Consider the following 72,089-nt stretch of genomic DNA (forward strand, 5'->3'; position numbering starts at 1 on the left):
GTGTATAAATAGGATACTACACATCATTGTCAAGTCATTCTGACATCCATTGCATCAAACAATATTACAGCATGTGATCACCACCCTCATAGGACTGCAATCCTTCTCTAAAACCAATAATGGTACCAATAATTTACTGTATTCTGCTTGTCTATTGGTGGATTTTTCCCATGAATAATCCATTTTTTCTTTTTAAATTATTTCAATGTCAAAATTACGCTTACAAAAAGGAAAGTTTTCCAGTAGTTAAATAAATACCAATTATAACTTATATAGTTTAAAATATATATATAACTTATGTAAATTTATGTTGGTTTATTTAATATAGATAATAAATGTTCAAATTGTAATACAAATATTCCTCCCTCTTCCCCCTCCCCCAATTTTGCAACCATGGAAAATAGCTACATTCTTTAGCAAAAGTACCTAAAAGGGTAAATTGATTATTTCACACATGCTAATTTTTAAGGATAAACTTATTTTTACATATTCGAAAAATTATTAAATACTCTGAGAGTACAATAAATGTGTATTCTCTCATATCACATGAATTGTAAGTCTCACTATAAATTTAATTAGTAGGACTCACAATTATATGAGAAGATGGAGTATGCATTTATGATACTCCATGAGTATTCAATAATTACCCTACATATTCATAGAATTTTATATTTGACCTAGGGTAAAATTTATTACATAACTACTCATTATTTAATTCATGTGCAAAATAGACATTTTCTAGGAAAATATTTCGTATAAAAGAAAAATAGATAATAAAAATAAAGAAAAAAAATAGACAAATTTTCTCTCCAAATTAATTTGGAGGCAAACCTTTTAAACTCTCATTATATTTTTTTTATAGGAAGTGAATTTTGACAAATCTACTATTAAATTACATTTTTTTTTAATTATATCCTCCATGTCTGCAATCTTTTAAGAAAATCAAAAATTAATAACTATGTCATCAATTAAATTAATTTCAAGTTTTTGTAATTTAAAACTATACATAAAAAATTACGTGTATAAATTGAATTGTAATTAATATCCGATTTGAATAAAAATTGACAAACATTTTAATAATATAAATAACATGTAATTCAATGGTTAGATTTCAAAATATATAGTTATATTAAAATTTTTAATTGGATTTTGAAGAATTTCTTACTAAACTAGTTTAGATAAAACTTTGTCCAAAAAAAATTATACCAGAGGTGTTAGATGGCCGAGGCCTAGTGCCAGAGGCAAAGAGAAGAACCTCCCTTTTAGCAAGAGGTTTCCTTGATCACAACTTTTAGTCGGAGGAGGTGGAGAGGACAACTAACAGAGAGAGAAGAGAGAGAAAAAAAAAAAAAAAAAAAGAAGAAGAAGAAGATAGGAAATTGAAATATAAAAAGAATAAAAAAGCAGATATTATTTTATCAAAAGGGAATTAATAAAAAAAATATCTCCTTAATTAAGATTTAATTAAAATGTTGAAGGGTGAATGCTAAAGGCGCTCAAATGAAAACAACAATGCCAAGAAATTGTAACTCAACTAAAACTTTCTAGTATTTCTTTTTATCAAAAGAGACAATTGATTAAATTCCTCGACTCTCATCATATCAAAAAAGAAATGAAAACAACAAATGTATAAATCCATTTGAATAGGTGGAGGGAGATTGTCTAATTACCATCAATTATTATATGGAAAATAAATAAATAAATACAGTTACAAATCAATTATTATATGAAAAATAAATAAATATATGAATACGGTTACAATGTGTATCACTAAAACTGCATAATAGATTTTATAATTTTTGTCACAAGAGTAATGTTATAGTCACAAACTATTTTACAACATTTTTACAAATTGTTGATGTGGCCAACATCTTATTAGTTTTCATCTAAGCCCATCATTAACATCAATTTTTTTTATTTATTAATAACTATTCATCACATTAGCAGTTTGTAAAACTTTTTGTAAAAACATTTATATCTCTAGCATTTCACAGTTTATTTAAATGATGAATTAGATTAATGCAACTTAACTTTCATCAATTCCATATAAAACTGTTTTAACACTACTTCAATGATGTATCATGCGGCGATGACTTGTTACCAATTTTAAAGGTATTAATATTTCAGAGAAATTACATTTTACCACCCTAAACTATGCTCCAAATTATACTTTGCACCATAAACTATTTGAATGCACAGTTTGCATCCAAAACTATGATCATTGTTACACTTTGCACCCCAATGCTAGTTTTATTGTTAAATTAGACGGAAATATGAAACATGCGACTTGCACATATATATCGCTTAAGTGACACAAACTTGAAAGACCAAAATCCTCTCTTCCTAATTCAATTAAAAATAGTTTTTTTCAACTCTCACTCTCGTGCTGCGTATCAGCCCCTTGGCACCACCATTGTGTTAATTGATTTTTTTTTTCCTTTCTTTATTTGATTTAGCATGGCTCACCCGAATTCCTTAACCCAATCCCCTTCTCATCACAAAAACTAAAAGTTCTCTATTAGATTCCAATTACTTGTATTTTAGAGCAAGTCTTACTTCCCACGGCCTTTTTTTGTCCTTATCAATTCTCTTCCCTAGTATCATTCACAACACCACCATAAGGACCATGACCAAGCTATAACAACATCATAGCATCATATACACACTTAAAACTACTTATTATGATTTTGATTTGGGGATTTAGGGTTGTAGGGATTTTGATTTGGGGAGAGGGGCTAATATGCATGAGAGAGAGAGAGAGAGAGAGAGAGAGAGCTGGAAAAAAATAGAAGTTTTTTTTTAATTGATAGGGAAGAGGGGATTTTGATCTTTTAAGTTTGTTCTACTTAAGTAATACACATGTGCAAGTCACGTACTTTATATTTTTGTCTAACTTAACAATAAAACTAACATTGGAGTGCGAAGTGTAACAATAGTCATAGTTTAAGGTGCAAACTATGCATTCGAATAGTTTATGGTGCAAAGTGTAATAGAAAATATAATTCAAAGTGATAAAGTGTAATTTCTTCTCAAATTCCAGCAAAAGAGGAAGGCGGCACTAGTGCGGTCTTGCCATTGTGTGCAACCCATTTTGGGACCATATTCTTTAGGTAAATACAATATCAATAGGTGCAACATAAGTGACAAATTGTTAATGGTAGACAATAATATATATATATATATATATATATAGTCCGAATTTAGTAAGGATGGGGTGTAAAACCTATATTTTACACCATCCAATAAGAGATTGTCACATCAACATTTTACTTAAAACTCAATACATCCTACCACATCTAATAACATCTTAATAAGTTCCTAGTTTGGTTGAATTTATATATGGGTATTAGAATTGATTGGGTGTAGTTGTGCTTATTCTTAAATAAGTAATAAGATAATGTGGCATGTTAGAATTGGAGGGATAAACATGAGTTTTACACCACATTCTTACAGAATTTAATCTCATATATATATATATATATATATAGGTTGAGTTCAAGTTACATCTAGTGTAACTTTAAAGTTGCACCACTCAATATTTTTTAATTGAATACGAATATTGACAATTGTACCATTAGATTACATTATTTTTGTATATTCTTCATACTTGCAAAATTTTAAGGTATGGGTTCCTGTTTTGGATAGCAATCAGGCCTAAATGATGGTAAGGATCTTGGGCCTCCCAAGATAACAATGTTTGTTGGTTGGTAGACTAAGCTTGGTTCATTGCAGCTATATTGGGCTAATTACAAACCAATTTGTGCACAAAACATGGGCCCTACAACACATAAACATTCATGCATGCAAACATATACGTATTGTAAAATAAGTGGCTGAGGAACACTAAAGAATTATTAAGAAAATGCAAGTAAGGACGTCAGGGATCCTTAGAAAATAGAGTGATAGGTCATTATATTAGGCTTTTAAGTACATTGGACCCTATTTTTCACTGGGATATGCCACGAGGTTCAAACAAGTTCAAAATTCACAGACTTGGATAGCATTTTCTAGCTTCCAAGACTTGTGAGATTTGAATCCCCTTGAATTCAAGTGCATCCTCAAGCACATGTTACGGGATCCTTCACAATGCCTTTTTTTTTTTCTCTATTTTTCTAAAGCTTAATGAGTCTATCTGATGCTCTTTTTTTGCTTTGATTAATAGTTGCTGAATGCCTTTTACTGATAACTTAATCCTTCTTTTATAGTACATTCCTAGGGTTTTTGGTATACCATTGATTCATTCTTTTTGCTGCCCTGATTACTAGAACCAATGTTGTGTCAACAACATAGGTGGCTGGTCCTTTCCTCATTTTCTCATTGCATTCTTCTTTTGAGGTTTCCCTCCCAAAAGTTTCCAATTGACTTTCCTTTTTTGGGGAGTCCTGATGAGGTTGGCTTTTATTCCTTTTCCCAAAGCTAAAGAGACTTTTTAAAGCCCCTTTTTAGCTGCTTCACCCTTTGTCATTTTTCTTCAAATAGGTAAATTCTCCCCTGTCATGTTGAAAGATCCCCAGCCACCTTGTTTCATGGTTCACCTTCGTGCTTTTCCTGAGGTACTAGGCTCCCTTCATCAGGTGTTGATTCCTAAGTCACCATCTATTTTCCAAAGCTTTTCTTCTAAGTTGTGGGCAGCTGATGGGACATGAATTCCTTTGTTTCTTGTGCCCATGGGCATGCCTCCTTGAGCTATTCAAATCCCAGCTGATTCTTTCCTATTATCCTATACATCTCAAGGATCCCCTTGCTAGCTCTAGCAGTTCCAAGGTATCTGGTCCAGTCCCTTTCTTCTCCCTAGGTTCCTTGGGAGCTCATTTTACATAAGGTTGGGCCAAACTTTCTTTGCTTTTCTCTTTCTTTTCTAAGGCTTAGGGCTTATCCATTCATGGGCTTGGGTTTCCTTTTGCCCATTTTGAATGGGTCTTGGCTCACGGATTGGGCCTCCCTTATTTTGAGGGCCCATTTGCTTTGGATTTTGATACTTGTAACATTTTGAACCTTAACACAAGGTGATCAATAATTAATAGTTATGTCATCAATTAATGGTTTAAATTTAAGTTTTTGTTGTTTAAAATAATGCATAAAAGATAAGTTTATGGATTAAATGGTAAATAACATCCAACTGACATGAAAATTGGCATGAATGTTAATAACATATAGAACATATAATTCAACGGTGAGATTTTCAAAATATGAATTCTATAACAAGTTATTGGGTGGTGTAACTCTAAGCATGTTACACTAGGTATAACTTGAACTCAACACTATATATGTGTGTGTGTGTGTGTGTATATTAGAGGTAGAGTTTCAACTTATGATGTTCGCTTCTGATGATTGACCTTAATAATCAAACCAAGATACCAATTGATTTTTGGTACAGGTTGAGACTCTAAATCTCTTATTTGAGAACAAGAGAGTTTACCAATTGAACTACCTGAAATCCACATAAAATAGTGTCAAAAGTGAACTCATATGATAATCAATAGTATCCTACCAACTTAGCGGTGTGAAACATTTTTATTTTGCCATTAAGAAATAACTTTATGTCATTTTTTTTTTTTTACTTTATTTTTTATTTTTTACCAATTTTATAAGGTGTGAAACTAATAAAATTAATTTTATGAATTTTACTTGTTACTAGAAGCAGCTTGATATATTTGGGGGCATAAGGCGAAAATTGATTATTTTGTTTCATATATAAAATTAATATTAATTAACATGAACCATGTATAATTTTTTTTTTTAAAAAAAGTTTACAAACACAAAAAAAATTTGACAAAAATTTTTACATTTATTGATGTGGCAAATTGATAGTAGTGAGTAAAAGAGTGATGTTAGAGGTGAATCTAGTTGAAAACTAGTAAAAGTTTGCTAACTCAACTATTGTAAAAAATGTTGTGAATTTTTGTGTGGATTGCTTTCTTTCTTTTCTTTTTTCTTTTAGGGGCTTTTTTTCACAATATTTTTCATAACAAATCTTAGGTGTTAAATTACTTCTAATTTTCAATTTGAACTTACCACTAAAATTATTTTTTTTGCTGTCAATAACATCCTTTAACCATCTACTATTTATGATTTTTTGTAAAAATGTTGTGAAAAATATTGTGAACATAACATTTATTTCTCTTTTTTATTTGTTTTTCATTTGATAAGAAAATATTATTTTATTTATTAGTTAATATTTTGGTTTAATTAATACTATTAGTTAAAATTTAAGGGCTTTTTTTTCACTTGGGGCCTTAGATAGCCGCTTCTTGTTACTTCGTTAGTATTATACTAATTTTTTAAAAGAAATGATATGTCTATAATATTTTTACAATATTTTTACAACAAATCTTAAGTAGCAGGTTGTTACTGGTTGTTATTGTTGGGGTAAAAAAGTAATCTTAGTGTTAAGTTTAAATTTGAACTAATAACAACTAATCACATATAATTTATTATAAAAATGTTATAAACATAACCTCTCTTCTTTTTTAATAGCTGAACTCTGTAATTCATGAGCTTAGGCTGCTGTTAATATTTCTCATATAAAATAGAAATTGAAAAGTGAGCTCCTGGAATAATGAGTTGTATCCTACCAACTCAGCAGAGTGAAACATTGCTCATAAAGTTTAGATATACTCTTTTATAATAGCTGAACTCTGTAATTCATGAGCTTAGGCTGCTGTTAATATTTCTCATATAAAATAGAAATTGAAAAGTGAGCTCCTGGAATAATGAATTGTATCCTACCAACTCAGGAGAGTGAAACATTGCTCATAAAGTTTAGATATACTCGACCTACAGATTGGTCATATCCGATAAGAGATATTGCTCAAAATAAAGCCCTAGCCTAGCCTAGCCTAGCTAAGGCCTAAGGTTTGACAGCGGAAGGCACTTTTATTCATTTTGGATAGAACTGAACTGAGTGAGCTAAGAAGTAAAAGAGATTTGGTAAATCCATAAAAGCGCCACAACAGGAAAGGAAGGACAAACTATGATGGTGACCTTTATGATGAAAGTGATTGTGAGTGGTATATACTATGACCTATGAGGCTATGACCTATGGTTATCTCCCAAGCAATTTGTGTTGAGGAAGAAAATAATTTTTAGGGATTTAATGCAACTTTACCTAAAAATCCCAATCCCCAATAAATTAAGCATCAAACATGTTTTAAAAAAATTCCATCATAAGAGCGTTAACATGTACTAGGGAATGCTAATGTCAAATGTAAGGAGAATTTGATATTTCAGATTCTAAAATGCTCTGTATCAAGAAATATTAATGTCAAGTATTACAATTTTTTTTGCAATATTGTTAGAGCATTAGCATTGAAAAATGCTAATGCTATTCTATTTTACCATTCTAAAAACCCACTTTATCATTATACCATCTTATTTTATAATACCTCCACATCCCAAAACTCTATTCTTATTAAAATATTATTTTTTAATCTTTCTTTATTTCTACTTCCCAACCGTCATTTTTTTCCAAATTCCAACGGCTCCACCATCACCAATCACCACACCACCACCACCACACTACACCTCCACCTCTACGGCTCCACCATCATCAATCACCACACCACCACCTTCACGGCTTCACCATCATCAATCACCACACCACCACCAAAATGCTTCAGCCTCTCATCATATACATTACATAATTAGAAAACCCAAACCTATTTCAACAGGCCCGTAGCCATTGATGAACGCAGAGGAACTCATGAACCCAGAAAAAACCCAAATCAAAACCCAGACACCGCCGCGTTGATCAACCCAAATCAACCACCAAAATCCCACCGGAACAAAACCCAGACATCGCCGATCAAACCCGATCACAACAGGAAAAAAAAAAAACCATATCAAGCCCAATCAAAACCCAGACACCGTCGCCACTGCCGCCACTAGATCAACGTTTCCTCCATCGTTGATCAACCCAGATCAACGTTTCCTCCACTGTGATGTGTTATGTTGATGGTGGGAGGAGGAGGCTGTTTGGTTCTGAAGAGAGGAGAGAGCAGATGAGAAAGAGAGAAGAAAGAGAGAGAAGCTAACAGAAATAATGAGGGAGGAGAGAGAAAATTTCGAGGGAAATGAGATTAAAATATTATTATTATTTTTAGAATACTGCTATAGTGCAATTCTAAAGATAGAATTGCACTGTAGCAAGTATTGTAAAAAATTTACAATACTTGCATTTAGCATTTTGGGATGTAACATGTTTTGAAGTTTAAAATGCTAAATATACCTTACATATAGCATTAGCATTCTCCAATGCTAATGCTCTCAGTGCAATTCTAAAGGTAGAATTGCATTGTAGTACAATTCTAAAACCAAAAACAATATTTTATTCCGTCTGACTCATCGTCTCTCTTCTCTATTTTCTCTCTATCTCCCTTTGTCTATTGGCGTGGTGGCTTTGCTGCCATGGTTGATGGATTTCCAGATCAACAACAAGAAGATCGGTGGTGGTTTTTTTGTGGGTTTTTCTTGGTGGTTGTTGGCTGGTGTTGTGGTGGGTTTGCTTAGTGGTGGTTGGGTTTTTTTCCTTGGTGCCGTGGTGGGTTTTTTTCCTTTGGGTTTTTTTTGGTGTCGTGATCGGTCCTCATGGGTTTGTTGGGTTGATGGGTTTGGATTGGTGATGAGTTTGATCGGTGTTGAGGTTGTTGATGGATTGATGGGTTGCTGGGTTGATGGTTGTTCGTGGTGGTGGTGGTAGCAAGTGGTGATTTAGGTTTTTTTGATTTGTGTTGATGGATTTGTTGGGTTGATGGGTTTGGATCGATGATGGGTTTGACCGGTGCTGTGGTTGTTGATGGGTTGATGGTTGTTTGTGGTGGTGGTGGTAGTAGATGGTGATTTGGGTTTTTGTTTTTGTTTTTATTTGGGTTTTTGGATATATTATTTTATTATGTAGATATATTATTTTAATGAGTAGAATAGGAAAATAAAAGCTTGAGATGCTAGAGATATTATAAAATGGTATGGTATGATGATAAAATGGCTTTTTGGAATGGTAAAATAGAGTAGAATTAGAATTTCAGGATGCTGATGCTCTAAGGTATCATAACTTTTTTTTTTTTTAATTTAACTTAACATTTAACATTAAACCTTATATCTCATTTTATACTTTAACACATCTCTTATTAAAATATTCTAAAGTAACACATACCTTCTATTAAAAGAAAGGTCCGATTAAGAGCATACATTTCGATAAACTTTTTCTAAAATTGGTTTAGTATTATGTGCCGGCACACTTTAGTAAAATCTTTAAAAGAAAGGTAAAATCTACAGTAAAGAGAGAGGGAAAATGAGAGAGGAGAGAGGCGAGAGATATCCTAAAGAGAGAGAGAGAAAGAAAGAAAAGAGAAAGTTAAAGTTAATAGAGATTAGAGAAGAGAGAGAAATTAACAAAAAAAATTGTATGAGTTACAGTACACTGTAGCTCCCTACTACATTTTTTTATAAAAGTTTTAACACATTCAATGATCGAGATTGAAGGCAATTTTTGAAGGAGCTAGATTGAAAGTTACAAAAGTGACTTTCGATATAAGTCCTTGAATAATAAAATTTTGAAAAGAGTAAAAAAGAATTGTGAAAAAACTGTGCCGTGGTATTGCATGGGATCGCAATCCCATAATTTTTATGCCCTCATTGCGATTGTCCATGACTTGTGGTCATCTATTGGCTTGTAGCTTCCACTTTTCTGGAAATTTACGATGAGGCAGTTTGTCCAAGCATCTAACTTATTTAGGACAATTAATAATTCAAAATTCGTGATTTGTTTGCGTTTGGCTCGATAAGATACTCTTTTGAGATATTTTGTTAAGTAAATAAAGCAAGCTCTAGTTCAAGTTTGGAACCAAGTGAGAAGTAAACTTTAGAATGTATTTTGAATTTTTGATGGTCTTAATGTCTTATAAGGTAGAAACATAGTTTTCTTAAGTAAAAGCTGCAGTAAATTATTATTTTTTAACTAACTCGTCCAAACTCTTGAGTAAGCTCAAGATCCTTTGTGAAATTAAAAAACAAGTTTGAAAAAAAAAGGTTAAGCTTATTTTAAACTTTAAAAAAACAAGTTTGAATCAAACTTAAATATCTTAATACTTGAATTAGTTCAACAACTTCGTATTGTTCAATATCTTAATAATTGAATTGATAACCCAAAAATGAATGAAACAAAAGGGTATTGTTGGTAGCAAATCCCTACAAAAATGAGAAGTACATTTTTTGCTGAATAAAATGAGAAGTACTTCTTTTTCCTCTACATGAATTCTTATATATTAAAAAAAGATGATAACCTAGGTACGAAAGATACTATCACATTTAAAAATTATTATATGGTAATGATATTTAGAAAGACAAAAGGCTATCTATTTAATTGGTTTATTTATAGACCTTTTTTGTTGCGCCGTCTACACATTATGACATGAAGAAACTTATAAGATATTGTAAGTTTCTAAATTCATTCGTCAAATTATTTTTGGTGTTTGTTTCATATTGGAGGTAAATAACCACATAGACACCCTATTATTAAAAAACGAATATACGGTTGTATCCTTTACATAAAGGATTCCTATAAAGGTCATACCCTTCCCATTCAAAGAGATGTAACCCTTTTACATTAAAGAAATAAAAATTCGTCGTTTTCCTTATTAAAATAAATAAAAAAAACAGGAAGACAAGGTTACTTTCAAGAAGTAACTTCTTGCCTTCAACTTTTGTCTTTTTGGCTCTTTTTAGTGTTGAGTTGGGGCATGAAAAATACTTTCTTATCAAGTCATTAATGATTTAAACCAATTTTTTTCCCCTTAATAGGGTTTTTAAATTGTAGACTTTAAGACATGCCGTGGCCACTAATGAGTCTATGATGCAATGTTCATTTTTCTGTTGGGGAGCACATACACTAATGTACTAAGTGTGCAAGTTTTTGGTGCTTAATTTGCTGATTTTTCTCGTACATAAAGAACAAAATATTATGTCAAGAGTTGTTTAATTAACACTTTCTGGTGTGATGTTTTTGTTTTTAAAAAAAAAAAAAACTGTCTTAAAAGTATGTAATTAAATAATTAAATTTATTATATAAATTTAAGATTTCAATTGTTGAGCCTTACATATTAAAATATAGTTTTAACCTGCACTATTAAAAATATATATTTAAATAATTAAATTTACCGTATTGATCTCAATCGTTTAAACTCTTAGAGCCGTCGGTAAAATTACCTTATATACTGAAAGTATTAACTATTACATCCTGTTTATTTCATGAAAAATAAGCATTGTTCTTCAAATACTCAATCATTACTTCCAAGATTAAAATTCACAGTTCATACCAATCCATTTATAGTCTGCACTAAATAGATCCATGCTTATCTCCTAAAGCTTCACTATCTCCCACGTGTCATTGTTTGGTAGACGTGCTAAATTGAAATTTTCTGTGAGAAAAGAAAACGTACCGTACACTTGGCTCTGAGTCTGAGACTCTGATTTTTCAGTTGAAACGAAACGCTTGGCCTGACATCTTTTTCTTGTTTGAGTTGCTTACGTTCAATATTTGAACTACAACTAGCCCCACTAGTGCGAAAAATTCCAAATGTCTTTTGCCTTTCTTTTTTGGCCTTAATTTAAAAAAATTTAGCAATATGTCTCTATTTCGAAACTATATAGCAATATATCTCTATTTCGATACTCGATTATCTTAAAATTAAATTTCAATGAAATACTCGATTCATAGAAAATCGAGTTATGCCTAATAAAACTATAAAAAAAAATGCATGGAACTCGATTTTAGGGAAGTCGAGTTCCAAAACGCCACTATAAGACTTTAAAACGTCACTATAGGGGTTAAAATGCCACTATAGGGCTTCCTGAATGGCGACCACAGTTTTAAAATTTTTTTGCAAGAAAACGCCGTTATAGGGCTAAAAAACGTCACTATAGGGCTAAAAAACGCCACTATAGGGCACCCTAAATATGGGATAATCACACTTATATAAAATTTGCAGGAAAACGCCGCTATAGGACTTTAAAATGTCACTATAGAGCTTAAGAACGCCACTGTAGGGCTCCCTGAATATGGCGCGATCACACTTATAAATATTTTGAAATCGAGTTCCATGCATTTTTTTTTTAGTTTGATCGGGCATAACTTGATTTTCTACAAATCGAGTATTTAATTGAACTCGATTTTAGAGTAATCGAGTATCGAAACAGGGGCACGCCCCTATATAGTTTGCAAATAGGGGCATATTGCCAATTTTTTTTAAAATTAAGAGTAAAATGCCAAAATCTCCGTCTTTCTTTAATAAACGATGACAATGCACCATTAAATGATGGAGTCTCTATTCATTTCAAATATCAAATGTGTAAAACTTATTTCTTTCTCAAAAAAAAAAAAATGTGTAAAACTTATTTTGTGGGGAGAAGTAAAAGGGAAAAGTTTATAGGTAGACAAGTTTGGAGGAATTTCTTCGTATTGAGTTAGGTAGCACCTTAGAAAATTAACATATCACCTGAGTCCCATATCACTTAATCTATAAAGGAGGAATTTCTCCAAAGTCCAAACTGAGTCGCATGCAAAATATGTCTAAAGTGAAATATCTCAATATTCATTTCTGAGATTTTGAAAAGTAAGAATAGATTCAGTGAGTCTCCAAAAAAGAGAGAGAAAGAATCGATTCATTATTCATCAATCGATATCAAATAATCACGAATGATTGGGGTTTTTTTCCCCCAAAATTCAAAGTTCAAAAAGTGAAAATCTTAACAATAATGCATTGTTTCTTCACCATGTTCAATGGAACTTAACAATTTTACCTCTAATTCTTCATTATGCAATCAAAGCACTCTTCAAAATATCTGTAAAGATTACAAAATCCTTTGTCAGCCAAAGGATTTTAATAAAGATTAAAAAAAAAACACCCTCATAGTATACAATTTTCAAAATGACATGGAAAGTTACAAAGGTTGGAACCTATTTAAAAATTATTTGACCCATAATCCAAACAAAAAAAAAAAAAAAGAAAAAAGAAAAAAAGATTTTGACCCATAAGCAAGAACACTAGACTTGCACAGATAAATTTATTTAAAAATTATTTGACCCATAATCCAAACAAAAAAAAAAAAAAAGATTTTGACCCATAAGCAAGAACACTAGACTTGCACAAATAAATTAAAACAACTTGCAATGTGAAAACATTGATTATCCATTACTCTCTATAATGATTCAATAAGTTTAATCTGCCAAATTTTGTTTTACAATAATTAAGATTGTAACGGTAATTTGAAAAATCTAAGAAGATAAATTCAAGTTATAAGTGATATTATTTCTCCAAAAAAAAAGTTGTAAGTGGTATTATTGGTGTCATAAAAAATAACTTGAAAACTTAATAATTATAAAATTTTGATTTGGAAAATACTATCCATGAAGCATTGTTCACATAAGGAATGAAATAATATATATATATATATATATATATTTTTTTTTTGAGAAAGAAATTCTAAATAAGTGGACAGGCTGGTTTCACAGTCTCTCTCTCTCACTAAGAAATGTAAGGGCCCCACCAAAAAAGGCCCCCAACAAATCTTCGGTTCGGGTTCTCTCCGATTAACAAAGTGGACTCAATATTCACCGTCCATTGTCAGATAAACTATTATTTGGTAATTTACAAAAGTCTCCACTTCACTCTCACCTCCTTTTATATAAACTCCCAAACCCATTCACATCCATACCCACACTCACTCTCTCACTCTTCTCATTTCTCAATGGAGAACCATTCCTCGTCGTTTTCAAGCCCAAAAGCCTATCTCCGAGCCCTGGCTCAGACCCCAACCCGACTCGCCCGCCGAGCCGGGTCAATCTCCACTTCCTACGATGAAATGAGCCGAGTCCGAGCCCGCTCCGGTGCCCACATGCAGAAAACTCTCCGGTGGTTCGACCTCGTCGGACTGGGCCTCGGCGGCATGGTCGGCGCCGGCGTGTTCGTCACAACAGGCATGGCCGCCCACTACGCCGGTCCAGCCGTCATTCTCTCCTACGCCATTGCCGGCTTCTGCGCCCTCCTCTCCGCTTTCTGCTACACCGAGTTCGCTGTCGATATGCCCGTAGCTGGCGGCGCCTTCAGCTACCTTCGCGTCACTTTTGGTACGAAACCACGAGGAGCACCTGCCAGTTCAGCTTCTTTTTTGTTTTTTTATTTAATGTACTAATATCAGTTTTTTTTTTTGACAGGTGAGTTTGCGGCTTTTATAACAGGCGCGAATCTCGTGAGTGAGTACGTGATGTCAAACGCCGGCGTGGCCAGAAGCTTCACTTTATATTCAGGCTCGATCATCGGAGTCTCCACCGACAAATGGAGACTCACTGTGCCGGGACTCCCTGATGGGTACAACCAAATCGATTTCGTCGCTGTCGCTGTCGTCTTGATCATGACCGTCATCATATGCTACAGGTAACAAATCCAACATAAAACTTTTATCCATTTTTGTCAATCTCAAATTCTCAAACTTTGTTTTTTATTATTGTATATATTTTGTTTAGTACGAGGGAGAGTTCGGTGGTGAACATGGTGTTGACGGCGCTGCACATTACGTTCATAGCGTTTGTAATAATAATGGGGTTTTGGCAAGGTGAGTGGAAGAATTTTACGAAAGCGGGTCACCCGGAAAACCCATCTGGGTTCTTTCCGCACGGAGCTCAAGGTGTTTTCCATGGGGCATCTATAGTGTATGTGAGCTATATTGGATACGACGCCGTTTCCACCATGGCTGAAGAAGTCCGTGACCCAGTGAAAGACATACCTGTCGGTGTGTCTGGTTCCGTTGTCATCGTCACCCTTCTCTATATTCTTATGGCAGCTTCAATGTCTATGCTTCTTCCTTATGATATGGTAATTATCCTAATCCTAATCCAAATTATTATAATTATTATTATTTTTTTTGGAGAAGATTCTATCTATACAAATTACTTTAAAAAAAATCTGAAAAAATCAAAGATTTTTTTTAAGACTATTTTGAGTGGGTTTGTGATTTTTTTAAGACTATTTTGGTGTTCTCTAACGGCTGTCGTTTGGTTTATTGTGAATTTGTTTAGAATAAAAAGGACCGAAATGTGCTTGAAGTTGGTAATATGATGGACCGTCATTTAGTTTAGCACTTTAGCTAAATACTACAAACACAATTCAATAAAAAAAAAAAAAATAATAATAATAATAATAATATTACAAACACAATAGTTTTCGCAACAAATTTCACACCTGCCCAATTGGTGCTGAGCTTAGCGGTGAATCTTTCTCTTTATGTTTTTCAAAGATATTGTTTTTTATTTGATAACTTTTAGAAAACTTGGATCACTATTTATATACCGACAATAATATGTCATGGCACATTCGTGAATTGACATAATATTGCAATGTTATCCAAATTATTTTACAATATTTAAATAATATTTTTACAAATTATTAACGTGATGAAATTTTTTTTTTCCGTCTTGTCCTCAACTAGGTTACCAATAACCATCTATCACCTTAACAATTTCTAAAATAGTTTGTGATTTTACCATTTTTCTATGCATACCATTTTTACAGATTGATTTGATAAATTTTTTCTAGTTCTCATTTGAGTCACTGCTAATATTACTTTTTAGTCCTTAATAATTACAAATCACATTGACAATTCGTAAAATAGATCATGACTTTTAACATTTTCTTCTCCAAATAGATCCATAATTGACTTTATATTATTATTGTTCTCGCACTCGTTGTCAAAATTTTGGCATGCCTAAATCTTTACAGGTTGTTGAGTTGATAGTGAAATTTTTGTTATTATTGTTGTTGTTGTTGTTGATGGAATTGATTGTGAATTTAGAATGAGATGAAATGGTAATTGTAACGAGCATGACGCAGATAGACTTAGTGGCCCCGTTTGCGGATGCATTCAGAGAGAAATCGGAGGGGTGGGAGTGGGTGTCGAATGTGATCGGGGTGGGGGCCAGCTTTGGGATTCTGACGTCGTTGTTGGTGTCGATGCTGGGTCAGGCTCGCTACATGTGCGTCATCGGACGGTCCTGCGTGGTCCCTTCTTGGTTCGCTAGGGTCCACCCAACCACATCTACGCCTGTCAACGCATCCGCTTTTCTTGGTACGTTAACACTCTTTTTTTTATTTATTTTATTATTAAAACTCGGAGAAGGGAATCTGCAACGTAGTTGACGATGTTTGTGGACCACGTTAATTTTGTGAACTCGTAAGCTGTAAAGCTTTGGTGGGTTCTCACTTCTCACTTGTAAATGTGGTTTGCTTTTACTCACTGCTTTATATATTTTGTTTAAATCTAGATGTGAAAAAGTTGAAGTGTATATGGATGAGGCTTTAATTATTGGTTGGGTTCTATTTCTACGCGTTAGAGAGAGAGAGAGAGAGAGAGGGTGGCGCTTTGTCTAGTGTGCACTGCGCACGCTTTTAGAACACTTTGAAAACAGCGCAATCTGCACTGTCGTTTGGTTGTTTTGTTGCTTCTCACTTCTCTCAGGTCTTGGTCGTAGGCTATGGGACCCACTTGTACCATTTTTGTTGTCATTTGGATGAGATTAGATTTCGAGAGTAGGTATATATTTGTTTGGTTTGGAAAAGAGAATTTAGATGGGCACCCATCCTCGTGTACTTATCATGTATCTCACACGTTTCACTTCCTCAGCAACAAAAGAGAAAAAAAAAAATCTAATTATGAGATGAAGGTCTGTGTAGCTAAAAGACTTCTATTTTGTTTTGAATAGGACATCGAGTTGTGTGGAGTCCACCACATTTATGATATGGTTTTTATTCTAAACGAGAATAAGACCCAAGTTTTATCCTTTAAAAAATAAAAATATTCATAAAAAAGAAACTGAAATATACATTTATTGCAACATCAATTCGCAACCTTTATGTAATAACAGTTATATTACCTTTAGCACTTTCCTAGAGATGACGGTCTTTGTAACAATTGAGTCTATCTTTCTTGCCAAGTCCTATAGATGATGGTCCAGGTGTTAATAAATGATATTTTATTAGTGTCCACTTGGTACATATATGCGATACAAGTGAGATTGAAATTCAATCTGATCGCTAGAGATATGCCATAGGGGAAGCTTGTGAAGGGCTCCTTCTATGGTATCAGACTTTTAGTGTGCTTTTTCTAATAGTCAATACATAGTTGATGAAATTTGAAGTCGTCTTCTAACTTGGATTCCTTTAAATGGAGGCAGTATCTTGTGCATTAGATACAGTTTCTCTTGACCTTTCTTAATCACACTAAACTCACGCACGGGTCTATGTTCTTGAATGTGAGAGTTCAGAGCACTGTTGCTGGAGCACTAGATAATTTTGTTTTAAAATGACCTGTAGAGAATGCACTCTTAAAAGTTAGCTATTATATATAGTCACTTGAGAGGAATTGCATGTTTTAGTTATATTGTTTTGAAACCATTAGCGGTTGTGATTGGTGGTAATTTTAGCATTTGTTAGGTTCGTAGCCTTATCCACGTGAAGTGCTTCAAAATACATTTTATTTTTGTGTCTAAAACAATTATGTTTGGAATTAAAATCAGGCAAAGAGTGATAGGTGGGCTTGTACAAAGTGGTTGGGCATATGAAATGGAAGTAATAAGATTTTCGCGGATCTGAGAGGATCGGACTCTTACACTAATAATATTTGATTTTGAAATCCATAATAAATGGTCCAAATTGGTTCAGCCATCTTTACATTGAGTGACTGAAAATATCACGGATCTGAGAGGATCGGACTCTTACACTCTTTATCATATTTGATTTTGAAATCCATAATAAATGGTCCAAATTGGTTCAGCCATCTTTACATTTGAGTGACTGAAAATAGCTTGTACTGATAAGGTCACCAGAAACACTGCATTCAGAAAGTGCTGAAAGCAATTGAAAAAGATCATTTTTGGTCCAAAGGGCATGCCACTTAATGAAAAATATACCTTACATATATTATCATCGTCCTTCAAAATTGATTGTCAGTGGGTCCACTTGACTTTTTCACCATCCTAATTGAAATGTCACATACAGGTTTGTGTAGCAATAACTTGAGAAAGATACTTGTGCTAGCTAGTTCATATTCTCACATTTTCAATTTCATTTTCAGGAATCTTAACGGCTGCCATTGCCCTTTTCACTGACTTAAATGTCCTCCTCACACTTGTATCCATGGGCACTCTCTTTGTCTACTACATGGTGGCGAATGCTGTGATTTATAGACGTTATGTGACAGTGGGGACAACAAATCCGTGGCCAACCTTATCGTTCTTATGTTCATTTACCATCACCGCCATCTTATTCACCCTCACTTGGAAATTTTCCCCAACAGGCAAGCTTAAAGCCTTCATGTTAAGTGCCTGTGGTGTGATAGCACTTGCAATATTACAGACTTTCCATTGCATGGTCCCTCAAGCAAGAAAGCCTGAGTTTTGGGGTGTCCCTTTGATGCCATGGATACCTTCAATCTCAATCTTCTTGAACATATTTTTGCTGGGGTCTTTTGATGGAGGAGCCTATGCGCGATTTGGAATATTTTCAGCTCTCGCAGTGCTTGTCTATGTTTTTTACAGTGTCCATGCTAGCTTTGATGCCGAAGAAGATGGGTTTCTTGGTCTAAAGAATTCTGAAATTCATGTGGAACCAAAAGAAACTGTGGACCTTATTAAAGTGTAGAAATTGCTTTCCCTTTTCTTCTCTGGACAAGCCAACTTTTTTGTGGGTTGATGGGTACTTACAAAAGAGGCTAAAAGTAAAAGAGAAGAGAAGAGAATAGAATAGAATAGAATATAATAACTGAATAACTATGCTGCAATTTTGCACAAATGGAAAATTGTAAGGTCACAAGTAGGCTTAGGTTGTGATCCTTTTGTACATTAGGGTCATATAATCCATCAAACTCTGAGAGTTGGATTTTTGACCTCGACAGTCAATGAGTGATGGAAAACAAAAAGGCTATAATGGTCTCTTTCAGTAAATTTAGAACAGTGAATTTATGCTTGATCCTCATGGAATATTTTGTGGTCTCTGAGATCATTCTGAGATTAATGAAATATTTGGCATCTGACTAATGCATGTTTTTGAAAATTCTACGAATAATGGGACCGAAGCTTCGAGGATCAACTGAGAGAATGAGAAAAGTGGTCCACGCAATATTTAAAAAAAAAGGGTATTTGATATCATTGTGATAAAAATGCTAAGATGCCCCTCATAGAACCTACTAAAATGATTGGTGGATATATGGAGTTGTTAACGTAATTGGAGAATTAAAGATAATTGTGGATAATTCTGATTTCAACATGCTGTAGCTAATAAACAAGAATGATATTTGTGTCCAAAGCCTTTTTTCTCTCCCTTTACTAAATTTAGTGGACAGCATTCGGGAATCCATATATATTGCACTATATATATATATATATATATATTTTTTTTTTTTTGTTTTGTTTCACTTTTATATAGTGGAATGACGAATTACAATTATCTTTTCACATGTCATCAACTTTGTACTTGATGATTGCTCTCTCTTTTCCTTGAAAATAAAAATAAAAGAAACACAAGTGGTAATATCTCACTCCCCTCAAGCAATTGTGGTTCATGATGCCATAAAAGAAAATTTGAGGGAAGAGGACAATGGAAAATGTAATTTTTGAAGAGACAAAAGCATGAAAAAATCACATTCAAAATTCATGTTTCATAAATAATAAATTAGAATCATTATAAAAATTTTCATTATTAGAAGAAATCACAACTTATATATTATACATTCGTAAATCAAAACTCGTTACTAAAATTTAAAAATTCAAGAGCAAATTTTATAACATATAAATATAAGTGTGTTTTCAGATGTACTTTACTGTTTGTTTATTTTTTAAACTACAATAGAAAAGGTGAGGGAATTTAGTTTTTATTTTTTCTTTGTAATCGGTCAAAATAAGCTCAAAAACATCAAAATGCTATGTCTTTTTTGGGTTTGCCAAATGCACCAAATCTACAATAAACCTTATTTGAGTAGTTTTTCTAGTCAAATGCTAGACCAAAATTCTCTCCCACAACTAAGATTATACACAATTATATCCTATATGAAATAACCTAATTTCAAAAAAAAAAGAAAAAAAAAAGCAATGTTGAGAATAAAAAATGATGTATTGATGACGTGACAATGAGAGAAAGAATTTAATTTTTTAGAAGAAAAAAAAATATTGTCTGACTCAAAACCTTTGAAAAATGTTTTATTTATGTGATTTTTTTTATTTATAAGGAGGACCATAGTCATGGGTATAATTCTTGGGGGTTACGTGAAATTTTTTTGAACCTAGATAGTTCACATTTATATAACTATATATATATATATATATATAATTAAAATAATAATAAAAAATGTGGGGCACGGACCCTATCCCCTAGGCCCTAACATACTTCCGTTCAAAACTGTCTTCGGCTTTATGCAAGAAAAACTTCCATCTTTTCTATTTATTAATAAATTCATATTTGTATTTTTTAAGTTTTTTTTTTCCTAAAGTCTCACAATTCATAATTATTGGTATAACGCACCTCTACTGTCTCAGTGCGGTCAGCATAACGATAAAAAAATAATAAAAAAAAAAAATAAAAAGTAGCATGCAAAGTACCAAAGTAGCAATTTTTTGTCTAAGACAAATACCATATTCTCATAGTAAAATCATTGAGCCAATTATAAAATGAGAAGAAAGAATAGAAAATCAGAAAAACAGCTGGACCATGCCTCACTTAATTTTGTTCTCGATGGAGTAATAATTTTAGTGCCACGTCCAATTGTACATCTAATTTAACGGTCTGTTGACTTATATGATTATGAGTGGCTGACATTTTTTAACAACTACTAGTTTATGCAACCTATTACTTTTTGTTAATCATTCACATTTGCACAAATTAAAAACATTCATATTAGTGCTTGTATGATAGAAATATATATATATATATATATATGTATATCATTTTCGTCAATCAAGCCTAAAATTCACCATATCAAGTCATGTAAAATTATGTAAAAATATATAGTTGTTATAGTAATGGTGTAAAATTACAGGTACTATTCACCAATAAAAATTTATACTGGTACTATTCATTTTTTACTTTTTTTTTTTTTATATATATATCTCAATTATAAAAGAAAATAGTAAGTGATGGTTGACATAAATTTTTTTGAAAAGTAAGTGTAAAATAAAATAAACAAGTAATTTTTATGCTAAAAATAGATAGAAAGTTTTGCACGAACGCAACGCAAATACTCTAAAATTGGGTACATGTTATATCATTGTTTTGTTAATTGAAAGATAGTGATCCTTTTCTTTTTCTTCTTGACAAAATAAACATAGGGACAAAGAGTTCTGGGTCATCATGTTGGTTCCATGTTTGCTTTGATATCCTAATTGAATCCTTTTTGTCTGCTGCACTAGTCAGTTGACCATATAGATTTCATGGTCTCAAGACTCTCAACCCAATTTTTCGTCCCATTTATATATTTTTTTGGATGGGTGGGACCTCCCTAGTACGTAGAATTAGTTTGCATCTCCTATTCTATCACTGTTTCTCATTGGACTACTCAAATTTTAATAAAGGGGTAAAAATATTCCAACACTGTTTTGATTAATGAATTTTTTGGTATAAAAAGGAAAATTCCTATCTTCTATCACTCAAAATTTTAATTCTAATTTCTGAAATGGAATCTTGACGAGATTTTTTGAATTTTAGTTGTACAGTTGTTTTCGTAGAAGATTTGTTTTTGTAATTGAAAAGACTTTAGCATCCGTCTTCTTATATCTTGATTTATGCTAAGAATTTTATAGTTACATAATATTAACGAGAATCAAGATTCAAATTCTCCTTTTCACTTATTATAAAAATTGAATTTATATGTTATGTCATAATTCTTGAGCATCAATGAGTGTATGCCTTGTGGTTTTCATTTTTATATATCTCGTATGGAGAATTTGAAGTTCTAGGTTATTTTACATGTGGTGAAGAAATCAAATACATCACCACCGTCAATTTTGGAGATTTGGTAAGCACTTTGGTATAGTTTGGTCCCAAGACTCCCAACTCCCAACTCTTTGTTTGGATGTAAAAAATATACTAGAAAAAGAAATTAACCAGATTATTTTATTTTATTTTTTAATTTTTTGTTTTTGTTTTGCTATTTAATTAACATTGTATGTTTTAATTAGACCAACTAGCAGACATTACAAACTTAGGTGGTATATAATTGCCACATTGATCATTGGCGAGCTTAAACGAAAGATCACATTGATAAAAGTACTAAAATTACTCCCAACTAATAATGAATAGTCACAAGATGGGAAATATAGTTGTAAATCTGGGTATCATTTTATGAAGGAGGAAGCTGATTTGGGTTCTTGGTTACACTCACCTGCATCGGACATCCAGTTTTGGAGGAGAGTTTGGGCTATTCGATCTCCAAACAAAGTTAAGAACTTCCTCTAGCGAGCGTGCTTGTCGAAATGCCTTACCTACCAAAACTAATCCGGTCCAAAGAACCATTATACAACAAGGTTTCCAGACCTGGACTGTTTATTGAACCGTCAAAAGGAGAGGTTCAAGGTTTTTGAGGTCGAACTGGGGTTGAACCGTGATGATGTCATAATTAATTTAATAATTAATTAAAGCCTAAATATATATATTAAATTTATAAAACTAACAAAATTGACTAATGTATCTATATATGTGAGGGAAATTTAATGATTTTCAAGCATATATTTAATAATTAAATAAGAAATTTAATAAAATAAAATAATAACCATGAAAACATTAAAATTTATGATTAATTTTTGAAGTAAAGTTGAATATCTTTGAAGGATTTTAATTATAATTTTTTTATTCCTTGTAAGAGATGGATAATTTAATTAAGTAGAATAAAATTGTGTTAAGTTTTTTTTTTTTTTTTTTTTTTTTTTTTTTTTTTTTTTTTTTTAAATTGCTAAGGGGTTGGACTGCACAGTTCTTGCCACCTGTTGATGCGGTCCAACCCCAATTTTAGGGGTTTACGGAATTGCCACATATGCCCAGTTCTTTATGCTTAAAAATCCGGTTTTCATCCTGATTTTCGGTTTTCACGATCCAACCTTCCGGTCCGATCCGGTTCTGAGAACTATGTTATACAAGACCCTGTGTGTGATTGTTGCAATTAGGGACGGAGGCACACATAAGCTTGGGGGGCCATGGCCCCCCCAAAACTTTTGAATCCCCTATATAATACTATATAAAAACAAGCTGACCCCTGCAAATGTATCAATTGGCCCCTCCAAAAAAATTCACATACCTAGTCTAAAGTTAGTTTTAGTGGTTTCCCCTTTGAAATATGTTGTGGTTGTATGATCACTGAAGCAATTATCTCTCAAAACTACATAGAATGACATACTAGCAGGAGTGATAAAAAACATTTGATACCATAAGTATGTCTCAATTTAATTAGCTGACGATTGGATGTATCCAGAGTATGGAACTATTTGGATTAAAGAAAGTATATGAAAATAATTAGCTAAGTGGGGTTATCTAGCAAATTATGGCATATAAAATGACTAAAACAAAGTAAAAGTATGAGTTACCTTTCAGTCATTAGCCTTTGGTTCAGTAATTGACTAGAGCTATTGTCATATGTGTTTATTTTGTTGTAGGTCTTATGCATCGTACAATGTTAATTTCCTTTTAGCATTCATTTTGAAATTTGACTATTTTTACAATTACAACATTTTAGTTTCTCAAGTAGACTTCACCCAACATAACACACATTTACTCAGAAACTAGTGAGTTTTTTTTTTTTTTTGGTGGCAGTCTTAGTCTTTAAGCTTCATTTCTTTATTTCTTTTAACTCTATCTATCTCACACATACACACACATAAATATATGAGTTATGACTAATGTACAAGCATGTAATTAGGCCCCCCAAGTTAAAAATCCTGGCTACGCCCCTGGTTGCAATGCTGCTTTGAAAAATCCTATTCATGCGTTATGGTCATGCTTGGAACTAAATACAGTTTGGTTTGATATGGGTTCATGGAATTTTAGAAGCCAAGAACAATTTGTGGACTACAAAGAGTTGTTATCATGGATTTCGGATCCTGGAAAAATGTGCAGCTTTTTACAATGATGGCTTGGTCGATCTGGATGCAGAGGAATCAGGTTCGGCTTCTCCAACCTGTTTATGCGCTTCATCAGTTGGCTCAGCTATCATCGGATCGGTGTAATGAGTTCTTAGCCGTTCTAACCAGTCCTCCAAGCCGTCAGCCTCAGTATTCATGATACTTGGCGACCTCCCCCGAGTGATTGGATGAAGATTAACTTCGATGGAGCCACTTTAAATTTCTTTGCTGAAAACAAGGCTGGGATTGGTGTTGTGGTCAAAGATAGCTCAAGTATGGTATCGTAATTGCTTCATGTTCCAAGCTGCTGCCCTAGGCCTTTCATGCTAGTGAAGTTGAAGCCTTAGCTGCTGCGTAGGCTCTTGTTTTTGCCCAGCAGGTTGGTGCTTCTAAAGCTATTCTGGAAGGTGATTCAGCAGTGCTTATGAAGGCATTAACTTGTGCTGAAGTCTCCCTGGCCTCGTATGGTCCTTTGATTGAAGATGTTAAGTTTAGTTGTAGATGTTTTTCTCAATTGCTTTACTCTCATGTTAGGAGAGAAGGTAATAAAGTTGCTCATAGTTTAGTTAGATACGTTATTAATGTTTTTTATTTAACTGTGTGGATGAAGGATATTCCACTATAATTTGTTGCCATAGTTCAAGCCGATTTAGCCATTTTTTCTTAATCTAAGGTCTTTGTTTCTCCCAAAAAAAAAAAAAAAAACACTAATAATGTATATTTTACATATTAGAGTTTTATTATTTTTAAATGTTGTTATCAATCATACTCTAGTTTTAACTTCTTAATTTTTCTGCAATCAAACTAGGTTTTAGTGCTTTACCGATGATATTGCATGATTGGATTATCAATTTTTGTTATTAATATTTTTTATTTGACAGTGTGAATGGAGGATGTTCCACCACAATTTGTTTTTGTACTTCAAGCTAATTTAGCCATTTTTTTTCTTAATTTGAGGTCTTTGTTTCTCAACAAAGAAAAAACTAATAATGTATATTTTACATATTAGTGTTTTATTATTTTTGAATGTTGTTATCAATCATACTCTTGTTTTAACTTCTTCTTAATTTTTCTACAATCAAACTAGGTTTTAGTGCTTTACCGACGATATTGCATGATTGCATTACCAATTTTTCTTATTAATGTTTTTTAATTGACAGTGTGAATGGAAGATGTTTTACCACAATTTGTTTTTATATTTCAGGTTGATTTAGCCTTTTTTTTTTTTCTTAATCTGAGGTTTTTGTTTATCACAAAAAAAAATAATAATAATGTATATTTTACATATTAGTGTTTTATTATTTTTAAATGTTGTTATCAATCATACTCTTGTTTTGACATCTTAATTTTTCTGCTCTGCAATCAAACTAGGTTTTAGTGCTTTACCGACGATATTGCATGATTGCATTACTAATTTTAGAAGTCCAATCTGAGATTTGGTTTAATTGGTTAAATGAAGATACATAAGCATCTTCGGATATTTTTTTAATTAATTTTAAAAATATAGGGTGTGGATTCCTCCACAAGTGGATTTTGGAATGGGTTGGGCGGTTCCACCGTTCCACTACTTGGATTCTAAGTCGAAAGGGAAAAAGGCAAAATGATGAAGACCAATGCAAAAAATTAAAGGATTCAACGATACAATAATATGCTTCTAATGCTTTACTTAATTATTTCTTGCTTTCATTCGCATCCCTTTAATACACAATTTTAGCCTTTTAGGAATTATTCGGATAATAAATAATATTCCTTAGATCAATGAATTATTTCTTAAAGTAACGGATAATAATTGTGTACTCTTAGAGTACAATAAATGCATACTTTCTTCTCTCACATGAATGGTAGATTTCAATAATTAAATTTATGGTGGGGCCTACTATTAGAAAAACGACGCATTTATGGTACTTCGGAAATACCTAATAATTTTCCTAAAATAAAAATCTCAATATTTGTTTCATCCTTTTTTGCCTCACGTGGCCTAGGAAAAGAATATCGTTTCATACGTAAGGTCCTTTTTTTTTTTTTTTCCTTTTTTCTTTTTATTATTATTATTATTATTATTATTTATAATTGAACCAAACTATTTAAGAACAATTAAAATTTTATTAAAAAAAATATGTATTTTTGTTTGTTAATTTAGTTAAAGAACATATTGAGGGTGGTTTTGGAAGCATGTGGCCCAAAAGTTCAAGCCCAAAAGAAAGTGCAATTGGTGGAGCGTTGCTTGAAGTTGTTTGGCCATGGGTGGGTTTAGCCACGATCGATGGTTATGGCAGCATGGTTCTTTTTAGGGTTTCAAAATTTGTGTATAGCTTCTTTTTATATATTTTTGGCTTGGCTGAAAATTTGGGTGAGTTGATGGTTAAGAATATTATTTTAGGGGAAAAAAAGTTAGGTAATAAGGTGTTCGAGTTTATGTGTGTGTGATATGTTTGGTTATTAAGTAAATGTGGAAAAATTAGGGGTGTCCAATCTAGATTTGCACCCGACTAATTTGCTCAATTTGTGGGTATTCGACTAAAACATCGCCATATGTAAGTGCGGGATTGGTCGATTGCAAGTTCTTGTCACCAGATCCCAACAATCTCAGGTTAAGTAGATAGTTTTTTGTCTAGAACTTGATGAAATCGACCTATTCTAATGTACATGTGCTATGTTGGGCTTTCACCATGTGCTGCATTTCTTCCTTGGAGCTTCTTCATTAGTCGCTCGAGCATTGCTTTAGAGATCCAAAGAGATCTCCACCAAATTTGGCTGACATCACAAAACCTTAAACATAGGAGAGCTTAAGCGATTTGGACCCGATTCGACCATCTGATTTCCCTAGCTAGCATTGTGGTTAACAACTCATTTTGTCACAATCAACGAGTTAGTTGTTGGGTTAACACCCAACTTGAGTTGAATCAATGCATGGACACCGTTAGAAAAAAAAATGATGGGATTTGAATATTGGGATTTGGGTAAGAAATGACGTTATCAAGATACGTCAGTAGAAAGATACTGAACATTGAAATTGTCTAAAAATAATAAAATTTTAATTGAAAATATTAAAAACTCTTGACTTAATTTGAAATAGAAGTATAACTATAACCTATAGTTTTTCCTTTTAACTTCTTCATAGTAATAATGAATAAATAAAAAGCAATAGCTAGATGGACAATACATTCTAGAAGGAATAGAAGGGTCTTTGTCTTTGGGCCATTAAAAGAGGGAATAGTAAAAACATTGAATTTCCCAACTGCTTTTTTATTTTCTTTTCCTGCTGTCATGGGGTTTCCATTTTAGCTATATAGTAAGGCAAGTGAAGACAACTGTGTAGGTCTAATCATCAACCAACCATAGGACTCGTTTGATACTTTCACACTACAGTTTGCCGTCCATCTGAGTTGACCTTTTAATAATGGCTATGAAAACTACATCCCAAAAAGATAGGTATAAAAAGGCGATGAGATGAGGAGGATATCATGTTTTTGGAGTTGAATTGGGCATCTCAATATTTGGCTCTTTATTCCTACTTTCAGTTGGTTAAGATATGCTTAATCTTACCGAAATGACCTTTTTTTTTTTTTTTTTTCCCTAAAAAATTTTAAAAAAATTAGTCAACCCAAAACTAAATTGTACTGATCATAATGCTAAAATTTGTATGTGAACTGCAAATCCTATGCCTCAATTTCTGTCCCTCCCATGCTCTCCTTTTTTTGTTTGTCATGTCGAGCTGACACTATAGTCTCTCACACAATTTGATTATCTCCCACTATGTGCATTTTATATGTTCACTAAAATATCAACTTATTTGGGTCATCTATTCTATGGGTTCCATGTCAATACATTTCTTGGACAGTGAATCACAATACATTTCAACTGGTTGACAAATTGTAAGAGACTAGCTAGGACTACATATTTTAATCAAATTTGTATTTAAAAACCATTGAGTGATATATGATGACGAGTGCTTTTCTTTTTCATTTTAGTTGCTCCTGCAGATTGAAGTGGACCATGTGGTTCTCAAAGCTTCAATGGGGGCAAAGAATAGTTAGTGTTCAATATTCGGTCTATTAAGTCATTGACCTATGTAGAAAACTTCGAGATATTCATATTCTACAAAAGTATAGCTGACGAATTTAAACCTTACGATCTTTTTTTCCCAGATAAGGTCCATGTCAAATCAATCAATTAGAGCCATCATCATCTGGTTTTTCCTTTTTATGATCTGACCTATCAAGTTGTTGGACCACGTCAAAATTGTTATCTTCTTGTGACCCTACTAAAATCATCCATCTATCTCTAAGACTATAACATGTACTACCTTTCTTTTTACCTCAGGAAAAAAATCACAAGTGCGGTTACTGCTTTTGGTTCGTTTAAATCCTATTTATGATTAGCTATAAATTATTATCTAATAATAAAATTTGTGATTGCTCGAATTCATAATCTTGTACTCGCAATATATGAATCACGAGACTTCCCGTCATTGAGTTTTCTCTACCGAGTGGACAGACTTAAATGCTCATTAATCAGTGAACTGGATCCAACTAAAATCATCCAAGTATCTCTAAGACTGTAACATGTAATACCTTTTTTTTTTTACCTTAAAATAAATCACAAGTGCAGTTACTGCTTTTAATTCATTTAAACCCTATTTATGAATAGCTATATATTATTATCCAATAATAAAATTTGTTACCATTCGAATTCATAATCTTGAACTCGCAAGGTATGAATCACGAGACTTCCTGTCATTGAGCCGCCCCTACCAAGTGGACAAACCTAAATGCTCATTAATCAGTGAACTGTAGTCACTTCATGCGTGAATGCGTTTGGAATGGTTATCCTTAATAGTGATTGCCCGTGAAACATACAATGTTGGCCGTACGGTTCGTTATTTTGATTGATTAAGAAATGAAATATATTGGTAGCCATTGATTAATCAATGGACGTGTAACAGGGATGCATTTGGTTATCCAAAATAGTGTTTGTCCATATATTAAAAATAATAATAATTAGTGTTTGCCCAACCATACGATAATGATGGATGTACCATTTATCAGTTTGGATTGATTAAGATAATAAAATATTTTAATATCAATTAATATCATTATATAATTGAAGATTTTCAATAAAGGTCAACATACCTTTTATTGTAAAATAGAAGCCATTATTTGTTAAATCCTTTAAAATTTTAGGTATGCTTGAATACAAGCAGGGCTACAAATGAACCAAATTATTTATAAATAACTCAAGGTTGACTTGGGATAAAACTTGTTTATATTAGTTTGTTTAAAAAACAAACCAAGTTCAAGTTCTAAGTTTAGGATCGATTATTAAATGAGTTAAACTCAAATATAACAATATGTTCGTAAACAAACTCGTGAATATAAGAGCTCAATTTAACTTTATATAAAATTGTATTTTTATATCTATAAATGTCTAAAAATATATTTATATAGATTTGAGATTAGATTGTATAAGTTTGTCAATAGGTTTATATGATATTATATTAAATTTTATTTGTATTTATTGATGATATAAATTATCTATTTGTAGTAAAATGTCATAGAATTATGAAAATGTAAAACATTTTAATCATGGTTTCACAATATATAGGAAAATAATAAGTTAACCAAGTAACTTGTGAACAAGTTTGAGCTTGCTTGATAAGAAAATGAGTCAAGCTTGAACATAAAATCTTGTACAGTAATGAGCTTGAGCTCGGCTCGTATTCGAAAAAAGAATTAAATGAATAGGCTTAAACTTTTAATACTTGGCTTGACTCGGCTCGTTTATAGCCCTAAACATAGTTGTTAAAATGTGAATTGTATCGTGAATCGATTTTTGATTTTTTCGTATCGTGTATTGTAAGATACACAAACATTTAATAAAATTTATAAGAAATTATAGATATACATATATAAATGGTATATTTATTATAAATTTTGAATATATTCAGCTAATGACTAATTTATTTCATCATTTATATAATAATATTTAACAAGCTAATTAAATAAATAAAACTAGCATGTGTTTATAACATTCACATTCAAATTGCTTAAATTCAAAAGTGATAATATATTACAAATGATCCAAAAATTCATTTATTTTCATCATATTGGCTAATTAACCCCATCTAAGTCAATGCTATCATCACATTTATCATTTTGCAAATTTATTTCTTCATTAAAATTTTCTTCATCATCACTAACATTTACTATCTCTCCTTGTTCTTTTTATTTTAATAATTTTTTTTAAAACAAAATTCTTCTTGGCATCTAGTTTCTTGGACTTATAACAATAATGAAAAAAATAAAAATAATTATATTTTCAATTAATATCTTATTCATAGTGTGGGGACCGGCCCAGAATAACAGGTTGGTTGGGCCTTAGGCCCGTCCGAGGACCATTCTGTTCGAGGAGATGTCGTGGCCCAGAATCCTTGCTCAGGCCCACTAGAGCAAAGAAAACACGTCCGAGGAGTAATTCCTCCTCGGATATTCCAAAATCCAAGTCAAAGGTGCATCCCAGCTACTATAGTTCTCCGTCCAAGCACGTAAAAAGAAAGGAGTCCTAAAATATCCTAGCAAAGGTTGTCATCACCACATTAAATGCACCACAGCTACTCTTCTGGCTGCATTAATGCAGAGAAGACCCCTTAACAGTGCTACCTTGGTCACTACAACTCACAAAGAACTGATATGGGTGTCTGATGGGACAGGTGCTCAAGTAGGGGTTTGGATGATCAACAGGTGTAAGGCCTAGATGATAAAAGAGGGCCTATATAATATGTAAAAGTCCCCCAAAAGAGGGGGTCGGAGAAAAAAGGAGAGAAGAGACAGAGGAGCAAAGGTTCATTGTACGAATGCATGCCCATGAATAAAACTTCCCCTTTCACATCCACTTTCTTCATTCTTGTTTCTATATCTACTAAGGATATGCAACGAACCGTTTAAGCCAACTGGAACCAAGTTCTTCAGCCCATACTTTACAAAATTCATTGTGTGGGACCTTTTGGGCCAAGGCCTGACCATCCAGGACCGGGTTAACTAAAATCGTGTCCCTACAATTGGCGCCGTCCGTGGGAAGAACTAAAGTATCAGTGAGCACAACGGTCGAGCATGGCAGAACTAGGTCCACACCAGGAGAATCCTCACCAGGCTAACTCTCAACAGATAGAACCCATTGAGTCCCAGCGGCAAAATAACCCTGCCAATCCAGGCAGCAGAGAGAATCGTGAAGGAAGCGTGCATACTACCCAGACGAGCCAAAGTCACACCCAGATAGGTAGTCACCTATCCTAGAGGCGAAATAGTCATCAGGCCATGCAGCGAGAGATAGATGACCTGAAAAGGAAGTTACGACGTGTACAGCGAAAGCGATCTCCCTCTAGCTCAGATGAGTCCTCTAATGGGGAGGATGTGAGTTATAGACGGAGGTCGAGAACCCCCCCCCCCCCAAGTGAAACCTTTTCTTACGAGAGGGAACCACGCCCTGTACGAAAATATGAGAGCCCATCCAGTAAGGGTTCGGGAAACGATGCTATGAATAGGACGCTAGACCAGATTTCAAGGTCACCCTTCATGTACAGAATTGAAGGGGCTAGGTTGCCTCGACGCTTTAATCAACCAGCGTTCGCCATCTATAACGGCCGAGTAGACCCGGTGGAGCACGTGAGTCAGTTTAACCAAAAAATGGCTATCTACTCGCAAAATGAAACCTTGATGTGCAAAGTCTTCCTATCCAGCTTGGGACCAATGGCGATGAGGTGGTTCAACAGCCTGAAGACAAATTCCATAGGCTCATACAAATAGCTCACTCAGGCTTTCTGCTCCCGCTTTATTACAAATAGCAGAGTCCCTTGACCCCTCAGTTCGCTATTGTCCTTGTCCATGCACGAGGGAGAGACCCTGAAAGCATATTCGGATAGATATTGGGAGAAGTATAACGAGTTAGATGAGAACCATGATGATGTTGCTATCAGCACATTCAAAAGCGGTCTCCCCACCGAGCATGGCTTAAGGAAATCTCTCACTGGTAAACCAGTTGCCAACGTTCATCAGTAGATGGATAGGATCGACAAGTACAAAAGGGTGGAAGAAGATCGGCTACAAGGAAAGAGAAAGGAGAAGATCATTCCCCCCAAAGCGAATGATTTCAGGTCAGAACGATATTACCATAACCAGCCGAGGAGAGATTTTTCGAGACAGGCTGGACAGAGTAACATGCAAACGGTGAATGCCGTGTTCAGGGAGCCGGTACAACAAGTGCTGGAGAAAGTAAGAAACGAACCCTTCTTCAGGTGGCCGGGAAAGATGGCTAGAGACCCTTCAAAACGTAACCAGAACCTGTACTGCCATTATCATCAGGACCATGGGCATACCACTGAGGATTGTAGGAATCTATGGAATCACCTAGATCAGTTGGTCCGAGAAGGGAAGTTACGTCACCTTTTGCACCCATCGAGCAGCCATCCAGGTCAGGCAATGTAAGAGCCTTGAAAGGATGTGTCATTAAGACTGCCCACCGGAACGATACACGTCATCCTCGCAGCACCAGGAAGAACTAGGCCACCTCCTTCCAGGGTACTGGTTGTTGGTCGGCTCCCCTCCGAGGACAGGCAAAGGGAACCTAAAAGGTTTAAAAAGGGAAGCTCTTTGATACTAGGATTCTCGGACGAGGATAAAAGGGGAACTATCCAACCTCACGACGATGCCTTAATGGTTACACTGAGAATCGGAGGCTTCGATGTGAGAAGGGTGTTGGTAGACCCAGGAAGCGCAGTGGAGGTAATGTACCCTGATTTATACAAGGGGCTGAACCTAAGGCTGGAAGATTTGACGGCTTATGACTCTCCCCTTATCAGCTTCGAGGGGAAGACTGTTACGCCAAAGGGGCAGATCAGATTACCCATACAGACTGGATCAGAGATGGTGGAGGTGAATTTTATCGTGGTCGATGCCTACTCACCCTACACAGAGATAGTAGCCAGGCCATGGATCCATGCCCTAGAAGCTGTATCCTCCACACTTCACCAAAAAGTAAAATACCCATCCAGAGGCCAAGTAGAAGAGATTCGTGGAGATTAGGCCATGACCAGGCAGTGTATGGTGGTCGCCATCTCACATCGGTCCCATGCCGAGTCTTCGGCCTCTGGGAACTTATAGCAACCAGCCCCCTCAGCAGGGCAAGACAATGAGCCAGCCAAGGAGGTAAGGTGTGAAAGTTTAGAAAAATTCATTGTCGACAACAACCCAGAGAGATTTTTCCAGGTCTGCTCCGAGTTGCCTTCTCAAGAAAAAGAGGAACTGGTCGAATTTCTGAGAAGAAATGTCGATGTGTTTGCATGGGACGCTTACGACGCCCTGGGGGTTGATCCTAGCCTTATTTGTCACCACCTGAACGATAACCCATCTTCCATTCCAAAGAAGCAACCAACCTGACGCCCCTCAAAGGAACATGCTAGTGCCGTTAAAGACGAAGTGGCAAAACTGAAAAGAGCAGGGGCTACTAAAGAGGTTTTTTACCCCAAATGGCTGGCAAACACGGTGGTAGTAAGAAAGAAAACGGGGAAGTGGCGAGTTTGCGTAAACTTCACAGACCTAAATAAGGCATGCCCAAAGGATCCATTCCCCTTACCGCGAATCGACCGATTGGTGGATGCAACTGTAGGCCACCCTCGAATAAGTTTCCTGGACACCTTCCAGGGCTATCATCAGATGCCCCTTGCATTAGAAGATCAAGAGAAGACGGTGTTCATGACACCCATCGGAAACTATCACTATAAGGTGATGCCATTCGGACTAAAGAACACAGGGTCGATCTATCAAAGAATGATGACCAGGATGTTCGAGCCACAACTAGGCAAAGTTATTGAGGTTTACATAGACGATATGGTTGTAAAAAGCAAAATGGTGTCCGACCATGTGAAAAACCTTGAAATCATCTTTGCTATCTTAAGGGAGCACAAGTTGCGACTCAATACTTCCAAGTGTTCATTCGGGGTCGGATCTGGGAAATTCTTAGGCTATATGGTAACCTACAAGGGAATAGAAGTGAGTCCCGACCAAATCAAAGCGATTAACAGCCTACAGGCTCCTCAGAATCCAAAAGAGGTACAGAAGCTCACTGGCATGATCGCAGCATTAAACCGGTTCATATCACAATCTGGAGATCGATGTTGACCTTTCTACCTCTTGATAAATAAGTGGAAAGGGTTTGAATGGTTGGAGGATTGTGTCCGGGCCTTCCAACAACTTAAGGAATACTTGTCGCGACCACCCATCATGTTTAGCCCTGAGGCAGACGAGGTACTGTTTGCATACATAGCCGTAACCCCTCATGCTGTAAGCCTGGTACTGATACGGGATGACGACGGGGTACAGCGACCAGTGTACTACGTGAATAAATCACTACATGAGGCCAAAGTGCGATACTTACCATTGGAGAAAGTGATTCTGGCAGTAGTGCACGCCACAAAGAAGCTCCCCCATTACTTTCAGGCTCACACGGTCATCGTTCTAACCTAGCTCCCCCTTCGAGCGGTGCTTCGAAGCACCGACTACACCAGAAGGATCGCCATGTGGAGTACAATTTTGGGAGCCTTTGATATTAAATATATGCCCAGATCTTCTGTTAAAGGTTAAGTCCTCACGGACTTAATCGTAGAATTCACTAAACCCTCTGTAGAAACAATAGCCGAGAAGAAAGACATGGATGGAAAATCGGTTGGCACAATTTTAGCAGGGGAAACCTTGCATTGGAGGGTCTACGTGGATGGCGCGGCCAACCAAGGAGGATCCGAAATTGGACTAGTTTTAATATCGCCCGACGGTATTGCTATCGAGAAATCATTGAGACTCAAGTTCTCGGCTACAAACAACGAGGCCGAATACGAAGCCTTACTTCAAGGGATGACGGTGGTCCAAAAATTGGGCGGAAGGGTAATGGAAGCATTCTCGGACTCCAAATTGGTCGTTGGCCAAGTGATGGGTGAGTTAGAAGCTAGAGATGTTAGAATGCAAGAATATCTAGGACGAGTCAAACGCCTACAGTCGAATTTTGAATCCTTCAATCTGATGCACATTTCCAGGAGTGTGAACACCCATGCAGACTCGTTGGCCACTCTCGTCACATCCTCGGCGCATGATCTGCTGCGAATGATCATTGTTGAAGATCTAGTCCAGGCGAGTCCCATTATAAGAGACTCAGCTCAGGTCCATCAGATTAGAAGGAATCCCAGCTGGATGGATCCTATAAAGAACTTCCTCAAAGACGACACCCTACCAGAGGGAAAACTGGAGGCCGAGAAGATACGGAGGAATGCTCCTCGGTTCTGGTTATCGGAAGACCACAAACTATGTCGGTGCTCCTACTCTAGGCCGTACCTACTTTGTATATATCTAGAAGAATTCGAGTCCTTACTTGAAGAGTTACATGAGGGGATTTGTGGAAGTCACACCGGAAGGAGGTCGCTAGCGCACTGGGCGCTTACCCAAGGATATTGGTGGCCGAACATGCAAAGAGAGGCCCAAGAATACGCCAAGGAGTGTGATCAGTGCCAGAGATTTGCCCCAAATATCCACCAACCCGGAGGGGTCCTCAACCCCCTCTCCAGCCCCTGGCCGTTTGCTCAGTGGGGTCTTGATATTATCGGTCCTTTCCCTAAATCGGCAGGGAATAAGTGATACATAATAATTGGAACCGATTACTTCACCAAATGGGTGGAGGCTGAACCTCTGGCCAACAATAGGGACGTGGATGCCCAGAAATTCATCTGGAAGAACATTATTACCCGCTTCGAAACTCCACACACACTCATCTCGGACAACGGTCTCCAATTTGATAGCAAGAACTTCAGGGAATATTGTTGCGAGTTTGAAATCACTAACCGGTACTCCAATCCCGCCTACCCCCAAGGAAATGGACAAGCCGAGGCCGTGAACAAGGTCATAGTGAATGGATTGAAAAGGGGCTGGATGAGGCAAAGGGGAAATGGGTGGAAGAGCTCCCACACGTCTTATGGACCTATCGGACGACGCTGCGACGGTCAACCGGTGAAACCCTCTTTTCGATGACCTATGGTGCTGAGGCCGTGCTCCTAATTAAGAACATCTTTCCCACACTGAGGTCTAACTCCTTTACCCCAGACAATAACGACGAGTTATTGGGGAGAAATCTAGACTTAGCTGAGGAAAGAAGGGAAAAAGCAATGATCTATATGGCCTATTATCATCAGAAGCTGAGACAAGGATATGATGCTAATGTTAAACTGCGACCTTTAGGTTTGGGTGATCTCGTGATGAGAAAGATTCTCGGCAACGCAAAAAACCCTTCTTGGGGCAAGCTGGGGCTCAATTGGGAAGGACCGTATCGCATCACATCTATGGCCGGAATAGGTGCTTATTATCTAGAAGATTTGGATGAAAAAACTGTACCTCGCCCGTGGAATGTAAATAACCTAAGAAGATATTGTTATTAATGGAAGCGGCTTTGCCCGTGTTTTGTTCTGTGATCATCATGTACCCACCGGTCCATTTCCATCTATACAAAGTTTTAAACAGAATCTAAGTCCTACATGGCTCCTCGGACCACAGACTTAGGAGAAATTATTACTTATGCAATTTATCCAAGTTTTAAACAGAACCTAAGTCCTGCATGGCTCCTCGGACCACAGACTTAGGGGAAATTATTACTTATGCAATTTATCCAAGTTTTAAACAGAACCTAAGTCCTGCATGGCTCCTCGGACCACAGACTTAGGGGAAATTATTACTTATGGCAACTATTCAAAGTTTTAAACAGAATCTAAGTCCTGCATGGCTCCTCGGACCACAGACTTAGGAAAAATTAATACTTATGGCAACTATTCAAAGTTTTAAACAGAACTTAAGTCCTGCATGGCTCCTCGGACCACAGACTTAGGGGAAATTATTACTTATGGCAACTATTCAAAGTTTTAAACAGAACCTAAGTCCTTCATGGCTCCTCGGCCCACAGGCTTAGGGGAAATTATTACTTATGGCAGCTATTCAAAGTTTTAAACAGAACCTAAGTCTTGCATGGCTCCTCGGACCACAGGCTTAGGGGAAATTATTACTTATGGAATTTATCCAAGTTTTAAACAGAACCTAAGTCCTGCATGGCTCCTCAGACCACAGACTTAGGGGAAATTATTACTTAGAACTCTTGTGCAAATTCAAGGTACGTGCGTAGTCTAGCATTATTACAACCATTATTCAGATTCGCTGCGCGGCATTCTTCTTTCTTATACATTTATATTTATTGATATCATTGCGAACGTTAAATAAAGGGATAGTGTTAGTAAACATCCGTAGAAAATGAAGAGAACATTCAATATTAATATTCCGAAGTCAATACAAAGAGAGGTCTTTACAAAAGAACAAAAATAAGACAACTCTCATTAAAAAAAAAAAAAAAAAAAAAAAAGTAGAAAAATTAAAAACCTAAAAGCTAAGCCTTAGTAGGAGGATCCTTTTTCTGCTCTGGCTGAGGAGGAAAAACCTCAGAAATGGAGTCCTTGGCAGGATCTTTGGCTCTATCAAGCAGAGGATGACATCAGGCACAGCCAAGCCCTGCTCAAAAGCTGCTTGAGCGTTATCGGGATTCTCTCGGATCTCTTGAGGGTAGAAGACCTTCTAAGGCAATCTCAGCACCGAATCTGTAGGAATTCCTACAGCATCAAGGGCATGAGCCCATGAGATGCTGCAGTAGTCCCTGCACACCTCGGGAATTTCCTCGGAGAGCCTGGCCTCCGTTTCTTGAATCCCGAGATGATGAGCAGCTTTCTTTTCAGCCTCTGCAGCCTCCCGGATCAGCTGAGCCTCTTCTTTAACCCGTTGTATCTCGTCCTCAGCTTTATGCAGAGCGGTCTTAAGATCCAGTACTGCCTGCTTCTCAGTAGCAAGACTAGTCTTGGTTATGAATAACTTTTGGCGCTGATCCTCCACTTGGTTTCAGCACTTTTCAGGCCAGCCTCCGCGCTCCAACGCTGTTTCTCCGATTTTTTGAACTTCTCCACAAGTTCAAGGTTCTCTTGCTTGAGGGACCCCACGGTCTTCTCCACCTCTATCTGAGACTGGACCTCAGCTTCAGCCAAGCTGCGGTTGTTGCGACAAAACTCCTCAGCCACAAACACCTGTTGAGTGATTTGCCAACAAAAAAAAAAACCAAAATTGTGTTAGAATGCAACAATGTTTGATGATTTAATGAAAGGGTAGAAGAATGACTTACTATCGCAAGGTCCCTCTTAAGGGATAGAAAAAGCTCGGGCTGGGAGAATCGCTTGTTGGCCTCCATGTCTCGAGAAAGGAGCACTGGCTGCTCCAGGGCCTCAGCTATGTAACCTGCTCTACCCCTGTTGTATTCTCGAACCGAGGCAGTATAGGGGATAGCGACCCCGTCCAACTCCAGCTTCGGACTCCATACGCGTGGATTAACGTGCACTTCAGCCCGATTCTCCTCATCTCAGCTCTCCACGGAATTGGCCCTTTTACTCCTCTGCTCCCGAGTGGTTTTTTGCTGCTTGGCCGGGCGGGGGGCCACTTCACCTTCCTCAGGAACATCAACTGGCTTTTTTTTTTTTTTTTAAGTCCAGGTTAACCTTGAGGCCAAGATCGGAAGGAACTTGAGGGGCAGCGGGAGGAAGGTCCTGGGCCTGCGACTGAGCAGGCACTTTCGAAGATTGGCCCTTTCCTCGGCTGGACATCAATTCTCCTAAGGATTTTCCCTTGCCAGCCATGTTGTCTACTTCCTCGTCCGAAGAGTCATCCGAGCAGGCTATAATAATCGGGGCGCCGACCACGGAGTTTCGATCCTGCTCTCCTTCAGGATCCGAGAGCTCAATTAAGGGAGCTTTATCAACCTCCTCTTCAAAATAGAACTCATCTATTTCCTCCTCAAGAGAAAGACGAGATGATTCGGCCTCTCCTTCAACTGGCGCAGCAATTTCAAGGTTGTCTGGTGGAGGCAGTTGCGCGGCCGGTGGACGCAGTTGCGCGGCCAGTGGAGGATCTCGAACACCAGGTAGCACGACTGGCTTAAGATCTTGTCGGGCTAGAAACTTAGGCTTGGATACGTCAATCCTAGCCAATCTGGGACTACCGGCTCTGATGGCATGGCCAATGGCTTGGAAAGCGCGGGTTAGTGGTTGATAGGCCAAAACCAAATGACACGCGCGTAGCTACCTGTCCTCGGCAACATAGATTTCTGACCTTAGAAGGTAGTTCAAGGCCGGAACGTTCACGTAGCTCAGCTTGGGAGCAACCAAAACTTTATCTGCAAGACAACCGAGAAGGAAATTAGAATTAAACTACGAAATTTATGACAAGCAAAAAAGAGAGTAAATCCGAGGAGCTAAGCCCCTTCCCTAAAGGATTGGCCCTAAAGGCGCCGCACCTGGAATTCCTGCCCGAGTTGGACAATGAAAACCATCGCTCCATTCTCCTGAGGCAATGAGGAAGTCATCCTTCATAGTCTTATTGGATATGGGGAGACAGGAGATTAGCCTAACCACCTCAGATCGAGATTTAAGGTAATACCCTCCCTTCTCAACGTAGTGGCACTCGTACATGTGTACCACATCATGCCAGGTCAAGCTCAAACCCTTTCGCTCGTTCAAGACATCTATGCAGCCTAATACCCTGAACATGTTTGGAGCGCACTGGTGTGGTGTCAACCTATGGTGGAACAAGTAGTCTCGGGTAATCCTACGTATAGGAAGTGTCATTCCCCCTTGTATAAAGACAATCATAGGAGTGACCACTTCATCCACGTCTCTATCTAACAGTACTCCTTCTGGGGGACAGTACTGTAGAACCACTCCTTGCGGGATATGGAATTTTGCCCTAAAGGCCTCCATGGCAGCCGGAGTGTCTACTAGGTCTTTGAATCTACCCATCTAGGCCGAACTGAAGGGACGGAAATAAAAACCGAGGAGAAAAGTAAAATCCAAGGAGAAATTCGAAGCGGCGAAACGAATGGAACTTATGGGTATCTTCACAAATGACCGGTGAGATGCTTGAAAATCTCTTCTAGGGAGGACGCTTCGCAGAAACAATTATGGAAATTTGAAGAACGGAAGTGCTCGTAGGTTTTTGGGTGTTGGAGCTCTCTGGAGTTCTCTAGACTTCTAATGTGTAGATAAAAAAGAAAAAATAAGCCTCTCTGGCGCTTTATATAGCAAGAGGGAGAGAGAAAATCACTCCTGCTCAAAAATTCAAGGAAAAATGCTGGCCGTCAGATCTACACCTCGCCGTTGGATAAAGGAGACATAAAACTGCCTAGAGTAAATGGCCGCGCCTCGTAAATTGTGGCGCGTCAAAAGTAACCACCTGCACGCGCAGACCAAGACCTCATTAATTCCATCCTTTGTAAGTGTCAAAACCCCGCTTTTCTCCTCAGAAGGAGATCAAAACCGGAGTTTTGAGGGGCTATTGTGGGGACCGGCCCAGAATAACGGGTTGGCTGGGCCTTAGGCCCGTCCGAGGAGACGTCGCGGCCCAGAATCCTTGCTCAGGCCCACTAGAGCAAAGAAAACACGTCCGAGGAGTAATTCCTCCTCGGACATTCCAAAATCTAGGTCAAAGGTGCATCCCAGCTACTGTAGTCCTCCCTCCAAGCACGTAAAAAGAAAGGAGTCCCAAAATATCCCAGCAAAGGCTGTCACCACCACATTAAATGCACCACAGCTACTCTTCTGGCTGCATTAATGAAGAGAAGACCCCTAAACAGTGCTACCTTGGTCACTACAACTCACAAAGAACTGATATGGGTGTCTGATGGGACAGGTGCTCAAGTAGGAGTTTGGATGATTAACAGGTGTAAGGCCTAGATGATAAAAGAGGGCCTATATAATATGTAAAAGTCCACCAAAAGAGGGGGACGGAGAAAAAAGGAGAGAAGAGACAGAGGAGCAAAGGTTCATTGTACGAATGCATGCCCATGAATAAAACTTCCCTTTTCACATCCACTTTCTTCATTCTTGTTTCTATATCTACTAAGGACATGCAACGAACCGTTTATCCAACTGGAACCAAGTTCTTCAGCTCATACTCTACAAAATTCATTGTGTGGGACCTTTTGGACCAAGGCCTGACCATCCAAGACCGGGTTAACTAAAATCATGTCCCTACACATAGCATAGAAAATAAATTTGTAAATATTAAAGTGAAGTGTAAGTGTGTACTGTGTAGTTCAAATTTTGTAGAAGAAAGAGAGGGGAAAAAAAAAACTTAAGAATATGGTATTTTATTAGGTCAAATCAAATAACCTAATAATTTTTTGTTTAAAAAAAGTCTAACAACTTGTTAGATTAAAATAAAAGTACAAATTTTAACCCAAAAAAAAAATCTCATTTTAAAGTATTTGTTTATGTATGTACAATATGTACGATTTTACGATACGATGTGATTTATACGATACACACACTGTATCGTACGATTCATGAACACTTAGGATATGCTTATATGATACGGAACTTTTTACATACAATACGATACGAATCATACGATATGTGATACGTATCGTATGATACTGACAACTATGTCCCTATATACCAGCCAAATAAGATATATATATATATATATATATATATATATAACCTAATTAATTGAAAAAAAAATTAAAAGGTTAAAATCAGTGGCCTTTAGAGCATTCAAATTGATTCGTGCAAAATTTTCTTTTTATTTTAGAAAAAGAACTTATTTTTTCTATTTTAGCAAAAACTTTTCAAAACACTCACATCTGATTCTCTATTCTAAACACTATTTCACTCAAATACTCTTTCTTTATTCATTGTTTTACTATTTCCTCCACTTTTCAAAATATTCACACTAACTGTTTAAAAAATAAACAAAATAAGTGCTTTAAAAAAAAAAAAAAAAAGAGTTTGGGGAATTAACAATGTTCTCTAAATGTAAGGATGCATTATAACATTATAACAAAATGGTGTTTTTTTAGGAGATCTGTAGGGAAGCCAATGTCTGAATTATTTTTGGATTCATTCCCTAAATTGGTCTCTTATCCTATTTGAGGGAGATGGATGGGAACGCTCTTAGTCAAGAATGGAGCTAAAACTTGATTCAATGAAAAAAGAAAAAAAAAAACCAATAATGAGATAGTGGGCAGACTGGGCAGAGAAACCAAATGGAGGAAGAAGTAAGAAAAAAGTATCATGTTATGTGTCTTATTTTTTATTATTATGTTTTTTATTTGAGAAACTGCTTTATTTTTATTAGTATTGAGTTGGTAATGTCTTTAGTTTGTTATGATTGATTTAATTAAGTTAGATTAGATTAGAAGTATTTTATGACACACATAAAATCATTCCCGCACTGCATGTGATTAAAAGGCTAATTAAATCCAAAATATATATATCAAAAATAAATATTTCACAAAATCCATATTTCATTGATTTTCAATTAAACAAACACAGTCTTACTTGGAAATTTCATACCAAATGCATTATCGAGGTTCAACTAATAGCACAGTAAGAATGGTGTCTTTTCTAGTAATCTGTTTGTGGTATAAACCACAACCCCTTCCTTCACCCATTATCTACCTATAAATAAAAAAATTACATTATCATTTTTTTTATCTTATTATGCATGTTTCCACTAATCAGACAAAAATTCAGGAAAAAATGGAAAACAAAGATTTTAAAGAAAAAGATGAAACCAAAATTAAAATATTTTGTAACGTAAATAGCATACACTCGAAAACTCTTCTAAAGAAATGCATTCTAACTTGAGCCCAATTCTTAACCCAATACGATTGGGCTAGACCTTAGCATGTGTACTTCTCCTAGGCCTTTGCATGACTGATCCCAAAATCATACTTGGTTAGGCCCAAAAGCTTAGACCTTAGCATCCTTTTTTGGTTTTTCAGCAACATATTCTTCTCTCTACACTCTGTTTTTAAAAAATAATTTTCTATAAAACTATCTCATTTTCTAATATTTGGTAGTAATTTTAAATGAGTTGAAAAATAATTTCCTAACTTTCTTTATTTAGCTTGCTATGAGATAAAGTTGTTTTCCAAAAAAATTTAATGAAAAACAATGTCTAAAAATAGGCCATATTTTTTATATTGACCAAAGATAGTTTTCCTTTACTCATATTTTTTTATGCTACTAAACACTAGAAAACATGGAAACTATCTTTGCACAAGATTTTCCATCGAAACAAACGGAGCGTAGTCTCTAGTCTATACTGTACTGAACCCATTCTTAAGCCATTCATGATTCAACCAAATCCAATGTACAATCCTTATTTTCTAACATTACCTCTCCCATCTTGACCCAGATGGGAGAGGTGATACACTTGGACATTTCCTTCCTTTACATATATGTATGATGGTCTGGAATGGATTAATTAAATGCACACAATGAGTTGGTCGTGTCCATTTCAAAGGCTTTTACCAAGTTGTGAACAATAACATGAAAACTCTAAGGAGATACACTAGATTGTGGTGTAGTTTTGGTCCTCAGTATAGATACTTTTCAGTATTAGCCAATGTGAAGCCTCAGAGTCCAACACTGGAGGACCTTGTTTATGTGAGTGCAAGGGTTGCCCATGTTTCAAGTTTGCATGAAATGCTGCAGTTATTTGCAAGAACGAGAGTACCCATGAAAGGGAAGGCTTGCCATGCACAAGTAATTTGTGTTGGGTTGCAAGCAGACATTATAACAGCAAACATGCTCATTGCAATGTATGCAAAATGTGGTTTAGTTGACTGTGCTCGTAAAGTGTTTGATAAAATGCCAGAACGAAGCTTGGTTTCATGGAATATGATGATTGGGTCACTTGCACAGAATGGTGAGGAGCAGGAAGCTCTTAGTCTTTTTGTTGAGATGCAAAGAGAAGGAATCTCATTTAGTGAATTCACCGTTTCGAGTGTTCTATGTGCCTGTGCTGCAAAGTGTGCTATGTTTGAGTGTAAACAGTTGCATGCTTTCGCTATAAAGGCTGCCATGGACTTTAATGTTTTTGTGGGAACTGCATTGCTTGATGTTTATGCCAAGTGCAATTTGATAAAGGATGCAATCTGGGTTTTTGAATGCATGCCAGAAAAGAGTGCTGTTACATGGAGTTCGATGGTGGCAGGTTATGTACAAAATGAGCTTTATGAGGAGGCTTTGGTCTTGTTTCGCAAAGCTCAAATGATGGGGTTGGAGCAGAACCAGTATACAATTTCATCTATAATATGTGCTTGTGCAGGTCTGGCAGCTCTGATTGAAGGGAACCAGGTGCATGCCGTGTTATGTAAAACTGGACTTGGTTCCGATATATATGTTGCTTCCTCACTTATTAACATGTATGCCAGATGTGGCTGCATTCAAGAAGCATACATTGTGTTTCAAGGTGTGGAAGAGAAGAGCATTGTTCTCTGGAACGCAGTGATTTCGGGGTTTGGTAGGCATGCCCACTCCCTAGAAGCGATGATTTTGTTTGAGAAAATGCAGCAGACGGGTATTTTTCCAAATAAAGTAACCTATATTGCTGTGTTATCAGCATGTAGTCATATGGGTTTGGTTGAAAAAGGAAAGAAATATTTCAATCTTATGACAAGGGAGCACAATTTGTCACCTGATGTCCTTCACTATTCATGTATGGTAGATATTTTTGGTCGAGCAGGGCAGATTCACAAAGCTTATGATTTGATAAAGAACATGCCGTTTGATGCGACTGCTTCAATTTGGGGTTCGCTTTTGTCTTCTTGTAGAGTCTACGGAAATCTTGAATTGGCTGAGGTTGCAGCTAAGCAATTATTTGAGCTGGAACCTAATAATGCAGGGAATCATGTTTTGCTTTCAAACATATACGCGGCAAATAAAAAGTGGGAAGAAGTGGCAAGAGCAAGGAAGCTTCTTAACGAAAGTGAGGTGAAGAAGGAGAGGGGTAAGAGTTGGATTGGAATCAAAGACAAGGTTCATTCATTTATGGTTGGAGAGAGAAACCATCCTAAAATTGCTGAGATTTACTCAAAGTTGGATAATTTAATTGAAGAGTTGGAGAAGCTAGATTATAAGGCTGAGACTGCACATGACCTTCACTACGTGGAAGAGGGCAGAAAACAAGAACTCTTAAGGCACCATAGTGAGAAGCTTGCTCTTACTTTTGGTTTAATGTGCTTACCTTCAAATGTGCCTATCAGAATTATGAAGAATCTTAGGATCTGTGGGGATTGCCATTCTTTTATGAAGCTTACATCAAGTTTGACAGGGAGAGAGATTATTGTTCGGGATACAAATCGATTTCACCATTTTAAGAATGGTTACTGTTCTTGTGGAGACTTTTGGTGACAAGTTGGTTACCTTACCATCTTGTGGTGTTGATCCAACTGACTTGTTGGTTTAACACATTTGCCCTACTGCATCTGGGTGTGTCCAAGTGTAATGACTATGAACCGATTCTCATGATATTAGAGAAGTTTTTGGTACATTACATGGAGGTTTGGTTTCCTCTATCATCCAAAAGATCAGTTTCAAGCAAGTAAAGAATTGGTGCTGGCAACTTAAAAGAGAAGGCAGAGTGCAAAAATGGGGTGGCTTCAGTACCCTTAAAAGTGCTACACAATTGCGTAGCCTATGGCTATATAGGTTTCAAATTTTGACTCTTCCGATTTCTTCTCGTTCTTTATTTATTGATTTTTTGTTTTTCCAGTCTAGTTTATCATAACCTCAATGTGAGCTCCCTATCTATTTGGCTGGTATAGCTGCTTGAGAATTTGTCTCGTATCAAGAGGATTTAATAATGGCCCTAGAGAGGGACATTATTGGGAGAACCAGGGTTCAAATCCCCTCTCACACATTGTTGTAACTACCAAATTTTCAAAATAAATATAAAGATCATAATTTCCCCAGAGACAGAACTTATTAGGTATCCTTTGCTTGAGTTGGCCAATTCTTAATTTCTTAAGGCATAGACCTGTTTCCTTTAAGGTCAACGGAACGTAGGAAAATAAATGTCTTTACCTCTTATTCCTTAAGGACCCAAGAGATTTGTGACTCTGTTGTCAAATGATACACGTCTAGATTGTTTTTTCCTTACTTTAGTTGCCTACCAATTACATATTTTTATTTGTATTACAACCTTATGTTTATATTTTGTTCTTGCAATCATTAAAGTCTAAGAAAATATATGGGATTGAAATGGTTCCTAAAAAATTGTTTTCTGTTTGTCAATTAAAAAATGGTACTTTTGGTTGGTTTCAGTATTTGTGTTCTCAGAACACTAGGGAAAACACTGGGAACAATCGTCTCTCTCTCTCTCTCTCTCTCTCTCAATTTCCTTTGTAGACTGTTGTTCCTGTTTTTGCCACTTATGGATCCGCTGGTGCCATTCACCAAAGTAAGCCCTTCTTATCTTCCTCCATATTTCCCTTTGATTTGTTGAATTATGTCCCAATTGGTATTTTGTGCATGTTGGCATTTGCCATTTTGTCTAGAAAAAATGAAATTAATTTCAACACCTTGATGATATAAATTAATCTCTGTTTCATCTATTATTGTATTGGTACATACATTTCGGATTTTGTTAGAATAAGCACTGAACTTCTTGAGACATAATTCATCAACTAATTGAGTAGCTTCTTAAGGTCGACACAGTTCAGGTACTCATCACAGTCCGCATAATAAGTGATGATCTATTGCCAAAAACAATTCATTGATGTTATCTACCTCATGTATTGAATGGCTGACCAACTCTTGTATCATTTTGTTAATAAATCAATGAGAGATCTCACTTGCTTAAACCCAAAAGCATTTGCATAATACCTTACGTTAGATCTTTTTCTGCAGGGCCCTAAATACTTCAATCATTATAAAATTATTATACTAAATTTCAAAACTAAATTTATAAGAAAAGAACCCCCTATGAAATTTCTTCTTATGTTATATATTACTTGTGTTTCAGGTTCTTGTTTGTGGGAGTTCAAATAGTGCCTTAGCACCATACTGGAGCAAAAAGCTGGGGAAATGTAATTTCTGTTTCAAATGCAGTCTAGCTGTATCTAATGCATTGGAAAACATTGTAACATTTGTCTTCACCATTTTCTTCTTTTTAATTTATTGAATGGATGTGCATCATTTTCAAGTTATAAGTGGTATGTTTGATTATTATAGTTCCACCAAATTGAAAACCAATCATCATATGAAGATATATAGGATTTACGACTCATCCCCTTGTTACATGACTATTAATTACACACAATGAATAAAAGTACTCGTTATTGGAGTCCACCAAACCAAACTAGTTTGGAGGTAAATTTTATCCATTCGAGAGTGTATCTTTTTTCTTTGACATAATCCTAACTCAGTCAATTATTGTTTGAGAACACCTTTTTTGTGAGTCCTAACTTTGTAGACTCGATCCAACCATTTTGTTATTAATCATCCTTATTGTTTTTCTTAAATATAGAAGCGCCTATGCGCATTGTTACTCCCACAGTCCCACCTAAGTGAAAACCTGGGACTGGGAGTGAAGTCCTGCTCCCACCTAGGGGAAGTCCTAGGGTTATGCCTTCATACAGTTCACAATGAAATCAATGGTAGTAAAATAGCTACCCACACGTTAGCAGCACCGGTTAGCCTGCTTGTAGATAATAGCAAAGTAAATGGTTACATATAGATAACATTCCAATGTGGAGACTCAAGGTGTTATTTTGATCCAACCGGATTGCCACAGCTTACTTATTTTCAGTTTATTCGATTTATTTGACTTATGTACAATATTTTAAAATTTTACATTTTTTTAACCAATTTGTTTTTACACCCAAGTCCTATCTAATCTAAAATGAGAGCTGATGGAAGTTATACAAGCTAATATTTCCGAGACTGACACACCTATGTCTGCATCCCGGTAAAACATGACAGGATAGCAATCCTAGCTCCTAAAGCACATAAAAATGAGTGCCAATAACCTAGAAATTTCATCATTTTAGGGCCAGATGTGTCCCTAATAGAATAATGGAGCTCTTCTAAGTTCCAAGAAGCCTAGGATCAACATAAATAATGGAGCCCTTCTAAGTTCCATGACGTGGCTGGACAGCCTATGTCTTTCAGCGATATTATATCCAGATTCATGCATTCTCAGGAGGATGATTACAGACTTGAACTCTTCTCAATCATGGCTTGGCTGCTGTGGAATAGGCGCAACGCCAAGCACTTTGGCCGCCCAGTCCAGCCACTCACCAAGGTATGTAGCTTGGCCGGTACCTACCTCCATGAATTCCTTGCAGCCCAGGCCGAGCCCCCAAAACCCCCTTGATCCAATAATTCTGCAGCAGTGGAGACCCCCTGATAATAATGTCTATAAGGTGAACTTTGATGCAGCCACATTTCGGACCACCAATTCAGCAGGCATTGGAGTTATCGTTCGTGATTGTGCAGGTGAGGTCATTGGTGCTCTCTCAATGCCAATACCGATGCCCCAATCAGTTGCAGCTGTGGAAGCTCTGGCATGCCGCCGAGCAGTAAAGTTTGCTGCAGAAATTGGCTTAACTCGGGTGGTATTCGAAGGCGACTCAGCTGTGGTCATCAATGCAATTTCCTCAACCAAGGGTGACCAGACCAGCTATGGAAATGTTATTGAGGACATTTGTGTTGTTGCTTCGGGTTTCCAACTGGTTGAGTTTCATTATGTTCCTAGAATGTGTAATACAGTTGCTGATGCGCTTGCAAAAAAAGCAAGCACAGTGACTGATATCCAGGTCTGGTTGGAGGTTTGTCCAACTGATATTATCCCTCTTGTGTTAAGGCACTTTTCAAATGTAAGGAATGATCCTTGAATGGTTTTTCTTTGAATAAATTTCCAGACTTCTGGTCTGGTTTCTCAAAAAAAAAAAAAACATATATATACATAGAAACCAATAAGTTCATATAAACTAGTAGAAAACCAGTTAGGGAGGCCAAATGATTGTCACTCCCTCAAAATTGTATGTAACATGAGCATTGGTGAAAAAGTATACTATGAATCTGTTTGGATACCGTTCATTGCTGAATATTGAAAACACTATAGTAAAATAATTTTTAAATGTGTGAATAGTACCATGAGACCCAGTTTTAAAGAAAAATTTGTTGAAATCCGTACTTGTAGGTCTCATAAATAGTGCAAGGGACCCACACAAAAAATGCCAGAAGCATAAAACTTTCATTTCAGTGCAATCCAAATGTAGGCTATATTCCTCTCACTTCTGAAAAAGCACAAATTGAACCGCATTAATTATCTCAAATGTGCATACACAAAATGATACCAATTGATAGCAAAGCCAAGCACAATTGCACATAACCATGAACCATAACAAGATTCAGAATCTCCATTAAATAAGCTAGGGGTACCACACTCAAAAGTTCACAAACAACCATAAAATAAGATCTGCTTACTTTATCATTAGTACCAGTATCAAAATTAACAAAAAAAAAAGGTACCCAATATTTCAATAACAGCTAATATATTTGGTTATCAAAACCCCCACCGAGTTACCTCAGTACCTCCTAGGGCCACCAGCACCCCGACCAAACACCTGGGCTGGAATAACAGGCTGTAGTTCAACTTCTTCTAGTCCGGGCATATCAGACATGCCAAGAGAAGCAAGCATGTCAAGGGTCTCCTTATCAACCTTAATCAGGTCGGTTTTAATGGCAGACTCTTCTGGCACAAAGTCCATACGGCGCTCACGCTCCTCTTCTTGTAGCTTCAATGAGATGCCTCGCACTGGACCCTTTTGAATCCTCTTCATCAGGTGGGTAGAGAATCCAGCAATCTTGTTACGGAGCCTCTTTGAGGGTATGATGGCAACCTCCACCAAGATCTTCTTGTTAGTGTGGAAGTCTAGGGTCATTTTCGAGTAGTACCTCTCGATGACCTGGCGAGAAGACTTCTTCACAGTCTTGGTGCGAACACGACCCATTTTAGAGAATTAGCTGTTCCTACAAAGTCAATGATTGAAGATACTATAATTCCTTTTCTTACTTTCTCAAAGAAAATCTAGGAAACAAACAGTGAAAATGAAATTATGACTAATATATCATTATGCCAATTCACATTGTCAAAATAAACAATTAGTTTATACACACCCCATCAACCTTGATACAATTATTGTCAAAGAGACCATCTAGGATAAATGTAAACAAAAAACATTATCTGCAAATGTATGAAAAGAAAATGAGCTAATTACGCAATAATAGAAGCAATTCTCTTTAATATCACACAATTTCTCACTCTCAGTTTTATGTTGGCAAAACATCTATTCAAAGGCTGAATATTTAAAACACAAAACAAACTATTCATTGGTTTGTTTGCAAGGCAAAATGAGAAAAAAAAAATATAAATAAAATAAAACACTATGAATCTTAAATTTATCAACAAACAGCTAATATCAAATGAACCTTAAAATCACATAGCATAACAGGGATTCTACTATTGGGCACTAATACAACTAAGAAAACAAAAAACAATCAAATTTACTTATATTTCCAAAATCCCAAAACCCTTTGCTAAATCTTTCAAGAGACAATTAAAGCTTGATTTTTGGCTCATACCCAGTAAAGCATTTTTCCTTAGTAACACAAAAATTAAATTAGGTGACGCAAATAAGTAGTATCGATTTATGGGTCTATAAAAAAATAAAAAAAAATAAATCATATGATAGCATCATAATCTTCCATTTTTCCAACAAAAAACATAAGATCAGGGACTTTTGTTGTTTCTACGTTTTGATGAGAACTCACCGGAAAGAGATGAAGAGCCGAGAGAGCCTCTGAGAAGGAGAGAGTGAGGAAGAGAGGCTGCGGCTGCCAAAGACGGGTGGGGAAAACGAAAGCCTATATATTATGGGTTAAAGACACAAAGGAGAGAGACTCGATTTAGGGTTTCTCATGAAACCCCCCACACTGAGCTTTTATTGTCTGTGGATGCATTCACGTGGACTTTACAATAAGAACCAATCAATATTCGATATGTGGTGGCTCATATATATATTTTTTTATTTTTTTCAGTTTGATTTCACTTTTGACCTCAATCCGTTTATAATAAAAAAATATGTAGAATTTACACAATTTTACTTAAAAATAATCTACATCAATCAATGTATAAATGTGTAAATTTATAAGTTTGGTAAATAATTGTGTAAATTTATAATGATACTATTCATTTTGTATTTAGTTATTTATTCTTTTTTTATGTATTTCGATGATGAAGTAAGATAATGAATGGTGGTTGTTATGTGTGAAGAAAGATAAACGATTTAAAAAAAAATCAAGAAAGTTTGATATTTTAATGAAATGTAATGAAAAATAGATAATTTGATTTGAGATGTTTTGAAAAGTGAATATGTAAAATAGAAAAAGTAAGTTATTATGTTAAAAATAATAGAAATTTTTGCATGAGTTAATGTGAATACTCTAACGTTCGGTATTGTTTTCATTATTTTTATTTTTATTTTAAATTTTTTATGGAGTATTGTTTTCATTTTTATCTTTAGGGTCCGTTTGGATACCGTTTATTTTGCTGAAAACTGAAAACACTATAGCAAAATAATTTTTAAATATTGAATAGTGCCGTGGGACCCATTTTTAATAAAAGTTTTGTTAAAAAAAGAGGTTTGTGAGTCCTATGAATAGTGCACGGGACCCACTGTACAAGAAAAAAATGCTAGTGCATGTTCTCAAAAAAAGAAAAAAGGAAAAAGGAAAACGCTGAAACGTAGACATGAATGTTCTCAAAAAAAGAAAAAAGAAAAAAAGGAAAACGCTGAAACGTAGACGCACAAGAAAATCAGCTCAATCCAAACTGTCACTTAGTGTTTCAAAAGTTTCATTTTTAAACTTAACTTTTGGTTCCATATTCAAAAGGACTCTATGGTCTATTTTTATTAGTGATCTCACCGTTAATTACCAAATGGGTGTTTAGTTACCATAAAATATAAGTGTTACTTACCTTATAAGAGCACTTGCATGACAGCTCAGCTATGGTATAATGACTTAAGGGCTAAATTTTGCTCAACCAACCCCAAAGTCATCCACATCAATTTTTGTATCCATTATATAAAATGCATTTGTTATAATACTTGTGTAAATATATACATGCAATGATATTGTGTATGATTTTTTCTAATTTCGTTGCGTTTTTTAAGGATGAAGAACGAGAGTAGATAATAATTGTAATGTGTGAAGATAAATAGACAATTAAAAAAGAATAATGTTTGACAACAAATTTGGTTGTAGCCCAAGTGTAATATACCAACCAATTTGCTTGATTATTTGTTATGGATTTACATACTTTTAATTACTTGAGGTGCATAAGACTTTAATACTTTGAAGCATTAGGAAAAATATTATAAAGGTACGGTAAAGATGTAATTTTAATAAGGTTGGGCTAATTGAGAATTTAGAAACATGAAGACCAATTGGTCATTTGAATTTTAAATACTTAAGGGTATATGCCCATTAGTCTTTGCAATGTCTTTTATAAAACTATCCCCAAAATTTTGGTATTTAGGCTTAAACCTCTCATGGACTTGCTCATAACTCCTTATCAGAATGCTTTTGTTCAGGGTAGAAACATTATTGATAACATCATGTTAGCTCATGTCATGACTCAAACCTGTACTTCAGAATTTAAAGCATGACTGGCATATTAATATCAAGTTTACCTCAATACTAACATGAACCAACTTAAGCTGAAGGTGCTTATCAAAAATTGTTTCTTGTGTTCCTTTTTTTTTTTTTTTTCCTTGCATAAAAACCATAATATACAAAATTGATAAAAACCTTGGAACTTCATTTCATTTTGAACTTTGCAAGATTACAACTTGGCTGAAACTTAAAGTATTCGTATAATTATTACATAACTAAACATTTAGCAAAACTCTTATTTACAAGCCTAACCCCAAAGACATACAACTGGGGTTCAAAACAAATTAAGGTTCTGAATTACATCTGTGCTCAAAATGATCAAGTATATCTTGATTCTTCCTATACAACAAAAGAGCTAAACTACTATACAACAATAACTATACATTCTAACAAACGAGAATCACAGATTCTTTGCCACCTCTAATACTCTTGCTACTTCCAGGAGAAAACCTATGCACTGAAATATAATAGGGTGAGTTGCGAAGCCCAGAAAGGTTTTAAGCTCCATGAGCATTTAATAAGAATGCATGTAAATCAAATGTTTTATGGATATGTCAGCTTTGATAAATAGCCTTCAATAGTACTCATACCTTTCTTAAACTAACTTATGAATTTTCAAATGAAAATACGTTATTTTCCTTTCATATAATAACAAAAGGGCATAATAAGGAACTTAAACATAATTTAGTAGTCTTATCTTTAAATAGATTGTAAAATACTTTATCATAAACTTTCCATTAGACTTATAACACACTCAACATACTTTTCTTATAATTTCCAAATAGCTTAATAGCTCATTTATAATACATATTAGTCAATTCAATTTTAAGTTTGTCACAACTTTGACAAGCTTCCAGCACATTATGCCAGACATCTAGCATTCCCCACAATACTAGGAAATCCCAGGATCATATCAGAAAGTATCACCCCTTTTGGTGTGATCATATCATTAACCATGGGAGTCGGTTAGCATCCTCCACAAGTTGGTCGTTCCTAATGAGGGCGGGTATAGCAGAGTCCTCACCACTTATAATAGCCAATCATAACAATGGAATAACTTGAAAACTATATTTTTCTGATAATTATGCTTTTACATAAATATTTCACAACAGTAGCATATCCATTTCATTCTTCAATTATTATATTCGTGATATAAGTAATAGTATCAATATGCTAAAATTATCATATATATAGGATTCAACAATTCACGAACATATATCTTTACTTAAATCATGCTTATATGTAATAGGTCTAATTAAAATGATTTGATGCATAATAAATTTTTTAAACAATCTTTATACTTAACAAATGCACATGTCACATATCCCTTACCTAAAAACAGAAGACGCGAGAGATTTGTATAAGATGAGCTCAAGTGTCCATGTTCTCATTCTTATCACCTAAATGAAAGACCAAAACTTATTACTGACAAATTCTTCCTAAGTATTTAAACTTATACATGAATCACAACCTAACTCTCAAACTCAAGAAAATCTTAATTCCCATCTCAAAAGGTTCCTACAGCACAAGGTACATTCATCAAACACATTATATACCAAACCATAGAGAAACCAAGGCATAAAAAATTTATCTATGATCCAAACATACCAAAAGATGAGCGTAATAATTTATAACTCAAAACATTCACCCTAACTTTAGAATTAAATCATTAAAGTCAGGTATATCATCTACTATTCACTGCTTATTTCAGCAGCATATACCTCAATTATAAAATACAAATGGGCTATCTATTCACATCCAATCTTCATGCAATTTTATAGAGCCACTCCTCTGGATGTCTAGTAGATACCATATCAATTTCAGAGTCAAAGTATAAAACCATGATTTATTAAAAATCATACAAGACAACATGCTCAAATCTGTCCTAACAAAATTTCATGCAAATTAAAAATTAAACCATTATTTTTATATTGATCCAATTGCTGTAAGGCCAATTCCATTACAATCATGAGTGTCTTAGAATTCATAAGAACTGCTCCTAACATCCTAATTCACAAAAATTGATTTAATACAGATTTTTCATGTTGTAAACACTGATTTTGTCACAGTGACAACTTTAACATATTTTCTTACAAAATCATCAACTAATTGCAATTGGCCTTCATTTTGTGAGGGTATTTTTATACCTATACTATACATGTTAGAATACATTAATAGGCATCTAATTGACCATAATATCTTCAATATTTCAAGTTGCTAACACAAAACCACAAATTTCAGCTTCTAACAATCAGATTAGAGAGCATAGAATGGAAACTAAAGAAAATAATTACACCATCAAAATACCCAAAATAGGATAAGGCTTTATTTACTTACCCACAAACTTTGAAACTGAAACTTTAGTGTTAAGCTTCTAATTTCTTCTTAGAGAGAGATATATATATGGTTTCGATGAGAGAAAAATTAGTAGTGTGGTCCTGTCAGTGGCGGAGCCAGAAATTTAGGTCAGGGGGGGCAAGATTAAAAGTAAAAAACTAATCTAAAAAAATTAATCAATATTAATAACAAAATAAATAAGCAACTATATGCTAATGTAATTGTCATATAGAATTTAACATAAAATGTAAACTTTAATTTGGCTTTTCACACCTAACTTAATTTACTCAATTGTCCTCGAAGATTTTTCATATTTTGAAACCGCTGCATGATTTTTTCACACTTAATAGTCTTAAATATATTTTTCTAAACAATCATTCATCCATTGATCTCCAATTCGATTGCGTAGTTGATTTTTAATTATGTTCATTGTTGAAAAATCTCTTTCAATAATAGTTGTTGCAACTGGTAAAATCAATGCCAAGGTCATGAGTAAACCAATGGATATGAAACATCATTTTTCATTTCTACAATCTTTCAGCAAGCTGTCCAATTCCTTTAAGTGCTAAATGCTTTCAAAACTCTAAGGTAGTGACTAGTATCAAAAGATTTTTTTTTTAATGTGAGGCATCCTTTACTCCTTTATATTATATATATATATATATATATATATTTTTTTTTTATAGAGTCCTATTAGTATTAGTATTAGGTTGTGTAATTCCTTTTAAGTTTGGCAGTATGATTCTCTTTTCTTTTCTTTTTAATCATTATTAGGTCAGCCCCATTCCCCTATGATTCCTATTTCCTTATACATACCATATTAGTAGCAAAAAAATTTGAAAGTTTAGGGGGGGCACTTGCCCCCCCTCGCCCCCACCTCCCTCCGCCCCTGGGTCCTGTTAGGTTTGTGGAAAACAACTCTTTCTGTTGAAAACCATTATGGCTACCACATCCTCTATAGAAAGTGATGCCTCTAAATTTCCTTTTGATCCTTCCCTTCATAGATCCATAGGAAATAGACTAGAATATTTATATGAAATCTCCCATGTACTAGAAGATAGTAAAATCCCTATTACTGATTTCCCTATTGTAAATCCCTACGCTATATTTAATAAACCTCAATCTTCTTTAAAAAAAAGCCATAAAAATATATATATATATATAAGTCCTTCTCATCCTTCTACTGTAAAAGAATATGTTCAAGCCTTTAAGTTTGACCAATTCAATATTCCAGCAAATGATGGTGAAAACTTCATTACTCTTTCCCTTCCTAGGCATCTTCATTCTTTTTAAAGGGAAGGTGTATGAAAAAGTCTGGATTCATCCACAAGGGATTTGGATTTTTTTGTAAGAACTCAGAATGGCTATTTGCACAACAATCATTAATGATCTAGAATCTTAGGGAATCATAAGGATCAACAACAAACAAGTGAGGAACTTGGGTCCAAGTAAGGAGATGTTGTTTATGTGAAAGTCATTTTGATGACCATCTAAGGCTAGGTATTTGGTGAAGGATATCGAAGCCTATAAGAAGGTATCTACCAGTGAGAGGTGATCCAAGGACTTGATGCTTTATGGTGAGAGTTAGGAAAATTTTGATGAGTATGGGTTTTTTTTTTTTTTTTTTTTTTTTTTTTTTTTTTTTGTTGTGATTGGGAATGTTTCTCCATTTGCTGCACGGAACATTTGATAATGAGGTAACCAAAATTCTTCAGGTAATATTTTGAGATGAATGATTGTTGTTGCTGCTTTGGTATCAAAAAGGGCTATGACAGAGGTAGGTCTGGAATATGAGTCAAGGAGAATGTGAACTTGGGCAATAGGAATGGGGCTTGCCAAAGAGACTAAAGCAGGCTGAGAAGTATAGATGGCTTGAATTTTTGGGTCTAAGGCCACTGATTTAGAATCTGAGTCTTCTTCTGTTGTAGAATATCCCATGACTACTAGGGCTTAAGGAGAATATTCGTCATCTAATGAATAGAGTGATTCTACATCAGAAAAAGGAGTGTCTTCTGCATGAATCTGGGCATGCTCAAGAAGCTTTGTTGCTTTTTCTCTCTTCAGGCAGTTTTTTGCAAAATATCCTGGTTTTCTGCAAACAAAGCAGAGTCTTTCCTCTGAATTGCTTTTTCTCGAGGAATCTCCATTTCTTTTTCTTGAAAAACCTTTTCTTTGGTTCTGCCTGGTATCTCTTCTATAAAGAATACTTCCTGAAGTGGTTTTTCCTTTTTATCAAACAATCACAACTTTTTCATGACATTTTATCTACAAATCTTTCCTCTTACAGCTATCCTTTAGCTTATTGTGAATCTTCTCCATTTCTAAAAGGAACTTCCTTTGGTTACAGAGCTTTTCCAGGGCAATAAGCATATGTTGGTAAATTTCTCCCAATGAGGCTTGATTCAAAGTTATCCTTTGGATATTCGTCATTTGAAGGGTTTCGTCTCCCAATGGTTCTGGAAGAGAATTGAGAAAAGTCCGCTTGATATTCACATCTTCCATACCATTGATGGTATAAAATCGCCTTGACATCCGATCAAAGTGTCTTTCTAAATCTCTTCTTTCAAATGAACAACATTTCATGGCAAGAAATTCTTCTTGTGCAACTTCTGTGTAGTGTGTTGGTGCCCCTAGGAATTCATTATGAATAATTGTAAAGAAATCTTCCAATGTTTGAGATTGGGCCGCATACCTTTGCCGAAATTCTCCTAAGGAAATCCACCATTCTCTTAGTCTTCCTGTAAGCCTTGCTATGAATTTAGTAATTACTTGGGCAACTGTGGAATTTGGAACATGGAGTTCAGCAGTACACCATGAGTACATGTCAAAAAACTTTTCATGCCACTTGGAATGAGGAACATCATCAGTAGTGAATAAATGCTTCAAATCTGTCATTGATGAATATGTGAGACGAGTCTGGTTGTCAAGAACAAAAAGTGGAGGTGCAAAAATAGGTGGTGGAGGTGGAGGATGAAGAACATCATCTTCTTCTACTGTTGGTTGGTCATCTTGTTGATACATAAATATACTTTCAAGACCAAGATCAGAAAGATCCAAATCAGTATCAACAATGATTGGGAGCACATGAAGGTTATTTGAATCTTCTAAAGTGATGGCTTTTAGGAAAGATGAAATTGGGTTTGGAGGATTAAGATCTATGGTTAACATGTTCATATTTGGAGGTTTTGAGGATGCACCAACAATTGGATTTGAGGGTTGGGATAATGGGTACTTATCATGGGAGGGTTTATTCTGTGATTGGCTTTAAGTGTTTGTTTTAGGTTGTATTGGAAATGTTATGGCTGGAAGGATTCCACTGCTCTTGAGAGGGTTGTGATCCGGGTGTATTGTGCTTAAGGGTTGGAAGTTTTGACTTGTGGAATTGGATAAGAATGGAGAGGCTAAGGGTATAGACAAATCTTTGTACAACGATTGTCTGGATTAGTGGGGGGGTATAGACAAACATTGGGCAAGCCTGTGTTTTTGTCTTTTGGGATTTCTCTATAAACTGGAGTTGTGACAACAACTGCTTTCTTTCTTTTTCTTTTTGTCCCAAAAGGGGGAAGGAAACTGACATATCTTTTACTGTGGATGCAATTATTGCAAGCTCTTGTTCTACTTTCTTGATTTTCTTCTTCAAATCATTAGTAAGAGATTCAGATGATGAAAAGGTTTGTGTGACTGCTTCTGCCAATTTTTGCTAGTTGTCAAGAATCTTTAAAAGAGCTTTATTTTGGGCCACAGCATTCTTTGCTTGCCAATTTAAAGCTGCCTCTACTGACGAAATTTATTTTCGGGTTCCATCTGAATTAGTTCCAACAAGAGTTTTGATTTTCCAAACATGTCTTGTGGTGGCTTGGGGGTGGTCAAAGTTTTCTAGTGGAGGAAAATCTTGATCATAAGAGGATGAAGGTCTATCAATAGTGTAGCAGGGTAAAGGTTTTTTGTGTTTGGGTTTGTGTGAAAGGAGTAGGATGATATTTATGTAATCGAGGAAGGATATTCTGGTAGTATGGAATTAATGGAGGTTTGGGCTCATGGTTAGGATCTTATTTAGGCTTGGGTTCTTTGCATGGAGGAGGAGAAGACTGGGGTTTCTGTTTTTTGGTGCTGGGATAAAAGGCATTGAAAGTTCAAATAGCATGTAAAACACTAATGAACGTTTAGAACCCTAATTACAAAATACCAACACAAGCTTATAATCAAACAATAAATGTGTGGAATATGAAATATAAGCTATATCTAAATTGGTAACACACTTTAAACCATAAATAATTACCAACAAAACAACAATTAAAAGGTAAAGAGAAAGGAAAGAGAGATGTAAACACAAAGATAACATGGTGATGTGTTATCGAAGAGGAAACCAAAGTACTCGATGAAAAACCTCTCCACTGCCCTCCAAGCGGTCAATAATCCACTAGAGAATGAAGTTGGGATACATGAATAGCAGAAGACCCTCCAAACCTAATCTACCCAGTGCACCTAAGCCCTCCAAGCTTCTTGCTCCAACAAGGTTACGTTGAACCTTGTCTTCTCTAGCTTATCGGATCCCACAATAAGCCCATTGCATCAACCAAAGGAATTGGTCCTCTTTAAACTGCTTCCCAAGCACCAAAACACCTCCTCACTGATATGGGTATGGTGAGATAAGGATTTGGCAAATGTACCTCTCAAGGATATATCAATGAAGATGGTGAGAATAGAGGAATTTGGAGAATCAAATGATAAAGATTGTGGATGAGTCAATCTTATTATTCTCTAGGGTTTCTCTCTCAAAATTCTCTCTAGAAGTTCTCGACATTTCGTGGGTATAAGGGTATTTACAGTAGAGTGTATGAGTAATGCAAAAAGACAATTTTCATCCAAACAGGGCATTCTGGCAACTAAACCTCACGACCGGAACGAGTCGCTGGTCTGAGTTGTGAGCTAACTGCCTAGCTAGATTGGAATTTTTGTCCTGTAGTGCTCCAACTATCTAACCCTTCAGCTTCCCTACATGCTTCACATGTGTCCACTTTGGCAACTTGCTAGTTGCGAGCCAACTGCGAGATTCAGTCGCGAGGCTCCTTTGAGTGCACACATCTTGAGTTTTCTTCACACTCTTTCACACACTACCCTTACATAAATCCCATCTAAATACATGGTATCTAATTGCTAAATTACAAGCAAATTTGATACGGAATAAAGCCAACATATGATTGAATAAATTCAACCTTACAGACATAATAGTCAAATTTTCCAGAAGGTTCTCCCAAAAGGTCTACTTCAGGATCACCAGCTTCATATCTTTCTTTCAAGCTTTGCTGGTCCTCGAAAATTGTACACATACCCTTAACAAAGAGATTTGGATACTTTTGTCTCATTTCTTCCTCTGCCTCCCATGCTACCTCTCCTGTAGAGTGGTTTCTCCATAGCACCTTGACTATAGGAATTACCTTGGTGCGAAGAACTTGCTCCTTACAATCTAAAATCTTAATTGTGATCTCTTCATATGACAAGTTCTCTTGGATTTGAAGTGGTTCATACTCTATCACATGTTTTGAATCAGGAACATATTTTCTAAGATTAGAGATATGAAATACATTATGTATCTTGGATAATGCAAGAAGTAAGGCAACTTAATATGTAGCTGATCCAATTCTTTTAAGTATCTCAAATGGTCCAACAAATCTAAGACTTAGCTTATTGGTTTTCCCAAATCTCAACACTCATTTTAATGGTGAAACTTTGATAAATACATGATCTCCCACATCGAATTCAATGCCTAGTCGTTTCTTATCTACATGGCTTTTTTGCCTACTCTGAGTAGCCTTTAGTCATTCTTGAATCAGGTGGATTTATTCAACTATAACTTGCATAATCTCAGGTCCTATCAACTTCCTTTCTCCAACTTCATTACAATAGATTGACATCGTCGTCCATATAAAGACTCAAAAGGAGCCATCTCAATGCTAGAATGATAGTATTTGTTGTAAGCGAACTCAATTAACGGTAAATGACTATTCCATCTGCCTCCTAAATCCAAAACACAAGCCTACAACATGTCTTCAAAGGTCTGAATAGTACATTTAGATTGTCCATCTGTCTGAGGATGGTAAGCTGTGCTGAATGTCAATTTAGTACCTATCGCTGCCTGTAAGCTCTCCCAAAAAATGAGAAGTAAACTTAGGATCTTTATCAGACACAATAGATGTTGAAACCCATGTAACCTCACAATATCTTGTATATATAATTGAGCAAGCTTATTTAAAGGATAGTTAACCTTAACACGAAGAAAATGAGTTGACTTGGTTACTCAATCTACAATCACCCAAACAAAATCATAACCTTGAAGTGATTTTGGGAGTCCAACAACAAAATCCATAGTAATATGCTCCCACTTCCACTCAGGGATAGGGAGGGGCTGCAATAGTCCTCCAGGTCGTTGATGTTTAGCTTTTATTTTTTGACAAGTAAAGCAGCGACTTACAAACTCAGCAATATCTCTCTTCATACCACTCCACCAGAAATTTCCTTTCAAATCACGATACATTTTGGTACTACCTGGATGTATGGTATAGGGAGTACAATGAGCTTCGTCCATAATCTGTCTTTTCAACTCATTAACAGCTGGAACACACAATCTAGAACCATGCATTAAAACACCATCCTTACTAATGAGAAAACTAGGCATGTTGCCATTAGATGCTCTATCATGGATCTTAGCTAATTCTAGATCATTAAATTGAGAGGCCTTAATTTTCTCTAATAAGGTAGGCTTCATCACTAGAGTGGAAAAACATGTACTTGAACCCCTGATTATAAACTCAATCCCTATTCGTTGTAAATCTGCCAAAATTTCTTTTTAAGTAGTTAGCCTGCAAGCTAATTGTTCTGAAGACTTTCTACTCAAAGCATCTACCACAACATTTGCTTTGCCAGGATGATATTCAATGGAGCAATCATAGTCATTTATCAATTCCAGCCATCTTCTTTGCCTAAGATTCAACTATTTTTGTGTAAACAAATATTTGAGACTCTTGTGATCTGTGTATATCATTCAAGGTTCACCATACAAATGGTGTCTCCAAATCTTAAGAGCAAAGACCACTACTGCTAATTCCAAATCATGAGTAGGATAATTTTGTTCATATGACTTTAGTTGTCTAGAGGCATAAGCTATAACCTTCCCTTGTTGCATGGGAACACATCCCAAACCTTTCTTAGAAGCATCACTGTATATCACAAAGCTTCCTGAATCTGAAGGTAAAGTAAGTACTGGAGTTGTAACTAATCTTTGTTTTAAGTCCTTAAAACTGTACTCATATGTATCAGTCCATTCAAACTTCACTGCTTTCCTGGTTATATTGGTTAGAGGCCTTGAAATCTTGGAGAAACCTTCTATAAATCTCCGATAATAACTAGCCAAGCCTAAGAAATTATGAATCTCCGAAATAGCCTGTGGTCTTTCCCAATTCACTATAGCTTCAATCTTCTTTGGATCAACAGAAATTCTAGCCTTTGATATCACATGTCCTAAGAAAGAAATTTGTGCCAGCCAAAATTCACACTTCTTTAGTTTGGCATAAATTGGCTTATCCCTTAAAGTCTACAATACAATTTGGAAATGCTTCTCATGATCTTCCTAACTCTTAGAGTATATTAAAATGTCATCAATGAATATCACCACAAACTGATCTAAGGCTGAAATACTCTATTCATTAAATCCATAAAAGCAACTGGTGCATTTTTCAATCCAAAAGGCATCACAAGAAATTCATAATGACCATATCAAGTTCGAAAGGTAGTTTTCAGTATATCATCCTTCTTCACCTTCAATTGATGATAGCTAGAATGCAAATCAATTTTTGAGAAATTTGATGCTTCCTGTAATTGATCGAACAAATCATCTATTCGGGGAAGGGGACACTTGTTCTTCATTGTTACCTTATTTAATTCCCGATAATTAATACAAAGTCTCAAACTTCCATCCTTCTTTTTAACAAACAAAATTGGTGCACCCCGTGGTGAAACACTTGGCCTAACAAAACCCTTATCAAGCATATCTTGTAATTGCAATTTTAACTCTCTAAGTTCAACTGGAGCCATTCAATAAGAAGCCTTAGATAATGGACCAGTACTAGGCAAGAGTTCAATAGAGAATTCAATCTCTTTATCTGGGGGTAGGCCAGGTAACTCTTCTAGAAAAATATTAGGAAATTCTTTTACAATAGGAATATCTTCTAACTTCTCATTAGTAGCTTCAGAGTTAATCACATATGCTAAAAAGCCAATACACCCCCTTTTAAGCATATTCCTAGCTTGAAGAGTAAAAATTACACTCAATGGTTTAACCTTTCTATCTCCCTTAAAATAAAATTCAAATTGGCCAAGTATATGAAAGATTACATGTCTCTCAAAACATTCTACAATTGCATGGTAAGTTGACAACCAGTCCATACCCAAAATGGCATCAAAGTCATGCATATGTAACAATATAAAATCTGCAACTAGATTCCTATGAGCAATATTAACAACACAACTTCGATACACCCATTGAGCACATAACATTACACTCAAAGGAGTAGACACCCATAGTTCACAATCCAACAACTCAGGACTCATATGTAATATATGAGCAAAAGTAGGGGATATGAAAGAGTGTGAAGAGCCGGAATCAAATAAAACATGTGTAGCTTTAGAGAAAATATTAAGAGTACCTGATACCACTTCAGTTGTCGCTTGTGCATCTTGTTCCGTGAGGGCAAAAATTCTTCCCTAGACCATAGGTCTCTTTTGTCCACATCCAGTTGTGGAGTTTCCTTTATTAGAATTATTTGGACAATCTTTAATAAAATGACCAGGTTTTCCACAACGGAAACATGTACGGTTTGCAACGCGGCATTCCCCAGAATGAAGCCTTCCATATTGTGAACATTTTTCTACAGCTCTTGGCAGGTATTGATGGGCATTTTTCTTGGAGGAGTTAAGGGAGGATTTTCCTTTCCAGGGCTGGTTGAACTTCGCTATCTTGCCTCTACTCTGTTATATCGCAGCTTTGATTTTAGTACGTTCTTGAATGTCTTCTTTTACAGCTTTAGCAAGTATAACTAAATTCTTGTAGTCTTCAACGCAGCTTTGTTTCAACGTTTGTACACACATCACCTAAAGTAGTATTGGGTGACGCTTGTGCATTCTCTTTAGTTAGTGCAAAAACTCTTCCTTGAGCCTTAGGCCTTTTCTGTCCACTTCCAAATGTTGAGTTTCCATTATTAGGATTGTTAGGACAATCCTTTATGAAGTGACTAGACTTCCCAAAGTGGAAATAGGTATGATTAGCAACACGAAATTCTCCAAGATGAAACTTCCCACACTTTTAACATTTCTCTAATGCCTTAGGTGGATACTGAAAAGGAGTTCTTTATGGAGGAGTAAGGAGAGAATTTTCCTTTACAAGGCTGGTCAAACTTGTTTTGCCTCTACCTTGTTCCATAGTGGTCTTGATTCTAACAAATTCTTGAATGTATACTGTAGACACCACATTTTTTACCCCTTATGACTCGAGTCCCCGTTCCCTAATGATGCTTGAACTCTAAGGCCCAAGGCCAGTTTAGAGCCCAATTAGATATTAAATTGACTTGAAGAGTGTTAAAATGAAAAATATAACCTTTTAGAAGAGCAAAAATCTTTTTTTGGAAATAAAATGACCAAAGTGACCCTCAGTCTGTGTACGTGGGTTGCAGCCTGTGTACGCGAGTCAATGCTTGCGTACGTAGGCATATTTTTGCGTATGCAGCTAGGGTTTTAGAAGCATAAGAAAGGCAAGTTTTCTGCAATAGTGGCTGAGGTTTGAAACAAATCTCACATCATCTGGGAACTGTTCCAAACCCCATTTCTTTAACTATAAAAAGCCTTACATGGTATATTTTCAAAACACACAGAAATCTCATGGAAAAAACCTAAGATTCACTAGAAAATAGTGAATCAAAAATGAGTTTTTCACAAAACACACTTGAGTCATTTTTATTTGATTGAGACCTTTTCTGGCCCCAATCTTTTGAGTTTAGGATTACTAATCACTCTTTCATTGAATTGTGATAGATTTGACTAAGGGGAACGGTCAAAAATCAAGTATAGGAGCTTTTGTTTTAAGGTACGCTTTAAAACCTTTCTTTTTCTTTTCTGCCTTAATCTTTGTTTTAATTTGCTTCTTTTGTTTAGTTTATGTTTACTTATGTTTGTTTAGGTTAGTTTTAGGTTTTCTTTATGTCTTTAAGCATGATAGGGTGCTAGATTTTACATTTTAAGCTTTTGCTTTGTTTTTGTGTTGATTAGGGTTTCTAGGTAAGGATCTGCGTACACATGATCTAGCCTGTGCATGCAGGTTGAACTCATGCATACACAGACTTGTTCTAGCGTGCGTGATGTCATTACCCAGAAAACCCTAATTTTGTTAGTTTTGATTTTGCCTTCACATGTTTGTCTACATAGCCTTCTTTTCACATGTTTTATAGCCTCATAAAATGATTGCTCACCTTTTTAACATGCTTGGCTATTATCACATGTTTAGATTAGGGTTTAGGTTAGGGTTGTCTTAGTTTTAATATTATGTCATTCATTCACATGTTCATGCATTGATGCCATAGGTGTTGTGCTGCTGAGAGGTAAGTAAAAGGGTAAGTCATGCATTGGCAATGCTCATGCATTGGCAATGCTCATGCATTTGTGTTAGGTTTTCTTAGATGTATGGTTAGGGTTTTTAATATGTTAACATTTTGTGTTTAATATGTTTTGTTTGATGATATGCTTGCTGCCATGTTTTGTTTTAGATACGGTTTTTCATATGTTAGATGTATGATTAGGGTTTCTTTTGTTTGGCTCTCTTTTGTTTGGATAGATGAATAAGTATGTTTGTTTAGGGTTAAAGATGCCATGTTGTTTGTTAGATGCATGTTAGTGCGTGTGTGAGTCTAGAATACAAGTATTTAGATGGTTTTTAATAGGGTTAAAACATAGGACACAATGATGGGAGGCCAACCTTAGGGTTAGGCGATCTTGGTTGCCTAATACCTTCCCAAGAACATACCTAAACTTCGAACCTAAACTTCAAACCCAAACTCTGGTAATAAGGTCAAAGGTCCTTCCTCGTAAGGATGCTATATTCATGATTCCTAGACATATAACTAGGTGGCGACTCCAACCTACCCAACTTTCCCTTGCGCCCACATATACACCTTGCACTCTCAGCATTGATAAGGAAAAATGTCCACAAATCAAAAAATTATGTTTGTTGAATATATAGAATTATATATGTTGAACATACAAATTGTGTACATTCATTGAAAAATTGTGTACATTGAATATATAAAATTGTGTGCATTTTTTAAAAGTTTGGCTATTGAATATACAAACCTTGGAGTCTAATTTGTGAAGAAAAATGCCCAAATAAAAAATTAAAAAAAAAAAATTGTGTATGTTGAATATACATAATTATGGACATTTTTTGAAAAATTGTGTATGTTGAATATACAAAATTGTGTATATTCTTTGAAAAAATCATGTTTATTTATTGAAAAATTGTGTACCTTGAATATTTTTAACATTTTATATTATTTTAAAAATTTTGTTCCTAGAATATACAAAATTGTGAACATTCTTCTCGATACCGTATTTTGTCCGATCCCGATTCATGCATCAAAGTAAAGACCAAAAAAAAAAAATTAGAAAAGGTGCAAAATCATGAATTTCAAAGCCAAAAAGTGTAAAACTAAATACAACATGTTTGAATGGTGAATCAAAAAGTCACAACATTTGAAAAACCCATTTTTACAGAAAATCTGACCAAAACCCTAACTAGGTATGGTCAAAAAGTTGACTTTTTGATCTGACCGTTGGATCGTGTTGAATTTTGGACCGTCTCATAGGGCATATTTCTCCCTTCGAAATGATGGTTTATAGGCCAAAATTGGAGTAAAAATGCCAAAACCCTAATAAAATCTTCACTATATTTTTTAGGAAAACTGGCAGTTTTTAACTCGACTTCACGCAATAAACTATACTGATTGGGCAAGAATTGGGACTAACATCTAGACTGTCTTGAAGAACAAGGTCTTAGCTAATTTTCACCAAAAGGGCTCGACGATATTAGCATCGGATTGAAAGATATGAATTTTTTAAGAAAAGATGTTTAGAATTTTCAGCTTTGCGTCACCTTCATTTTGAGTGCGATATCTCGACCACCCTAGCTTCAAATAGAACAAGACTAGGACTATTGGAAACTAGACATCTAGAGCTTTCCATGCATATACAATTCGAAGAAAATGGAACTTGAAAAGGCCTCCAAATAGCCACATGAAAATCGGGCCAGAAATCAGAAAAAGAAGAAAAAATAAAAGCTGATGAGGTAGATGACATGACCGATAAGAAAGGAGCTGGTAGGTACACCAATGCTAAGGGGCAGGTACACCAATGCTGGCCCCCCATTTCTTTATTTCTCCTGTAAATACCACCCCCCCCCCCTTCCCCCACCCCAATTTTTGGAAAAATAATGCAAAAATTGTGAGAAAAAGTGTGTAGGAAAATCTAGGGAAAAATAGTGAGAAAAAAAATAGAGTGAAGTTAGGAAAAAAAAAAAAAAAAGAGAGAGAGAAGATCCGAAAAATACCCTAGAAAAAAAATATCTCTCTCTAGGAAACACTACACGAAAAGCCTCATCCTTTCTTCTTGTATTTTGTGGGTAAGGTTTTGAGATGAGTTTAGTTCCTTAATAACTAAACTCATCCCTCCCTTTTTATTATATTGTAATCATCTCTTCATATATATATAAATCTTTTCTTTATCTTGTTGTGTACATACTTGTGTTATTCTCTTGTTGTTATTCCCATCCCCCTTTAAATTTCTTGTCATTTATTTTATTGCACCCCCCTCCCCTTTCCCCTTTATTTTTTTGTCATCCCTTTGTTTTCTTGCACATCCCTTTCCCCTTTTATTTTTATTGCACTTTTATACATATATATATATATATATATATATTATATCTAGACACTAAAAATAAATATTTTCAACTATCCCTTTTTAATGGTGTTTAAACCTCCATTAGAACACAATATGAGTATGTCTCATAAGGCTTGAAAGAGATTAGACTCTATTAAAGGTGGGGAAAAAAAATCTTTTCAATCAACTTTACTATATTTCAAGGTTTTACATTTTTTTTAGAGAGAGAGTTTCAACCTATGGCGTCCGCTACTAATGATAGCTCTTTATCATTAGACTAAGACACCAATCAATTTTTGGATTAGGCGGGGGGATTGAACCCAGATCTCTTATTCAACCATTAGAAACTTTACCAGTTGAGTTAATTAGAATCCATTTCAAGCTTTTTCCTTTATGTCATCTATATTCCAAACTTTTATTTTTATGTCATTCCAAGCTTTTATTTCCTTGCCATTTGAATTTCAAGCTTTCACATTTCAAGTCTTTACTTTTTAAGCTTTATTTTTCTGCACTTTATTTTATATTGTTGTCTCTTTATTTTTCTTGTTGATATTGTGCCATAAAGAAAAATGCTTGGGTATACATCTCCCCTACATTTCTATTCTAAGAAAATACTCTTTTTCTAAGATCTTTTACCATCTCTTTCTTAAAATAAAGTCTTTTTCAAAAAGTTTTTTTTTAGATGTCTTTTGTTTTTTAAAAGTTCTCAAAATAAAACCTGTAGGGATATTAAGCCCAGGAGCTCATTATCCATGTATGTATTGGGCCTAAAGCCCAAGCCAAGGACTAGAGATTGTTCGAGAAGGAGTAAACATTATCAAGGGAGCTCATGTTAGTAGATGACAAGGTCAGTTTTGGTCATAATGGCACAAGAGGGTAGGCCGATGACAAATGTCACCTCGGCTAACCAAAGCGGAGGTCCGAACAGGTGGTCTGCCATCCAGGGGGATGTTTTAGGAAGTTCTGTCGGCATGGATAAGCATTGCAAAAATAGAAGAATAGAGGGGAGTCCTAAAATATTTTAGGAGAAAGCTGCTACCATTGCATTAATTGCTTTGCAGTTAACTCTCTGGCCGTATTAATGTGGAAGTGATACCTGAACAGTGGTTCTCAACCTTACAGCTACTATCTAAAGACTTTAGGAAGGTGTTGATGGGACAAATATCAAGACTAACCATCTGGTTTGCACGTGGAGGGTAGAGATGAAAGGAGAAAAGAGTATAAAAGAAGAAGAAAGTAATGAATGAAAGGGATCGAAAATTTGTAAGAGAAATCACTGTAACAGCTTGAACCATATCTGTAACTATTCTCAATCAATATATATTAGAATAGACATCCTTGGATTGTGCGCATTAATGTGGAAGTGATACCTGAACAGTGGTTCTCAGCCTTACAGTTACTATCTAAAGACTTTAGGAAAGTGTTGATGGGACAAATATCAAGACTAACCATCTGGCTTGCACGTGGAGGGTGGAGATGAAAGGAGAAAAGAGTATAAAAGAAGAAGGAAGCAATGAATGAAAGGGATCGAAAATTTGTAAGAGAAAGCACTGTAACAGTTTGAACCATATTTGTAACCATTCTCAATCAATATATATTAGAATAGACCTCCTTGGATTGTGCTGAGGATAAATTTAGTTAGACAACTCCAGTTCATTTTTGTTTAATTGTCTGTTTAATTCCATTCTAACTGTTATCCCATTCATTAGAGCCTAATTCTCCAACTCACTCTCTACAAATTCATTGTATTGGGCTTATTGGGCTTGGATCCAATCATTCTTTGGGTCAAGAATCCAAAACACGTCCCTACAAAACCTTTTCTTCACTTTTCTCTCTCTAAAAAAAAAGTAAAGAAAATTTTCTTTTTTAAAAAAAGAGGAAACCCGAAACCCTAAAAAATAATAACTCACTTTTGTTCAAAATGTTTTTCTAAAGTGCTTTCAAAATGCTTCTTTTCAAAAATGTTTTCAAAGGTGCCCTTTTAAAAAAAAAAATCTGTTTTTTTTTTAATATAAAATATGTTTTCATAAAAAAAAGTTTTATACCAAAAATATGTTAAAAAAAACTGTTTTATAAAATCTGTTTTAATAAACAAAAAACTGTTTTATAAAATTTGTTTATAAAAAAAAAATGTTTTCAAAACCTTTTTTTTTAAACCGAAAATCTGTTTTTTTTTAATAATTTATTTCCGAAAACTTTTTTTTTTTTTAAACATAAAGATCTGTTTTCAAAAAATAATAATAATAATAATAAACAATTTTTTTAGACGAGAGGCGAAACTTCAAAACAAAAAATGTTTTTAATTTTTTTTTTAAATGTTCCCCAAAATGTTTCTCTAAAGAAGGTGATTTCAAAAGTTTTTTTAATATGTCAAGAATATATATATATATATATATATATATATTTTTTTTTTTAAAGGAACGTTTTAAAAAATTTTGCTTCTTTCAAAAATACATGTTTAAAAAAAAGGGGGGGGGGGGGCTGTTGCTTCCTTAAAAAAAAATACAAGTTTTCAAAAAAGGATTTTCAAAAAAGATGTTTTCATAAAACACTTTTACCACGTAAAAAGAGAGAGAGAGAGATATATATATATATATATATATATTTATATATATATCTTTTCTAAGGAAAATGTGCTTTCACAAAATAATAAAAGTTAATTAACGTTGTAGCTTTTTTTTTTTTAAATATATTTTTTTTCTAAGTCTTTCCTTAGGATAAGGGTAGTTTGTGGGTTCTGTGTTCAAGGCTCATTTCCTTGAGTCTTTGAACACCGAATAAACTTACATTTGTCTCTAACATATTTGGCACTAACAAGCTTCTTTTGTCATCTTTTCTTGCATGAACAAAAAATGAGAAAATGGTGAATGACAACAAAGTGCTATTCTTCCATCCTTATCTTTTCATTTTATTGTATTTGTTTTTGTATAGTTTTAGTATTCACATGCTAGCTATGTATATAATAAATATTCACATGTTATTGTATAATATGTTTATATGCTTTTGTCACTTGTTATTTATGTATATATCTTGCATGTTTTGGTTGTATATATTGTTGGAGCTATTATTCATATGCTAACTATATGTAAATATCTACTCACATGTATACATATATATATATATATATATATGTGTGTGTGTGTGTGTGTGTGTGTGTGTGTGTGTATTGTTTGCAAAAACCTTTTCACAAAAAAAAAAAAAAAAAAAAAATCAAAATGCCAAGTATTCCATTTCTTTAGAAAAAGTTGACGTTGAAAATAAATTAAAATGAGGTACTATCATTTGAATAGGCATTGTGGGGTGCCTAACACCTTCCCCACATGTAACCAAACTTCCGAGTCTTAGATTTTTGATTCAAAGACTTTTGGTTTACCTTAATTAATGAACCTCTAAAATTTGGTTTAGTTAATTAGGTAATTTAAAATAAATTAGACATCTAGGTGACCAATCACACCTAATACAAAACCAATGATTGGTGGCGACTTCTAAAATAAAAATAAGAAAAAGGGACACACACACAAGGACTCAATGTGCGACGGCCCCGACCGTTCATGCGGGCAAGAACCAGGCGTCCATAATTCTTTGTAATAATTATGTACATTGAATATACAAAGTTGTGTTCATTATTTGAAAAATTTTCTACGTTGAATATATAAAATTGCATTCTTTGAAGGTTTTGAGTTAACCGAATTGTGTACATTCTTTGGAATCTTTTGTACAATGATTATATAGAATTGTGTATGTACCTTAAATATAAAGAATTGTGTACATTCTTTCAAGGTTTGGATATTTTGAATGTCCAATCCTTCCACTTTTTTGTAATTGATGAAGAAAATTGCCAACACATCCATAAATTGATTATGCATAATTATGTTCATTTTTTTGAAAAATTATGGATATTGAATCAATTATGCACTTTACAAAAAATTTGTATATTGAATGTACAAAGTTGAAAAAAAGTGTGTACATTAAACTTACATTGTTGTGAAC

The 72,089-nt window shown here is 35.2% G+C and overlaps 5 protein-coding genes across 7 annotated transcripts; 4 read left to right on the forward strand and 1 right to left on the reverse strand.

Moving 5' to 3' along the window:
- Positions 1-13,671: 13,671 nt before the first annotated feature.
- LOC115988145 (cationic amino acid transporter 7, chloroplastic) lies at positions 13,672-19,021 on the forward strand. Its single transcript, XM_031111792.1, has 5 exons — positions 13,672-14,122; positions 14,210-14,429; positions 14,519-14,867; positions 15,882-16,116; positions 18,121-19,021. The coding sequence occupies exons 1-5, from the start codon at positions 13,744-13,746 to the stop codon at positions 18,684-18,686; spliced, it is 1,749 nt and encodes a 582-aa protein (XP_030967652.1). The 5' UTR covers positions 13,672-13,743; the 3' UTR covers positions 18,687-19,021.
- A 13,832-nt stretch (positions 19,022-32,853) lies between these two features.
- LOC115985343 lies at positions 32,854-33,222 on the forward strand. The gene has a single exon (XM_031108291.1). It carries the CDS (start codon positions 32,854-32,856, stop codon positions 33,220-33,222), a length of 369 nt encoding a protein of 122 aa, XP_030964151.1.
- Positions 33,223-43,282: 10,060 nt separating this feature from the next.
- LOC115983555 (pentatricopeptide repeat-containing protein At5g04780, mitochondrial) lies at positions 43,283-47,223 on the forward strand. 2 transcript variants are annotated; one of them, XM_031106262.1, is made up of 3 exons: positions 43,283-45,752; positions 46,368-46,503; positions 47,068-47,223. In XM_031106262.1, the coding sequence occupies exon 1, from the start codon at positions 43,590-43,592 to the stop codon at positions 45,453-45,455; it is 1,866 nt and encodes a 621-aa protein (XP_030962122.1). In that variant the 5' UTR covers positions 43,283-43,589; the 3' UTR covers positions 45,456-45,752; positions 46,368-46,503; positions 47,068-47,223. The 2 variants fall into 2 exon arrangements, with proteins under 2 accessions (XP_030962122.1, XP_030962121.1); XM_031106261.1 differs by lacking the exon at positions 46,368-46,503 and having other exon boundaries at positions 47,068-47,222.
- Positions 47,224-47,918: 695 nt separating this feature from the next.
- LOC115985344 lies at positions 47,919-48,940 on the forward strand. Its single transcript, XM_031108292.1, has one exon. The coding sequence runs from the start codon at positions 48,185-48,187 to the stop codon at positions 48,938-48,940; it is 756 nt and encodes a 251-aa protein (XP_030964152.1). The 5' UTR covers positions 47,919-48,184.
- Positions 48,941-49,343: 403 nt separating this feature from the next.
- Positions 49,344-51,002, reverse strand: LOC115988170 (40S ribosomal protein S17-3). Of its 2 annotated transcripts, none has more exons than XM_031111819.1 (2): positions 50,883-51,002; positions 49,344-50,075 (listed from the first exon to the last, which is right to left on the reverse strand). In XM_031111819.1, exon 2 carries the CDS (start codon positions 50,060-50,062, stop codon positions 49,637-49,639), a length of 426 nt encoding a protein of 141 aa, XP_030967679.1. In that variant the 5' UTR covers positions 50,063-50,075; positions 50,883-51,002; the 3' UTR covers positions 49,344-49,636. The 2 variants fall into 2 exon arrangements, with proteins under 2 accessions (XP_030967679.1, XP_030967678.1); XM_031111818.1 differs by having other exon boundaries at positions 49,344-50,081; positions 50,883-51,001.
- Positions 51,003-72,089: the final 21,087 nt, after the last annotated feature.

The sequence above is a fragment of the Quercus lobata genome, chromosome 4, assembly GCF_001633185.2.
Source record: "Quercus lobata isolate SW786 chromosome 4, ValleyOak3.0 Primary Assembly, whole genome shotgun sequence".
Lineage (NCBI taxonomy): Eukaryota > Viridiplantae > Streptophyta > Magnoliopsida > Fagales > Fagaceae > Quercus > Quercus lobata.

Excerpts from the sequence above, each read along its gene's own strand:
- LOC115988145 (XM_031111792.1), top strand. The coding sequence starts at position 13,744 with ATGGAGAACCATTCCTCGTCGTTTTCAAGCCCAAAAGCCTATCTCCGA. Across the intron at positions 14,868-15,881 it reads TGCTTCTTCCTTATGATATG|ATAGACTTAGTGGCCCCGTT; the intron begins GTAATTATCCTA and ends AGCATGACGCAG. Across the intron at positions 16,117-18,120 it reads CAACGCATCCGCTTTTCTTG|GAATCTTAACGGCTGCCATT; the intron begins GTACGTTAACAC and ends TTTCATTTTCAG.
- LOC115985343 (XM_031108291.1), top strand. The coding sequence starts at position 32,854 with ATGGTTACACTGAGAATCGGAGGCTTCGATGTGAGAAGGGTGTTGGTA.
- LOC115983555 (XM_031106262.1), top strand. The coding sequence starts at position 43,590 with ATGAAAACTCTAAGGAGATACACTAGATTGTGGTGTAGTTTTGGTCCT.
- LOC115985344 (XM_031108292.1), top strand. The coding sequence starts at position 48,185 with ATGACGTGGCTGGACAGCCTATGTCTTTCAGCGATATTATATCCAGAT.
- LOC115988170 (XM_031111819.1), bottom strand. The coding sequence starts at position 50,062 with ATGGGTCGTGTTCGCACCAAGACTGTGAAGAAGTCTTCTCGCCAGGTC.